This window comes from Quercus lobata, chromosome 6 (genome assembly GCF_001633185.2).
Source record: "Quercus lobata isolate SW786 chromosome 6, ValleyOak3.0 Primary Assembly, whole genome shotgun sequence".
NCBI classification, from domain to species: Eukaryota; Viridiplantae; Streptophyta; class Magnoliopsida; order Fagales; family Fagaceae; genus Quercus; species Quercus lobata.
The window spans coordinates 51,866,727-51,927,674 of NC_044909.1; the positions used below are offsets into that span (position 1 = coordinate 51,866,727).

Consider the following 60,948-nt stretch of genomic DNA (forward strand, 5'->3'; position numbering starts at 1 on the left):
TCAGTACTTCTTGTGATTGATAACCCGCGGCTGTGGTGGACTTTCTAACAGGTACAGGAAAGAGACTTTATTTCTTCTTAATTAATGCATTATCCTTCTACCAGTGAACAAGATATAGCGGTCATATATCTTGCTTTCCATGAGCTTGACCTTCCATCCTTCTAACTAAAACACAAGAGCAGCTTAACTTTTTTTACCATTAATCTCTGATTCATGGCCACTAAGCTTGTTCAACAACCAATCCCAGCTTCCCATGTCATTCCTCCAAAACCAAGAGCCACAAAAATCATTAAAACTCTCAGATTATTCTCAGCCACACATTCAAGGACCAAGAGCCCCATATTTGGCGAGTGCATATCTAGTTTTAGACCCATTTATTTCACCAAAGTTGCAGAACAAAGCCCTGGCATGGTTGAGGATGAAACACTTGCCCAGGCCAAAACAGAGCTTTACCAGGCAATACAAGGTACTCCAACTTGACTTCTATGCTTTAACCTCATTGATATAATTCATTTTTATATTTCTTTACTGTAATGAACATAAGTGAACAATTTGAAGTGATGTTTAATATGGATTGCATATAAACATCTTCCAAGGATTGAATAGAGGGATATTTGGAATCCCATCTGCAAAGAAATCTGAGATTGAAGGTTTCGTGAAGCTGCTAGAATCTCAGAATCCAACTCCAGATCCTACTCTGAAACTAGAGAAGGTATATTATCTTATATTACAATAATGTTTGTGCAATTGGGCTTGAGATTTGTAGTTAAAACAATATTTTTAAGGTTATTTCCATAATTGGAAGTTGAAAGTTAGTTGAAGATAAGTTCTTTTCTATTTTATAAACTTTATTTCTTAAATTGGAAGGTGGGTGGATGCTGGAAACTTGTTTACAGTACAATTACAATCTTGGGTTCAAAGAGAACGAAGCTAGGCTTGAGAGATTTCATTTCATTGGGAGATTTTTTCCAGATCATTGATGTTACTAAGGTATAAATCTTTCAATATCATGTTTAGTTCTTGTAGCAAAACTATAGCTTTAATCTTTTCGAGTTCAATATTGGACAGTGGAACAGTTCAAAATTTAGCATATTCCAAAAAGATGATATCTTGAATATGTCTATATTTCTTGCTCAACCTTCTATATAACTAGTCTCGTCACACGCACTTAGGCATGCAATGAAGTTTTTTTACTAAAAAAAATTCTGTGTTTTTATTTTATATATATAATTTTTATTATAAAAATCTAATTTATAAGTTGATAAAACAATTTAGAAATTAACAACAAAGCAGTCCTATTTTTTAGGTAATGTTTTAATGAGAGTTAGAGTTATATTTTACTGAATTGTCCATTAGTTTTGTCTTTACTTAAATATAAAGGTATAGGGGTATTTTTGAACTAAAAAATGAAGAATCCAAATAAGGGAAGTCCCTTAAATAATAGTATAAATACTTCTTGACACCACTTTTAACCACAAAAAGAGTGAATTTTTTTTTGTCATTTAAGTCTTTTGGTGTGATTATTTATGTCTTTTACTAAAACTATCTACATTTCTTATAATGTGCCAAATTGGAGGGAAAAGCAGTGAATGTGGTCAAGTTCAGTGCAAAGGGGCTAAATCTGTTCAATGGAAAGCTCACGATTGAGGCCTCCTTCAAGATTTCATCAAAAGCAGTTAAAAAGCTACACTATTTTTCTGGTTACTTTCTACTTTTTTTTTTTCTTTAATTCAACAAACAAACACTCATAGTAACCTGCTTTTGTTCTATATTCTACAGAGAGTTGACATTAGTTACGATCAGTCATCAATCACTCCTGTCCAGGTATGCTGCATTATCAATTTCAGTTCATTTCATTGTTTATGTTTTTGTTTTTAGTAAGGAAAGAAGAAAAATAATGACACTTAAGATTTCTATTGAGGAGCTGTTGGCTATATATAACCTTGAAATTGATTTGTTTTTGCCTTTGTTAAAACAATAGTTGATGAATGTGTTCCGGAAGAACTATGATATTCTACTTGGCATCTTCAATCCACAAGGTTGGCTCGAGATTACGTATCCTTTGTCACCCTTTTATATGTAGTATTTACTAATTATTGAAACCTTTATTGTACTTGTTCCTTAATCTAAACTCCTTTAGATATGTTGATGATGAACTGAGGATAGGGAGGGATGATAAAGGCAATATCTTCATATTAGAGCGTACAGGAGATAATGAACCCTAAGCCTTGCTCTCCGGCACTGCCATGAGTCCCCAGTTTTTAGAAGATCATTATTGGAGGGTTTAGGCTTTTAGCTCATTTTAACGTGACAACCATCATTGCATTGCTTCAAAAAACTTTTGATTGTAACTCAAAAAATTGTATTAAAAAGAAAAAAGAAAAAAGGTGAAGCTGCTTATCTGCAGGAACTTTCTCAAAAAGAAATCTACTAACAAATTTTAGTGCATAAAAATTTATTTCTTGGAATATGTTAGAAATTCTAGATTCTATCCAGAACCTGTGTCTGCTCAAGTTCCAGTGAAAGGAAGTGGTATAAGTCTTCATAAATTTTTCAGTTCAATAATACTTTGAAGCAATCGTATGGTTGCCTTACCTCATCCAATAATGGAGCTAGGAATTTGTCTGGGAGGTCAACAAAAAACAAAAAAAGTAATGATTAGGGGGTTTGTTTTTTAATAATTTTTTATATCCTATTGTCAAAAGACTTATAGCTAAATTCACTGGCACCGCATGATTTTTGTAAGACATCTCGTTGAATTATCAAAAGAAAAATACTGTTTCATGTATATATATAATCCTATATTTCTATTACAAAACTGTATTTTTGACAAATTTGTGTCCAGATTGACAAAAATAAATAAATAAATAAAATGATATCTTTAACCTATCTGTAATCCACCATCATGTAGGCACTAGATAGGTACGAAGAAGGAAAAAATCTAACCATTTCATTTTAAATTGTAGTCTACACTCTTAAAGAAATTTAAGACCCAATTAAACTAACAAATTTAAAATACATATATATATATATATTTTAACCTATTAATTGTCTTGATTGTGTGGAATTATTATTATTATTATTTTTTTTTTTTGAGAAGGAAAACTGGAATTTTTATTAACTTAAGCTGTTTAAATCAGCTTGAACAACAAAATGAAATTGTAATTGAACATCCTCCATTCACACTAAGTAATCTGGTATGTTAACAGCATATTTAGCCTAACTATGAACAACAGAGTTACCTTCTCTCCTAGTATGAGAGTAAAGAAATTGAAAATTGTGTGGAGTTACTTAAATTGAAAATTTTACCAATCTGAACCCCCACCCAATCTAAATTGAAAAGAAAAAAAAAAGAAAAAAAATCCACCCAAACTCACCAAAATAATAAAAACCCAAATTGGGCCAATTTGTCAGACTGATGCTTTGAATCCACACCTCTACCTTGGCCTTTGATGGTGCACAAGATTGCCTATTGGATAGAAGATCGTCCACATCATAAGAAGAGCTGCAAGTCCCTAAGATAAGGCGCTAATATCATATTCAGATTCAAACAAATAAGCACAAAAGGAAATAATGGATCATCTGTGAAGATATCATGCAAATTTGTCACCTCTCTAAGAGGATGGGAGTGGGACTAAGGTGATTGGCTACAATCAAGGGCAAATAATCAGCAAGATCATCCCAAAAGCCCAATAAATATGAGCAAAAGCCTAATCTCTATGTTAAGGATATAAAAAAGTCAACAATTTTTGTCATAACTTGTCATGTGGCGAGCTGTGAGTGATAGAAAAAAATTAGTGGATCCTTACTACCATTTACAACTCACCACATGACAAATTATGGCAAAAGTTGTGAACCTTTTTATGTCCCTAGCATTGTTCTTAACTAAAAGATAGTATACATATTTCTGACTTAATCGTCCGGGGATCTTAGAGTCGGCACCACACTAGAGTCACCTACTTCTTTTGTTTTTTCTTTGATTATACAATATGTAACGAAGTCGAGCTCTTCCAGATCTGCATCTACCCTGCAACAATTGATTCTTCAGCCTTCATTATCGTCATACTGTGCCTAACTGTCTATGAGCTTCCTATTTCTGACTAGTACTAATTTTCTTTGTAATAAGGCAAGATACCAAACCTACGTATACCGTTTACTACCATTACAAAATGAAGACAAAATTGAAAGTTCCACATATATTGACCTTTCTTAGAAAATTCTAAAACTTTAGAAGTTTCATTTTTTGTAAAAGGGTGAAAGTTTTAACATATACATTCAAATTTGACCAAAGTGCCAAAGGCCAAAGTCCGAACCATAATTTGCGCCGCCCTGACTGTTCGCCAAGGGCAGCAGAGGCCTACAAGGGACCATCCAAGTCTAACCCAACAAGTTAGGCTTTCCCAACCCACCGAAATAGGTAGAAAATGTAGTTTCTTCAGGGCCAAGACTGTGCTCTGACCTTGTTCCAGTCCAAGTTCACGGCTATATATTATCATCAAATCAAACCCATATAACTAAGTAAACTAAAATAAATTCTAGGCCCATAAGTCAATATTTCTGACCAACCTTCTCAAAAAAAAAAAAGGACTAATATATGTTCAACCCAAAAAAAAAAGGTCTAATATATGTGACGAATTTGCACTTCCGTCATTTTATCTGGTCGTACACTCCTTCTCCTACCACGAAGTGTTGTTTTTTTTTTTTTTTTTTTTCTTCTCTCTCTCTCTCTCTCTCTCTTAAGGAATCGGTAAGAAATTTTTGTGGCTCTTCTAGAAGACATTACTATTTATTATTACAGTTACTTCCATGACTTGTTACTTTTCTCATCAAAGGTTTTTTTTTTTTTTTTGGTTCATAATTCAATAATTACAATAAAAAAGAGTGTTTTGAAATTTGAACATTAGATATATATCATTTGGAAACATATCAGGAGACATTAGACTATCAGTTAAGGTGATAAGATCTCTTCCAATTAAACCATTCAATTCCCTCTAATTTTTATTTCAATACAAGACATGTGGCATATAAAATTAAAATAAATTAGGTGCGTCACAAAAAATGACTGAATGTCCTAGACCAAAACGGATCGAAGTAGACAAAATAAGACTGAATAGGACCAAAGTGGACCGAATAAGATCAAATTAAACTGAATAAGACCAATGTAGATAGAATGACCGAATAAGAGTAAATGGACCGAATAGGACCGAGTGAAAAGAAAAAGACCAAAGTAGACAGAATAAGACTAAAATGGACCGAATTGGATCAAAGTGGACCGAAGTGGATTGAATAGGACCGAATAAGACTGAAGCAGATTGAATAGGACCGAATAAGACCAAAGTCAACAGAATGGACCGAATTGGATTGAATAGGACCGAAGTGGAATGAATAGGACAGAGTGGACCAGAATTTTTTTTTTTTTTTTTTAATTTATAAATATTAGTCTTTACTCTTTAGACACCTAAAGTAATTTTTTTAGAAATATAAAAAAGATATTATCTAAGGATTTGATTTTTATTGCATTTTTTTTTACATACATGTTATATGCATGACTCCTATGTAATATGTGTGATTCTTATTACTAAGTAAATTAGACTATATAATAAAATGTAAAAATTTAATCTATAGTCTATTTATTAAATATTTTGAAAAAAAAAAAGTTGAAAAATGACCACTCAACTTTGTCAATAGTCTTCTATATTAAATTTAGTTCTATAATAAATTTTTTAGAAAAAAAAAAAAAAAAATTTATCAACATAATTTTGTGAATTTCAAGACTTTCATATGACAATATTTTGTCAACACTTCTAAAATGCTTGAATATGCAAAAGGTGCCCTTAAAAATTAGAGAGAAAAAAGAGAAAGCAAGTAATTGTTAGAATTAATTTGTAATCTTAATAAAGAAATTTCTAGATGATGGCTATTAGTATTTCAGGTCTGTTGGTGTTCTGTATTGAAAATAGGAACTTGGTTTGTTGAATAAGAAAACAAGACATCTCTAGATTTGGCATCATTTTTCTCTTGTTTATCTTGATACCAGCAATCTCTTTTAAAGTGATTAGGAATTTTGCATCTAGTGCATCTAAAACGACATTCCCTTGACTCATTACCAGGTTTCTTGCAAATAAAACATTAACCACTAGAGGTACCTGGTTTTTGTTGGTATTTTTCTCCATTCCTTCCTTGTCCTCTGTTCTGCCCTTCTTTGAAGTTGCCTCGACCTTTTCCATACTGACCCTTCTTTTGGTAATTGCCTCCTCTTTTCCCTTGTTCTTCTTTGGAAAATTCATTATGAGAAACATTCAGCTTTGAATGTACAATTACCAAAAGAAGGGTCAGTATGGAAAATGTCGAGGCAACTTCAAAGAAGGGCAGAACAGAGGACAAGGAAGGAATGGAGAAAAATACTAGCAAAAATGATGTAGAACAGACAGCACTTGCATTCCTGGAACAGCAGGGGCGTAGGAAGTCACAACGCAAGATTAAAGGGGGGTGCCAGTAGGGGCCATCGGGGTAACAGTGTCGGAATTGCATGAAATTTGGCAGGTTGAAGGGAAACGGCATTCTGATCCAGATTCATGACACGTGCCATGAACGTCGTCGAAATTTAGGCGAATTCCTTCATTAAGGCCCCGAAACAATGTTTTTGCTATTTATAGTAATATTTGTTTTTCCTTAATAACTTTTAATTTAAAAGTCAGAATAAGGTCCCGTCTGTTTTGGGACGACCCTTAGGGTCAGTAGTTTATGATTTTGCATTTAACTCAATTTTGCTATTTTTGGTAAAATTCGGTATTTTTGTGACCTAATCGCGTAATTAGGGCGAATTAGGGTTTTTAGACGTTTTTCTCAGTATTTATATGTTTTGTAGCCGTCAGTGGCAAATAGATTATCAATAAATACAGACGTTTTGTCAAATTTTCTTCTGGTGGATTCCAGTTTTATTCTCCTTATGGATTCAGGGAAACCCCTCGTGGATTCGAGGTTTACTACTAGGAACTAACAGTTTAGTTTCTGTTCCATCAAGAGAGCATTGTGTGTGCTTCTCTTCAAGCTTCCGCGACATCAAAAAACCAGGTATCTTCTTAGTGTTGGTCAATTGCTTAGAAAAGGTTATTCTTTATACTTTGATGATTTGATCTATATGGGCACAAATAGGAAGATGGTTGAGGATTTTAAAAAGGCCATGATGAAAGAATTTGAGTAACTGACCCTTAGGAACACAGAACACCAACAGACCTGAAATACTAACAGCCATCATCTAGAAATTTCTTTATTAAGATTAAAAATTAATTCTAACGGTAATAATCAATAATTGCATCAACCAATAAACAAAATTTTAATTATATTTATCTTAACAATTTACATTTCCTAACTCTTTTAATGGCATGTAATGTATGTACCAACACCAATAGCCTAGATTCTTACTATGTAATTAAACAGGGTATTACTAGGGTAAATGCGTTTATTTTTATGTAATTATTTATAGGTGTTGCACTATTATTTATGTAAAATGATTTTTTTTTTTTTTTTTTTTGGTGGTTATTCTCCTAAGATTCACATAAAAAATGATTTGGAATATGACATTATTGCTCAAATTTAGTTGCCTTAACAATAATTGAAACCGAGTCAAACAAATGACAAAATTAAATTTAATAACACGCAATTAAGAATATAAAAAATAATTACACACTTACGTTAGTAGAAATATTTAAATATTTCACATAGCAATCCAGCCGCCAGGCACCAAATTCTCCGTCTTTTAATGGAAAAGTCCATGCCCATCCATTTGACGGTTTAGGAAAGTCCCGATGGATTGACTGTTTGGAAAAAATGCTAATGGATTGACTGACTTACGAAATCAAAATGGTTCTAGTTGCAGTTGAACTACCCACTCCCATCATAATTAATCACGGTTCCTTGCGCCTAGTCGCATGAATACTCAATACATTGAGATATCTTTCAGTCTCCATATAGAGATTACTAGAGATTGAATGTTTCAGACATTAATGAGAGTATGCTCAACATGGGGAGGTTCTCTTTTATTGTACTTCTAGCTCTTGTTGATTTCTTCCTTGAATGCTCACACTTTTGTTGGTGTACAAGTGCAACCTCAACTATTGCCTGCATAGAAGCAGAAAGACTGGCTCTTCAAGACTTCAAAGACAGCCTAACCGGCAACCTCAATCGGCTCTCTTCGTGGACAGGACAAGATTGCTGCAAATGGGAAGGAGTTGGCTGCAACAACAGCAATGGACATGTCATCAAGCTTGACCTCCGAAACCTGGTCTATCCAGATTCATTAGGATATGTTATTGAAGTTTCCAACCGGTTAAAAGCAAAAGCTGTTAACCCGTCTTTGCTGGAGTTGACATATTTGGAGCACTTGGACTTAAGCTGGAATGATTTCATGGGAAGCCCAATTCCCATTTTCCTTGGTTCAATGCAAAGATTGCGGTATCTAAATCTCTCTAATGCACGCTTCAATGGTGTAATCCCTCAGCAACTTGGTAATCTGTCTAAGTTGCATGCTCTTGATCTTAGTAGCGGTCCAAGTGAGTATGATTTTCAGCTCTCAGTAAGAAACCTTCAATGGCTTTCACAAATTTCATCTTTGAGACGCCTTGACTTGAGCTGGGTGAACCTTAGTGCAGCCTTTGACTCGGTTCAGGTACTCAACAAGCTACCTTTTTTGGTTCATTTACGCTTGTCATCATGTGGACTTGATGATCATGTTAGTCAGTTCCATGATTATGTTAATTCCATGTTTCTTGAACACTTTGATATTAGTGTAAACGCACTTCAGGGTCCCATCCCTGGTGTTATTAAGCACATGAGTGTGCTCAAAGTCCTTGACCTTTCAGCCAATGTCTTTAACTCTACAATTCCTCTGTGGTTGGCTAACCTGACAAACCTTGTGCATCTCAATCTTGGCTTTAATAATTTAACAGGTGAAATTCCAAGAGCTTTGGGGAACCTCACTTCTTTGGTTGTACTAGACTTGTCTTTTAATTCATTAGAGGGGGGCATACCAGGTTCTTTGTGGAATCTTTGTAGTTTGAAAGTGTTGGATTTAGCCAACAACAGATTAAATGAGACAATATCAGAGCCTTATAAAACTATATCCGGTTGCACTGGAAATGGTTTAGAGAAGTTGAGTTTGAGATGGAACAAGGTTAGAGGTCCTTTGTCTGATTGGTTTTCACGGTTTGCAAATCTCAAAATCCTTGATCTTGCGAACAACTCGATCTATGGTCCAATTCCAGCATCATTTGGGAGATTGTCCAACTTGAGAATGTTAGATCTTTCTCATAATAGTCTAAATGGAACAGTTCCAGAATCTTTTGGGCAACTTTCAATGCTTGAGAAGTTACTCATGTCCAGCAACCTCTTGCAAGGAACCATTTCTGAAGTTCACTTTGCAAATCTCTCAAGATTAGAAGAGCTAGACATTGGTTTCAACTTTTTGGCTTTAAAAGTAAATTCTGACTGGGTGCCCCCATTTCAACTCAATTATATAAACATGAAATCTTGCAATATTGGGCCTCAATTTCCTGCTTGGCTTCAAACGCAAAAAAGGGTTATCACATTGTATCTCTCTAACACAAGCATCTCAGATGTTCTTCCGCAGTGGTTTCCCAAAATGAAATTTTCCTATCTGGACCTATCCTTCAACCAAATCAGGGGCAGGCTACCAGCATTTTTGAAACCAGATACTCTCTACATGAATCTATACCTGAGTTCCAACAAATTTGAAGGTCCCTTGCCAACTTTTCCTTCCATCCTAAACAGGTTGGATCTCACTGACAACTTAATTTCAGGTTGGATTCCAGAAGACATTGGCAACATGACGCCTACATTGGACAATTTACTTCTCTCTGGTAATCAAATAAGCGGTCCAATCCCAAACTCCTTGTGCAAAATAAATACCCTGCGAGTTCTTGATCTCTCCAAAAACAGGCTATATGGTGACATCCCAGATTGTTGGAGCAATTTCAAGATTTTGGCTGTTCTAGATTTTTCAGCCAACAACCTTTCTGGGTTCATCCCAACCTCATTTGGAAATGCAACATCACTGCAATCTTTGCACCTAAGCAACAACAGTCTTCAGGGAGAGCTTCCGTTATCATTGAGAAATTGTACAGGCATGGTTATTTTCGATGTTGGTGAAAATAAATTATCTGGAAGTGTGCCTAGATGGATTGAGGAGAGTATGTTGCGCCTTGAAATTCTTCGCCTACGATCAAATATGTTTGATGGCATTATTCCTTTAGAAATATGCCAGCTCGCTGAGCTTCAAGTACTTGACCTTGCACACAATAATCTATCAGGAATTATCCCTCCTTGTTTTGGCAATTTGAGGGGCATGATTTCTGGAAATGGGACAAGTAGTATTGGTATTTATAAATGGTCAACTACATATGGCGAAAACATGGTTCAGTTCATGAAAGGGAAGGAGCTCGAGTACACCAAGACACTTAAGTACCTAATTAACATGGATCTTTCTGTAAATAAATTGACAGGAACTATCCCAGAAGAGTTAACAAACCTTGCTGGACTACGTGGCTTGAACTTGTCCAATAACCATTTGAAAGGGAACATGCCTGCCATGATTGGCAACATAAGGTTCTTGGAGTCCATGGACTTCTCAAGAAACCAGCTTTCTGGCTCAATTCCACAAAGCATGTCTGCACTTACGTCTCTAAGCCATTTGAACTTGTCCTACAACAAACTATCAGGACGAATTCCATCAGGCAATCAGCTGCAGACCCTTGATGATCCATCCATTTACATTGGCAACTCTCAACTCTGTGGCTTTCCACTATCAAAGTGTGTGAGTCCGGAGCCACCTCAAGCTGACAATGAAGGGAAAGATGAAGGAAATGGACCTGAGATAGAATGGTTGTATATCTTTATGTCTGCCGGGTATGTGACTGGACTTTGGGGAGTTCTCGGTGTCATGATGTACAAGAAGAATTGGAGGGATGCTTATTTCAAATTTGTGGATGATATCAAAGAGAAAACAATATCAAGATTTAAGGAGAAGGTAGCTACGCCAAATAGGTCTAGGACCAGGAGCAACCACATGGAATGGAGCTGGTAAGCAATAGTTTTAGTTACCCAAATTCTTGGGAAGATGTCCTTTGTTTCTACCTATGATGATTTATCCTCCATCTATATGTGGATGATAATTTCTTATATAAGCTCTATCTTATATTTTGTCACTTTCTTGGTAAACATTGAGATGATGATACAAGGTAAAGACTGTGCACATGTGAAGACAGTTGTTGTTGTTGTTGTTGTTTTTTTTTTTTTTTTTTTGAAGTTTTTTTATGGCTACATTATGTAACAATATTTTGGGTATGAATAAGGTAGAAGCTGCTGCCAATTCTGGATTAGCTAAAAAATAGAAAGTATTTATCCCAATACATAGAGAGAAACTATTGGACCAGGTAAATTTGCACTTGTAAATAGCTTGGAGTGTGTAAGGTCAAGTGGTAAAGAAATGTCTTTACTTTCGATTACCATTTGCCTTTTTCTTTTTCTTTTTCTTTTTTTTCTTTTTTTTTTAATAAATAAATGACAATTAAAGTTACTTTCCACCAGAAGAATTCGATCAAGAATCATCTTCACTTTCCAAGGTTGAGTTTGTGTTATAATTAGCGCCAGTTTTTTTTTTTTTTTAAAAGCAAACAGGGGTATAAGGAAAATTGAAGTATGTTACTTCCAATTTTCAATCAAATGATTTGAGTTGAAAATGATGCTGGCAGTTGTGGCCTGGTGATTTTTGACTATATAAGTGACCAGACGAGAAAGGAGAGTTTTTGTTGACTGTTATAGAACTCCTGCTTCTTTCTTTTCTTTTCTTTTTTAAGGGGAAAACTGTGAATCATAATACTAAGAAAAACCAGTTAGATCAGCTTAAAGTACATCAAGAAAATTTGGAGGAACAAACTCCATCCAAACAACAAAAGTTGGAGACATTTATCTCATTCCTTGCCAAACTATAATCTAACACGATTATGGAAAGTAGAGAAATTTTTTTGAAAAAAGAAGAAGTATTGTGTTTATACTTTCATAATCTAATCTAACATTTAATCCAATACGTGAAAAATGAATAGAAAAATAAAAAATTTTAAACATAAAATTGAATCTGTTTTCTTAAAAATCTCAAATAATAAACTAATGAGATAAAGAAGAAGAAAAGCAAATAAATTTTATTAATTAATTAATATTTTCACTAATTTACCTTTTGAGTTTCTGAGAAAAATTGTATTGTTTTCATTTTCGCACAACATAAAATATATATATTACATTTGTGATTATCTCTATAATAAATGAAAATATGATTAAGAAATACATTGGTATTTATTAAATTAGTCCAAATTGCAAAAAGGAAGTTCAATGACACCACCCTAAAAATATTATCATGCGCAACGCGCAAGTTCGTTATTAATATGATATAATGTTCTGGCCAACAAAATGTTTGGTAACTTGAACTATTATATTCACCCCTAATACATCAATTGTTTGAAATGAAATATTAACGATTTCTAAAAAAGGTACACGTGTTGCTAAATTTATTTAGCACCAACGAGTTCATGGATATCTTGCAACGTTCGTATGATTTTCTCCATTCCGACCTAAACTAAAGAACTCAAATATATGTATGCTAATTTCATATTTAACATGACCATAAAATAAAAAACATAAACATAATAGTAACTATTATTATTATTATTATTATATTACTATTATTATAATAATAATAATAATGTTCCCTTTAGCTTTCTAAAATATCACACTTTGGTTTTAAACATATATCATACAAATAAAATAAAAAGGGGGAAAACTAAATCAAGATATTGATATTACTATACTTTTATTGACCATCTCAATCATAAATAAGATATTCTTCGATCCAAATTTTTGGCGCATTACTAGTTTTAGTAGCATCATAATTATGGATGATAATCATTAGCAAAGCTATATTTTGAATTGAATCAATAGAATTGCACCATTTATTTGTCTGGATGAATAATCAAGTAAGATCAATTACCCCAAACTGAGACACAATTCAATGAAATTTTAAATAAATGTTATGATAAAAACATTTTCCTTGTTGTAAATTAGGCTTTTTGCAAACCTTAGAGTATTATCGTTCCGACTCTTCACTTCTAAACGAATTAACGTAACTAACCATAGAATTTTGGAGCCTAATATTGTAATTGTGTAAGTCTTCGGTGTTTAGTAGTGGTCCTCTTTGTAGATAAAGAGTTTATTTTTTATTTTTTCTTTCAAATTTTTTGTAAAAATATTTTTAAAAAATAATAAATTTATTTTGATTTTCTAGGCTTTACACCATTTTAATAATGTTATATAATATATTCTAAAAAAAATTTAATGAATAGTAAATTATAAATATAGGAAAAAAAAAAAAGAATTGAACCTTATAACAAAATTTTGTAGCCACCTTATCATTTTTTGCAAAATGCTTAAAGTTCTAGTGCAAACAATCGAAACATGTATAGTGGATAATTAAAATTGCCATAAAATATATGTACGTTGATTTCATAATTAACAAGGCTACAAAAAATAAACATGAGTATAAACATAAACATAAATATAACACAAATATAAATAACATATTTTGATTTTTATCTTTATAAAATGTGATCTTTTGGTTTTAAACACACATAATCCAAATAAAACAAAAACGGAAATCAAGATATTGATATCACTTTACATTTATTGACCACATTTACCATAAATAGGATACTATTTCATCCAAATTTGCGACTCATTACTAGTTAAAGATAATTCTGTACAAAAGTAGTTGTGATCAACAGAGCTAAGATAGCAAATAGTTTAAGAATTAAGACCCTAGTTTTAGGGACTTGGCTTGGGTCCATTACACAAGTTAAGATAATGACAAGTCGGGTCCAATGCTCAAGAGTACTAGACCAATCTTTGCCACAATTTTAGAAAACGGTCCAAAAGGGCATGAATTTGAATCTTGTTTTTAAAGAGAAAGTGTGTGAGAGGGCATACATGCACCATGTGCATGGTATACCACCTTGTTCTTGACACTTGATAGCTTCTCTCTCTCTCTCTCTCTCTCTCTCTCTCTCTCAAGTGGATAGTTTCTCTTCTAGTAGTTAAGAAAGAGGGGTAAATACAAATTAGCTTTTGTGATTTGACCATGACATAACATTTAAATCCCTAAAGTTTGTACTGAAATAAATTTGTTAGGTTTTCATCTAAATTAACAAATTTCATATTTGGTGAACGCATTTACCCTTAATTTTATCACCCTTCATCTTCTAAAGCATAGATGGTCAAATCCATTGATTTAACCATAAAAGCACAATAGTGCACAAATATAAAGAAACTTATAGCAAAAAAATGCAAATTGAAGTCCCAAATTCAATTCCCACCAATATAATCTCTTCACTGATCAGTACAATAAGAAATTGAACATAATTAACAAAAACAAGAATTTCAAGTTTAGAAAGAAAAAAAAAAATCAAAATCAAATAGAATACAACCACAAAAGAAAATCCATGGTAATTTGATAAACTCAATCATCAACGTTTTGTAGAATGCAAAATCAATGGAGTGCAGACACTTCAAATGCTAATGAACTTGTCTCCACACAAGATTAAGGGGAAATTAAATTTTACCACTCTAAATTATATGCTAAATTACACTTTGAATCCTAAACTTTTAGGATGATTGAACCCTAGATTTCTTATTCAAACATTGAAGACTTTACCGGTTGAGATAACTAGAAAACACTTGTGAACATGAGACTTGATTTAAATATATATAATATTATTGATAAAGGTATTTTTGACAAAGGTTTAATGATCCTAATGCACCATGTAAGGAAGCTAACAACTCTTACGGGTCCATCAGCTGCACGGAAACGGGTGAAAGACCCAGAGTGGCAATGGTGAAAGTGACGACGCCATGATAAAACTGACAGGATGAAAGGGCTGACGGTGTGGAAAGGCCAATGAGTCCAGCATAGTCTGGCTTGGCCCCCACGAATATCTATACATTGAAATTTCTTGTGTAACACGCAAGAGCATCCCCATTGTTCACCCATATCTCCCTCATATGGAAAACACCCTAAGATCTTGGAAACCCTAAATATCGGACCCTCCTAACTAGGGAAAATCCACACTCTAAAGGGATTTCGATTCGCTACTCACCACTATTTAAGCACCAAATCTCCATTTTTTTTAGGTACGCAAAAACTCCTCAGCTCTCTCACTACAAAGTTTTTAGAATTTTCTCAGTCTCTAACTTGACCTTCGGAGGGTTCTTAGTTGGTGCCACACCAATGCCTTCTGCTTGGTCTTTTCATTCTTGTTCTACAGATATCCATTGGAGCAATTTGGAGCCTACAACTCACTGACGATTTCAGCACATCATCAATTATATTTTTATTTATGTATATTTGTCTAGAAATGTAGTTATATAGACTTGAAATTGGATTGTATAAGTTTGTAAATAGTTCATATGATATTAAAATATAAGTTGTGGTTTTATTGATAACATAAATGGTATATTCATAGTAAAAAATAAAAATTCATAGATTTGTGGAGTAAAAAATTTTAATTATGATATTAATATATATGGAAAAAGAATAAGTTAATCAAGTAACTCGTAAACTTGTTTAACAAAAAAAAAAAAAGAACCAATTTTGAACATGAAATTATGATTAGTAATGAGCTTAAGTATAAAGTAAAATCAAATAAACAAACATGAATGTTTAATACTCGGCTTGACTAGTTTATAATCCAATCTATGAGTTATCTGGCCATTATCATAATGAAGGGATTGACATAAGATAGAATTGACAAAAATGTATAGGTACATGGCATTTTTTATAAATATGATTTGATAGTAGAATGATGAGGAATTTAAGCCTAAATGTTAAGGGTAACAAAACTCTTAACACAATGCAAGTAATTTTAATTGAAAATGAAATTTGCATGTTTTTTTAATTAATAATTTATCGAATATTTGACTTATAGGAAATTTAGATAAAGTTTCTTAGATATATTCAAAGTTTAAACATATAACTGTATTTAAGATAATTTTCTTTCGGTTTAAAAAAAAAAAAAAAAAAAAAACAATTTTCTTTTAAAAAAAAAAAAAAGTTTTAATCTTATTGGTTAGTAAAATTATGTGTTAGATTTAACCGAAAGTGAAATGAGCTGAAACCCACAGAGACTTCTCAGCTTCACCACAAAAAGAAAAAAGAAATGTTGAGAAGAAGACTGTCTTCCATCCTCTCCAACTCAATCCTGTCACTCCGCGCCAATACCAATCCCAATCCCAATGTCATACTCCAACCTTTACGCTTACGCTTCACACAATGCCTTGACTCTACTACTTCCATATTGACTGTCCAGAAAGTGCCCACAGTTTTTGAGAGCATTAGGTGGTACAGCCTTTTGAGTCTGAACGATCTGAGAGACAAGGTCCCGAGGAAGCAGAAGACAAGGAAGGGCAGAGGAATTGGGTCAGGGAAAGGCAAGACTGCTGGGAGGGGTCACAAGGGACAGAGAGCCAGAGGCTCTGGGAAGCTCGGCTTTGAAGGGGGTCAGACCCCACTTCGTCGTCGTTTGCCCAAGCGTGGCTTCCATAATCCATTTAGTCTCACTTTTCAGGTACCCTTTTGTTTTTCTTTTTTGAAAAATAAAAATGGGGTCTTTGTTGTGTTGGTTGGTTGTTGAGAAAGTGCAAGAAAATTGGAGTTTTGGGTTTGTGTTCGATGTGTTTGATGATTTGTCTGTGTTTTGGGTGTTCTCATATATAGTTCCCGTGTACATGGATTGTGCCCCCTTTGCAATATAAATCAATTTCTTACTTAAGAGAAAAAAGGAAAAAGAAAAAGCAAGTGAAGCAATCTGTTTTCATCAACCACATAATGGATGTAATTCTTGTTAACTGCTAGTTCTGTCATTGTATAAATCATTGAGGATAGAAGTCAATGTCTGATATCTAAGTAAGGACAATAGAGCAAATACTGTAATAGCATATTTGTCTTGGTTGGTAGATTCAAGTACTACATTAGAGGGTCCTGGGTTAGCTCTACTGGCTTCAAGTTATCATTCATATTCTAATCACTATCGACATGAAAAGAATCTAACTTGTTTCTAATAAAACTTATAATTATCAGGAAAAGAGGGCTTCTAACTTGTTCGTCGCTAAAAGTGCATCAAGTTTTGAAATTAGTGGGTTATTATATTGTTTGATTAATGATTATGCCTTTGAACCACCAATCAAAAAAATGCTTATGCCCTTAAACTACAAGCTTAGATTGTTTACCATGTTCTAATATTCTATAACATTTTGGATGGATTTAAAAGTCGTTGCAGTAAAGTTCTTGCTGAAGTTGTTGCAGTAACAGTTTTGACATAATCTCTGTATGTACGAGGGGAGTGCCAATTGGTCATTGAGGTTTGGCTTGGTAGACAAGTGGGGCTAGGTTTGGATGTGTCAAGTAAATTTTTTTTTTGTATGTCAGTTGTAATCTTTCCAAGCTGAGTAATAATGGAGGCCCAAACTTAAAAGGTCCCACCTAGAGGATAAATTGAAAATTAAGTGAATAGAGATTTTGGGACATGACCCAGCAAAAGTAGTGGGCTGATCAAACTTTATGTGGACGGCCATTTTAGGAGATGATCGCTTGAACCCATGAATCTGGGGTGGTTAGTCTTACACGAGATGATGAGATTTTGCAATTTAGGCCTAGAATTTTCCTAAAATTTGGGAGTTTGCTCCAATATTGCTGCTAGATATTGGCCGTGGAATATTTTTTCTAAGTTGCATGAAACCTGGACACCTATCCTTATTCTGTAGAAGTAATGCTTTGGGGTCATACCTACACTTAAGGAATCTGACATATCTGTAGATCCTAAGGATCATATATTAAGAGTAGTAATTAGTTACTGGGAGGCAAATACATAGTATAACAATCTTGCCAGCTTCGTAAGCTTGTTGCATGCTAAATTTCAATAATTTGGCGATGATGGGCACCTAGATCACCACCCTGCTACAGCCTCCACCACACAGCCCACCTCAACCATCAAACAACCACCATCGCATGCGAACTCACCATGAAATGAATGATAAAAAATCAAACCCATTTTCAATGAACTGAATCAACAACCCCACTTGCAAATCCTGAGTACTTCGAGACTGTCACCAACGAAGATCTAGGTGAGTTTGGGTATTTGGAGTGATGCCACTTAGATTATGCTGATGCTGGGTTGTCTTTCAGAATATGCTGAGCTGGGTTGAGTTCTTGGAGCAATAGGGGTTGCTAGACATGAAATCCCAAATAAAGGAGAGAGAGAGAGAGAGAGAAGAAATAAAGGGAAAAAAAAATGTTGTGTGTGTGTGAGAGAGAGAGTGAGAGAGGGGGGGGGGGGGGGTAGAAGAAGATAAGGGAGGGGAACAATGACAAGACGCCATTGTAGTTAAAGGTGAGCGCCCTTAGTAAGGCACTCACCGTTAGAGTCTAGGAGAGCAAGGTGACCACCTTAAGTAATGAAAACGGCACTAAGGCAAGAGCCTTAGCATTTATTTATTTTTATTTTTATTTTATTTTTATAGAAGTTTTTTGAAAAACCTATTATTAGATTATTAATTTAAAAAAAGCATGTTATAAAACCTATTGTTAAAATAATTAATAGATCCTAAACCAAGTTAGTCCTATTTTGAAATTATTTGGTAGACCTAATTTATTCATGCAACGCATTTAAAAACATTTCATTTTATAATATTTCCATACAATAGGTACATATGATTTAAGTTCTATATGTATAATAAATATTTTTTGAATTTTGTGCCTCGCTTTACTTGCGCTAGCGCCTTTTTGTCACTTCACGCCTTGGGTGATACAAGGCCATGGTGCCTTAAGGTCGCCTTTTGCCTTTGACTACCTTGCAAGATGCTCTATTTTTTATTTTTTATTGTAAGCCATGTGATCTCTCCATTAGCAATTAGATGGAACACTGATAGAAGGGTCTATTGGTATAATACTAAATTGGTGGGGGAAAAAATAGATTAACAAGGTCTTATTTCAACAACATAAAAGTTTACAGGGTCTTAGTGAAATTTAACCCCCCCCAAAAAAAAAAAATTGATGTCATCTATATTTGTGCCTCTACTTATATTTTGGTGCTGTGTTATTTATAATCCAGAGTATAGGTTCAGGTGGTTTCATTATATTCTCAATGGGTCATAAAAGTTAACATTCATCAACAGTTTAAAATGTTCAATTATGTTATTGAATAATTTATATGTATGATGTATAGGGATGAGAAGAACATTTGTTTATCTGCAGAAGTTCACAGCTAATAGTTAGTTTGGTAACTCTTGCTTTTTACCACAAAAACTCATATGTTAGGCACCTTTGCTTTTTTTTCTTTTTCTTTTTTTGTTTTGGGGGGGGGGGGGGGGGGGTTAAACATTACTATGTTCATTTAGAAGCTTTGACTAAAAGAACTTATTGTTTATTTAATTTGTTTATCACTGATTTGCATCCAAATAAAAAAAGTTAGTTTATTTTCTTTGTCTGGATCTCGATCTTTTGTTGCAGAATTAATGGCTATGGCAGGAGCTCCTATTACGAATTTTCACACACTCTCTCTCTCAATATTTAGGATAGATTGATCTACTTGACCTTTCTTGTTGAAAAGAGTGTTCTGATTGTGTTACCTTTCATTAAATTTACTTCCTGATAACTACTTGAGCATAAATGCCAAATTTATAAATCTTCATCTTTTCTGGCAGCCAGTAGGCTTGGGAAAAATTGCCAAACTTATAAATGCTGGGAAGATAGATTCTTCTGAATTGATTACAATGAAAACACTCAAGGTACATTTACTTCCTTCTCTAGTTTCCAAATTTGAACCATTTCCTTTCCTTCATTCGCTTTGGCTCATTCTGGCTATAACTATTGCAATAGGATACAGGGGCAATAGGAAAGCAAATAAAAGATGGAGTAAGATTGATGGGACGAGGTGCTGAACAAATCAAGTGGCCAATTCATCTGGAGGTGAATCTTTATCTTAGGTCTTTCTGCGTTATATACTGACCATGCCTTTTCTTCCATATAGTCGAGGCATCATTCATGCTTCATATTGAATTTTTTTGCTTTTCTGTCACAAGTATTGTTACTGCACCACTGTCATAAGTATTGTTCAGGCATCATTCATGCTTCATATATCAACCTGGTGGGTTGAGACTTGAGAGTGCTGCTGCACCTCTTCAACCAGATGTTGAATATAGAAAACAAAAATGATGTCATCTATATCTATGCCTCTATTATACTCAACTGCACCACTTCAACCAGATGTAGAATACAGAAAGAAAAAAAGTGATATCATCTATTTCTGTGTCTCTATTTATATTTTAGTGCTGTATTACTTATAAAAAAAATCTGTTCGTGCTGTATTATTTTAATCCCACAGTTTAGGTCCTGGTGGTTTTATTATATTCTCAATGATCATAAAAGTCAACATTTACTAAAATCTTGAAATGTTCAACTTTGCTATTGAATAAATTTTTTTTTTATGTATGATTCATATGGATGAGTAAAATATATATTTATATATAAATTTTCAGAGCTTAGTAGTTTTATTCCAAAAAACAAGGTTCATGGCTAAGTAACTGGTTTGAAGACTCTAGGTGTTTACCATATTTATGTGCTGCACTTTCAATGAGACATCAGGTGTTTTTAAATTGAGTAACCCTTTGGAGTTCATCGGTGTATCCTTTGTGTGCTAGTTTGTCAAGAAAATATCCAAGATGTATCCTTAGTTTAGAACTAAACACTTTTATCTGGATATTTCAAGCACCAGCAGAGCGCTCTTCGTGAAACACAAAACCATACTTATATATGACGTTGACAGGTTTCAAGGGTCACAGTTAGGGCAAAGGAAGCAGTTGAAGCTGCTGGTGGGTCTGTTAGAAGAGTGTATTACAACAAATTGGGCTTCCGAGCACTGCTCAAGCCTGAGTGGTTTGAAAAGAAAGGCAGGTTGTTGCCCAAAGCAGCTAGGCCTCCCCCGAAACAAAGGGATAAAGTTGATAGCATCGGCCGATTGCCTGCCCCAACCAAACCTATACCATTTTCAGTTGACGAAAAGGAGGCAGCCTCCAGTTCATCTGCTTAATAAACCAACCGCGCAGTTTGTTGGCTCATTCAAGAATTGGTATTTTGATGACGAGTTAACATGTAAGCAAATTTTGTTTCCTTTAAGATTGTAGGTGCAGTAAATTTCAATATGCTTTGCACAAGCTAGTTGCTGTGCTTCAAAACAAAATTTGAACAGACCGAGGGAAAATGCTTTTGAGCGATCTCAACAGAGTGAGGAAAGCTTTCTACTTTGTTATTGTCTACCTTATTTCAAACGTCTTCAATGTTTTGTTGAACATTGGATGATGGATTCTAGACCCTCCTGTCCCATACTGCCAGGACCTTATTGGCTTTGGATACAAGCTCCAAAGCTTTATCCAAGTCCTAAGCTTCTTCAACCATCCAAATGGTTATACTGCCCGAACTTGAATTTGATTAGTAATGCTTATAACATTTTGGGTTTTTTTTAATAATGATTTTTCTTTTTGAAAGAATCAAATGGTTATGATAATGATATGTTGATAGCTTTTCCTTTAAAGAAATCATTGGGGCTGCACGCCTGCACCTGCCCTCAATTTACCGTATAGAAATCAATATTAAACATTAAATTAAAGTTGGTCTATTCTATTTTCTGATTGGTTTTTAATGTACATTCTGAATCCTATTCTAAAGTCTGCGGATCCTTGACATCAGTGATTTCAGGTGAAATGGACAAGCTTGGGTTCGATCTAAACTAAACTCATGTATATGATCACTTAGATGATTTCTGCGTACAAAATTTGCCAATTTGGACAAACATATGTTTAGTTTCTTTCCAAAACTAAACGATAAGTTAAGAACAGGTTACACACCTACAAATCTACAATATAAATAAAATTATAAATTAACGAAAAAAAGAAATAAGAAAGAATTATTAAAATTTCACATGATTTGTGCGTTTCATTTTCCCTAGATAATTGTGAGGACAGAGACATACATACGGAGCCGAGTGTCAACAACCTAAACACCATTGGCCCAGGGTTTGTTGCTTGGCGTGAATATCTCTTTTTTTTTTTTTTTTTGGATGAACCAGAAATTTACTAAGAGAGAAAACAAACTACATAGGCAAACAAGCCTCACCCTGAATAACAGAAACAAAGAAGGGGGGCTGTTAGCAACATCAAAAGAACCAAAAAAATTACAAGCGAAAGACCACTTTGCTAGAGAATGAGGAGCCATATTGCACAACCTGGGCACCCAACAAACGGAAACCTTAGAAGAAGATGCCAAGAGAATTCGAGAGTCATCACAAATGGACTTGATTCTCGAAGGGGGAGCAGCTTCCAAGTCAAAAAGAAGATTGGAACAAACTTGAGAGTCTAATTCTATGATAATCGCCTCAAACTCCAAGTTAGCTGCCAAGGTTAGAGCCCATTTAATAGCTTCAGCTTCTACTTGAAGAGGGAAGATGGTATTCACTCTCTTAGAACAAGCAAAAACCAGCTCCCCTCTCCAGTCTCTAGCGACAGATGCAATGGAAGAACAATGAGGGCCCACAGCAGCATCAACATTAATCTTGATTGAAGAAATGGAGGGAGGGGTCCACTGATGTGAAGGAGCCAAGGTGGCCTCGCTTGAGACAAAAGGCCTAGCAAACTTGTGTTCAAGAAATAATTTAGAGATTCTAGAAGATAGCTCTTCAACCTTTATAGCAACACCTTCAAAAAGAGAAAGATTTCTCTGCTTCCAGATAACATCACATAAAATAGCTCCAAAAAGTAAGAAGTCTTCCCTTTGGCACACAGTAAGCTCCTCGGCAAAAGGAGGAGAGAAGAGAAAATTAATGAGGTCATGAATGGAGGCAAGGCCAAGTGAGTCAGTTCTCACACCCCACTGATTGCGAAACCAAAGAGACTTAGCAATAGGGCAAAGAGCAAATATGTGGAGACACGATTCATCAGACAAGTTACAAAGAGGACACCCCACCTCAACATTGGAAAATTGACTAATGACATCTTTGGTAGGTAGAACATTTGCAGCAATTCTCCATAAGTGCATTTTCAGCCTTTCATGCAGGCTAGACTTCCACACTTGGCCCAGGGAGAGGTCTATCATCAAAGGAGGGGAAGAAATTTTGCCCAACCAGTAAGCATATTTGATTATTAATTTCCCTGAATTTGTGAGGATCCAAGACCAACAATCAGCACTAGGGAAAGAGGGCAAAGGTACCAGCCTAATAATGTCCACCACCGAATTCTCAAAGAAATGCCGAAGTTTAGCAATATCCCAACCACTGCAATCTTGATTCAAGAGTTGAGAAACAATCAAAGCAAGATCTGGATTTACACCAACCTTGGGAGATGGGATGAAACCTGGTAGATTTGGGACCCACGAGTCTGACCAAGTTCTAATGGACTCACCATTACCCACCAACAAACAAGTTGCTTCAAATAATAGGTGTTTAGTGCCAACAAGACTTTTCAATGAACAATGATCAACCACATTTTACTTTTCATTACTATCATAGTTCTAGTACATAGGGTTTTTAGTCAATATACATATGGTAATATATACGTGCATAAGAAATATATTTAAAAAAATTTATGAGAAAAAAGTAATTAGTATTTTTTACTACTTTTTTATATTTTCTATAAAAATAATATCACAAATTTTCTAAAATGATTATGATTTATTAAATTGTCATAAAAACACTCGTTAACATGACCTTTTGTAAATTGTAAAAAAAAAAAAAAAAAAAACTAGAAGAACACTTATAAATATACACATAAAAAGAATGATAAAAAGTTTGGCTATAAACTTAATTGTAGCCTAAGGCTACAACTTTTACTCTATATTTTCATTGGATGTGAATTTTGACAAATTCATCATTCGATTGTATTTTCTTTTCATATCCTTCGTGCTTTCAAAACTTCGAAAAGGTCAAAAAAATAGCTATGTCATCAATTAATTATTTATGTTGCAAGTTTTTGTTGTCTAAAATTATACATAAAAAAAAAAAAGTTTATGAATCGTACAATAAAATATCTTATTAGTACCAAACTCGACATGTGTATTAAAATCGTAAAAAACATATAATCCAATCATTAGATTCTCAAAATATATAATAATCTTAAATTTTTATTTAAGGAATATAGCCAAACTTTGTCTAGAAAAGGAATATTCGAATAAAATATAGGATAAATTGCAAATTACACCCCTAAAGTTTGAGATTGAATGAATTTTACACCCTGAAGTTTCAGAATTTGGATTTTACCCCTGAAGTTTGGTGATGTTTGGATTTTACACCTTAACGTTTCAGAATTTGGATTTTACCTATTTTAGGAGTGTTTGGATTTTACTTCCTAAAGTTTTTGATTGTTTTGATTTTACACCCTAAATTTTCAAAATTTATGGAGTAAAATCCAAATAACCCTAAACTTTAGGGGGTAAAATCCAAACATCCTAAACTTTAAGAAGTAAAATTTAAATTTTAAAATTTTATGGTGTAAAATCCAATCATCCCCAAACTTTAGGAATGTAATTTACAATTTACCCTAAAATATATTGCAATTTTTAACCAAAACCTCCTCTGAGTCCCGTCTCTCTCTCTCTCTCTGAGACAGAGCGAGCCGGGTCTGGCTCCCCTCCCGTTCAATTATCTCCCATTCTCTCCCATTTTAAAATAGATGAATGACATGTGGCACATAAATGATCTAAAGGTAGGAAAAAGGACACGTCAAACCCCATTTATTTCTCAAGCTATCTTCTCTCTTCTCTTCTCTGCCCCTTCTCTCTTCCCTCTACAACATCACCTTCGTTCAAACTACCTTCTCTTACACTAAGCACATTGCAAAGTGCCTAACCAAAGTGAAGAGGAAAGCTTTCAGGAGGATCTCAGTAGCAGAGCGATACTTTGTGGAGTGGCCTGACTGGATAAAAGGTAAGAGTTCGATGACTCTTGGTTCTTCGTTGACGGTTGCAAGATTTCTTTTCTTTGATTTTTGGTGGCTTGATTCGGTGGTGGTGGAATGGGTCTCGGCTAGGATTGGTGGTAATTTGCAACGCTGCTGTTCTGTGATTCCGATGTGGGTGATGTCCTTGGGTATTGATGGTGACAGCAAGGTATTACAATTGTTTTGATTATGGGATTACGGTGATACTAAGATTTTTCTTTGGGTTTTTTATAAGAACACAACGCAAGGAAGGTTTTTTTTTTTTTTTTTTTTTTTTGGGTATGGGTATTCTAGTGGGAATGGGTTACTGATTTCGTTACTCATTTCCTAATTTTGATTGTAAAAGTTCACAAAATGAGTTGAATTCATATACAAGTTTCTAGCTGTTATTATTACACAAGTTTTGGTTTCTGAAAGTATTATATTTGCATTCATGTAATATATATAATAAAAAAAATGATCTTTTTATTGATTCCTTTGAAGAGCTCAGGTAGTTTGAAACAATGATGAATTTGTTAAAAACTCTTTGAATTTTTGTGTTTTGTTACTTTGCATACCCAATTCATTGGCAATGGGTAGGCACAGAGGTGTTGCAGAGGGAAGAGAGAGGGGCAAAGAAAAAAAAAAAACTTGAGAAATAAATGGAGTTTGACTTGTCCTTTTTCCTACCTTTAGATCATTTATGTGCCACATGTCATTCATTTATTTTAAAATGAGAGAGAACGGAAGATAATTGAATAGGAGGGGAGCCGGACCCAAGTGAGCCCACTTCAAAAGTAGTGCTGCAAACAAAGGGAGAGGCTCCCCTCCCGATCAAAACTCTCCCATTCTCTCCCATTTTAATATAGATAAAGGAGACGTCAAAAAAAAAAAAAAAATATATATATATATATATGTATATATAGATGAAGAACACGTGGCAGATAAACAATCCAAAGGCTAAAAATATGCCATGTCATTCTCTCAATTATTTTTTTCTCTTTTTCCCTTCTTTTCCTCTTTCTCCCGTCAGCACTCTCTACACCAAAGAAACCGTGGCAGTTGGGATTGATGTGGCGGTGAGTGTTGTGGCTAGAGCGTTGACGCCGTCGAGGCTGGCTAGGTCCGGCAGTGGCGCACGAAACGGAGGTCCTCCGATGAGCTTGCGGTGGAGCGAAACTAGATAAGTTGGGCCGTTTGGTTCGACGGCAGAGGCTGGGTTTTTTTTAATGTGGGTTTGGTTTCTCTAGATTTGTGAATATGGATAGAATGAATATGCATTGTGGGTGGTTGATGGGTTGATAGTGCTTTTTATTTTTATAGATGGTGGTTTTGGAGAATTGGATCAGATTTTATGTGAGTTTCAGGCATAGGAATTCACAGATAAATCCCACCATCAATAAAAGTTCATGTTTTTCAATCGACGGAAAGGCAAGTCCTGCACCTTTGCCTTCGTTTCCGATGGCTCTGTAAAAATTTATCATCAATAAGAACATGCTTCGTAAAAAAAAATTTGTAACGTGTTTTACTTTCTACCGTTAGATTTGTTACTTGCCACGTGTCCCCCATCTGTATTAAAATGGGAGGAAACATGAGAGTTTTAAAAAGGAGGGGAGCCTCTCCCGCAAAGAAACTACTCTTTATAAAAAAAACAAACGCACAAAACCTAAACTCAAAAAACTCTAACTGCCGCGTTCTGTGTCTGTGAGACTTGGAAAATGGTAAGCAAAGCAATGGAAATGGCTGTGACAAACCCACTCACCTGCTTTACTTCATCAAAGCCTCTTTCCAATCCTTCTTCCATTCTTAGGGCTTTCACCGTTAGATGCTCTGTCTCTCTCTCCTCCGACCGTGCCTCCACAGGTAACCCTATCATACTGTGTTTTTTATGTTTACTAATTTTGCTTCATGCATTAGGAAATTTAAACAATACTATATATATTTTGTTTCTGAACTTTTGATTGTGTCAATTCGGTCTATGGTGTTACTGAAATAACTTAGTGAAATCGGTTTACAAATTGAGTGATTAAAGCTGTGGTTCAAATTTGATTAGTATTGATAAAAGACCGAAGAGTTCAAAGGAAGCATGATTTGTTCTATTTTTTTTTAGCTTTTAATTTTGGTGGCAACGGTGAAATTGAACCGTTTTTTGAAGACTATATTGAGGGTAATGATCGTTGAGGAACGAAATTGAACACATAATTGAGAGACCGAAAACGGTAGTTTAGCCGGAAAGCTTATGTAAAAATTACTATCTATTTTAGAATAAGAACCCACTTTTTTCTATATTAGCTAACCACTTTGCAAACTGCCCACACTTGATTATCTATTCTATACTCCTGTTTCGTTAAAATGTCAAATTTTCTTGATTTGAACGGGCACACTATAGCAAAATCTTATTTTGTATAATGAATAAATAAGCTGATGGGTGTGTGTTTTTTTGGGGTTTATTGGCCAAATTTGGGGGCTTATGTTGTTTTAGCTGAACTGATGTGAATGCTCTATCACTATAGCCATCATTACTCATATTGTAATCTATATACATATAGTTATGGTACTTGAAAGTTGATGCAATCTTTATTGCTTTAGGTGTGGCAGAAAGACCTTGGAAAACTTCAGATGCTAGACTTGTGCTCGAAGATGGTTCAATCTGGAGGGCTAAGTCATTTGGTGCTTCGGGAACACAAGTTGGTGAAGTGGTATTCAATACGTCTTTGACAGGGTGAGCTGGTCTATGAATTCTTTATACCTGGATAAGCAGTTTTAAAATTTTCATTTCTTAAGATTTGTTAAGCGTGCCACATAGGCTAATCCAGTGTTATTAACTTGTGAGAGTTTGTTTGTCCCTGCATATTTCATGTTGTATTCTCAACTATCCACTGGGCACCCTTGCATTGGCTTGGACTGTTGATACAAAAATAGGGTGGCCTTTTTCCATTAGCTAGAAGAAACTTTTCTATTGTTATTGATGGTGTTTCATCAATTTTAGTTGTGGGTATGGTTTAACTTACACAAATAACTGCACACCTTTGAAACTAATTTATGTTATCTGGAAGTACAACTAAGTCAAGGAACTTGCATTTTCTCGCTAAATTTACAGTAATATAGTTGTTAGTGATATAGATGCTTCCACAATTGCACGTTGTTTACAAGGGTGTGATGTAGTAAAAAGTGATATCATAGACATTATCAGTCAGTGAGGAAATTACTTATAAATAAAAACAAGAAAAAGAATCAGCTAGTGAAGAAAGTCATGAGAAATATATTAATTCATACATTATATCAAATATCTTTCTTGTTTCTAGCACATCAATATGCTGACAGATACCTGCGTTGCCAATTATGACCAAGTTCTGTCCAACATATCAGTGCTGATTTGGGATTTGAGAAATGTTTTTTTCATAAAGATAACAGAATGTTAGCATTTCTAGGCCAAAATTGGATTTGAAAGAGCAAGCCAGAGAAAAGAAGCTTTGAGATAATATACTTTCATCCTAATCTCATCTACTGAAAAAGGGGACCTGCTTTACAATATTGTCAATCTATTAGAAAACCAGCCACTGTTAGGCATGTTAAGCAAGTTGCATGGAAAAGTTGGGATTCACAAAACACGAAGTATTGAACATGATATGCACATTTGAATGAGCAGTAACATTTTATACTTGATGGCTTAAAACTAATCAAGTGTTATTATTAATTGGATGCTGATGATTGGTTTTGATTGTATGAATTATATGTTATGATGGAAATGAAAGGTGTACTTTTTTGCACTTGGAGCTTCCACAAGAAGTTCACACTTGTACATGTTTAACACTTGTAACATGCTTCTATTTTAGATCAAGGAGTGCTTTTCGTTTGGTACTTTGTGCTTTAACCATGCCTAGGTGCACTTTTAACAATAGTGAGAGAACTTATTATTAAGGTTCATGAGTTGACTAGTTGTGCAATGTGCATGCTCATTCTTGGAATTTGATTTTTGGTTGTATTACATGTATACTGCAGGTATCAAGAGATTCTTACAGACCCTAGTTATGCTGGACAGTTTGTCCTGATGACAAACCCGCATATTGGCAACACTGGTGTAAATTTTGGTGGGTGAAATTTGTACGTTGAATCATTTCAAACTCTTATGTCTTGGATACTATTTGAAATCTAATTTCGATGTCTTTCATGTCAGATGATGAAGAATCAATGCAATGCTTCCTTGGTGGTCTAGTCATTAGAAGCTTAAGTATCAGGTACAGTTTGTTAATGCTGCTTTGGACTTTCATGCTAGCGACTTTGTTGTTGAGCTGTGCTCATTTATTATTTTATAAATTGCTTCCAGTACTTCAAATTGGAGATGTGCAGAAACACTTGGTGATTATTTAGCAGAAAGGAACATCATGGGGATTTGTAAGTTATTTAATATAGCATGAGTTATCTTAAGACCAATACTTTTGACATGTGCAATTTTAAATTATTGAGCTATTCTCTCCATGTAACTTCTGACCTCCCTTCTGCTTTCGATGCTGTGCCATTATCCTGCAGATGATGTTGACACACGTGCTATTACCCGTAGATTAAGGCAAGATGGAAGCCTTATTGGTGTTTTGAGCACAGAAGAATCAAAAACAGACGAGGAACTGTTGGAATTGTCCCGTTCATGGGACATTGTTGGTAAGGATTTGATGCTGTTAGTTAAAGGGATTTGTAAATATTAACATTTCAAGTGGGGGATGGGGGATTTTTACCTGGATGTCTCCATAGATGTCCATTGGAAACACTAAGAGGTGCCAGTTGACCTAAAGGTCATTGGCCAAATATTAAAATTTTAAGTCCCTATTCCCTAGTTTTTCTGCTAAAATTTTAAGTCCATAGTTTTCTTGCTTTTAATTTGCAGGTGTTGATTTGATAAGTGGTGTTTCATGCAAGACACCTTATGAATGGACTGACAACACAAAGTCACAGTGGGATTTTAACGCCAATGGGAGAGATGGAAACACTTTTCACGTTAGCATTATTTAAGTTTTTTTGAAATTACTATCCCTAAATAATTTGGCATTTTTTCTCACTATTTTTTGTTGTTTTTGTATGAACTGAAGGTTGTTGCATATGATTTTGGGATCAAACATAACATACTTAGACGCTTGGCATCCTATGGCTGTAAGATTACAGTTGTCCCTTCAACATGGCCAGCTTCAGAGACTCTAAAGATAAAGCCAGATGGGGTTCTTTTCAGCAATGGCCCCGGAGACCCTTCTGCGGTTCCTTATGCTGTTGAAACAGTGAAGGAAATACTGGGGAAGCTTCCTGTTTTTGGAATATGCATGGGTCATCAGTTGCTTGGCCAGGCATTAGGAGGTAAAACCTTTAAAATGAAGTTTGGTCACCATGGTGGAAATCATCCGGTTCGTAACCTTCGGAGTGGCCATGTTGAAATTAGTGCCCAGGTGTGTTAATTTTATTTAACTCTTATCTATTAACTTTTTCTCTCCCTTAATCACATTTGAACTTTTCTCTGAGGAACAGTTAAATATGACATTGACGAATGGTTTTTTTTTTTTTTCAGTAATACTGATACATTAGTAATTTAAAACTAAGAATTCACAGTTTGTCAAAGTAATGTAATTCGTTTGTAAATAATATATATATTTTCCATGGGAGTGTTTTCACGATAAATTTATAAATTGGCAGAATCACAACTATGCAGTTGACCCTGCATCACTTCCTGAGGGTGTGGAAGTAACTCATGTCAATCTTAATGATGGAAGCTGTGCTGGTCTTGCCTACCCTGCACAAAACATCATGTCTCTTCAATATCACCCTGAAGCATCCCCAGGACCTCATGATTCAGACAATGGTAATGGACACCCTCTCTCTCTCTCTCTCTCTCTCTCTCTCTTTCGCACATGCACATATAGAATCAATTTTCACCCATTGGGAAGGTGCTCACATCATTTGTATTAGAGCATTCCTTGAGATATGTATTAAAGTAAGTCATGGCTAATGCAAATCTCAAAGAATTCCGGAGTCCAACAGGCTAAATGGATGAGAGAAGAGCTGTTTTTGTGGATTTCCTTTTTAATTCTTCTTTGCAGCTTCTCTATGCCCATATTGTGAATTATGTTTGTATAGAACGTATGACATAACTTCCATCACAGTATTGACATAAGGTTTTCTTGCTACAGCTTTTCAGGAATTCATAGAGCTGATGAAGCGAGCAAAAGAAAACGCTTAAGCACACAAGGTGGCAGTTTAAGCAATCTTAGTAATGTCCATGAAGTTCACATCGGCTATTTTATGTGGAGGAGACTAGTGTTGTATTGTCAGTTTTGTTAATGTTTATAGGATTGGTAAAATAATTGACAATGTTCTAAATTGAACAAGCCATTGATGATTTTAGAAGAATGAATGATTTAAGATATGTTGATGCAGGCAGGGGTCAATCTCAGTTTTATCTTTTTTTATTTATTTTTAAGTGGTAGGGGCAATTTTGTAGTTTCATGATGGGTTGTGCTGGTCCATTGGTTTTTTATTTTGGTTTCAGTTGAGTTTAGTTATTTTTTTTAGGTTTAGTAAAAATGCCCAAGGAGTCCAAGTCCTAGTTTTTGGGAGTTTAAAATAAAGTCACATTGGAGAATAATAAAGTTTTCAAATTTTTAGAAAGTTATGAAGCTTGTTATTGGTTTGTGTGATATAACATTTTCTGAGTTATGATGCCAAGGAACTTTAGGTGTGATACTTAGAAAGTCTAGGTGTGATGCCTAGAAGTTTTTTTTTGAATAATTTTCTTCTGTTCTTAATAGTTCGTTTGGATTGAGGAAGAGAGAGAGAGAGAGAGAGAGGAAGTAGAGTAGAGTAAAATTGGCCCAAAATTAGCTTATTTTTAGCCAATTTTACCCTACTCCCTCCCTCTCTCCTCAATCCAAACAGGTCTAAATTCCCAACAACTTAAACCCTATCACCCTTTAAACCCTAAAAATCCAAAACTCTAAAACCCAAAACTACACATCCATTAAATAATCCTAAAATAACTCTTAGAAAGTCCTGTCAGTATTGTTGACTAATAGTCTAATAGCAACCCAAATCTTAGATTTTCCCCTTTGTTTTATCCCCGAAACCCTACTATTCCTTTCCCCACTAAAAACCTATAATCCCTATTGTTTACACACCTAGCAAAATGTACCTTTACCCGAAATGTATACACCTAACTAAACTGAAAACATAAACGGTAAACCTAATATTTTTACTTCTTCAACTTGCAATTTGTCATCATTTGGGATTTTCAACATGTGTATGTAGACGTTAGTGATATTCTTTTCCCTTTTCTTCTATTTATTTGAGGTGTTTGTCTTAAAAATCCAATAGAACCTTCTAATCATTTGAGGTGTCTTAAAATCCAATATATCCTTTTTTCTCTGCGATTTCCCATAGGCAGCTTCCGCAAGTGACTACTATCAATGTTGAGGTTACATGATTATTCTTTAAGTAAATGGTTATATAGATTACTTGCAAGAAACAAAGATCATCAAATTTGCCTTTTGAGTAACCTTCTTTGGAATGTGTCAGATAGTAACTGTTTCAACGATGAGAAATATATTTTAATAACAAATTGATTTTAGTAATTGTGGTGGGGGGTTTTGTTGATCAATCCTTTTATCCATTCACAGCTCTGTGCTAATATTTCATAAATAAGTTATAGTTGAAATTTTATTATTTGAATCACTTAGATAAAATGGTTTTCATTTAGGAATTTGTAAAAATTATGTTTACCAATCTTGTACCATTACAAAATATGTATAAGTATAATTTTTACTACACATTTATATTATTAAATTATAATTTGATATCTTAGAAACTTATTTATAATTTTCACAATCCAATATCAAGTTATGTTTTTATACATGTATCCATATAATGATAAAATATTATATATATTTAAACCAAACCTTATACACGAGCTTGTTCACAAACAAATCGTTATGTTTGAACTTGAATAATTTAATAGTTGAATCCAAACTTATGCTTGAGCTTGACTTGTTTGCTAAATAAATAAAGATAAAATAGTTTTATTTTTTAAAACCAAATCTAAATTGTTTATAAATGACTTGGTTCATTTACAACTCTAGCCTTATCCAACATTGGAAGTTGTTGCATGGATAGGGTCATTGACCTCCCAAGATGGCTTTGGTCTTCGCTAGTGGACAGGCATTGCCTGATGGATAAGGTACAATGTTCCTCATAGGGTCATTTACTGTAGTAAAGATACTTTACTAGCTGAATTAGCAAACACTCACACTTCTAAAATTTTCTGGGTGTGATTTTATCATTGTTCGGTATCACTAGTTCCACTCTTTTGGTTTGGTTAACCCTCTAGACACTGAACAAGCCACCAAAAAGACTACATACTCTCATATATTGATAAGACTTTAGGGGAACAACAAATTTCACAAATGTCTGAGGTGACAAACCGTTAATGATGAATAATAAAATAGTGTTAGTGGTGAGATCATATGAAAATCAATAATAACATATTTGTATTTGTAGCATTGCCTAGTTGCCCCTATTATATGTGCGGTGGTAGGACCAATGAAAAGTTTGTGAAAGTACGATTTTTTGGGTGTTTTGTTCAGTGTCGCTAGTCCACCCTTTTGGTTTAATGCTCTCAACTTCAGAGTCAGAATTTTGTATCTCCCTTCTTTTTTTCTTCTTTTTTTTAAATTTTAATGCAGTTACAGGTGGCCTCCTTGTGTATAATGCAAAAACCTCCATGCGGCTATAAAAGTGGCGTGCTTGCTAATTTAAGATATGTAGTTCAGTTGAACTCTTTATCACAATGATGCTAGACTAGCACTTTGCAATTATAGTTTTAGCAAATCAAGTATCAGTTTTTCATCCATGTCAAAATTACGGATGTCAGCTGGCATGGATTGATAAAGATTCAGCAAAGCAAGGTACTAAGGCATTTGTTCTTGATAAGATGGAGGTCCGGGTGCATGTTAAAGTTAGATGGCAACCATCTCATATGCTTTCACTACCCTAGCAGAAAAAGAATATCGGGTGCAAGAAAACATGTTCAAGCTTTCATGAATGAACTAAGCTGCATATACATGCACATTTGGATTCATCTAAACAGGAACATCTGGCATGTAATCCTGTGGGTGTCTTTTCATGGTTTCTTTAAGAAATTTCTCCTGCTCACAAAGATTTGATGGGGGAACATTATATACATCTGTAAAAAGCTCGGCTATTGGTGGTTTATCTGCCTTTTCTGCCACTTGAATTGCATGTAACATCTGCATGAAAAGTGTCATTGGTTAGAAACTTGCAAAACCTGTATTATACAATTTAACTACGGGCCCCAATAGTGTATTTAAAACAACTTAAAATGACCTTTAGTGGCTTATGAAATAACTCATTTGCAGTTCTTACAGATTGGATCGAAGTTGTATCATATAATATTGGCAGTATTTAGTCTATATCCTAAAAATATAAATGTTAGTTATGTCCCTTTATTTTCTGAAGCATAGTGATAGACCATCAATAATCTTAATAAATTTAAGACAAAGTTATATGCGTTAGAAAGTGCTCTAAGTTCTGGTATTTATTTGTTGGTTTTGTTTTTTAAGGTGAGAGAGCAGAGCCTGCAGGAGAGAGACCTTTATTGCAAACTTTGATTATGAACATCTTGTTTTCTTCTAGAAAGCAAGTGATTTCGCCTTTATCTAGGTTTCTTTTCTTTTTCTTTTTTCATTTTTTCCTTTTTTTTCCAATCAATTCAGTAGTAAATCGAACACTTGACTTTGCAAGCTCCAACGGAACACTTTTGCGTTGATCTTCCAAATACCAATTCATAACCTTTTTGTAAAACTGGTGTTTCCTGCTTCCTATAAGTTACTAGTTTCAAAAGGCATGAGGAACTAACACATGGAGATATAGTTTTAGTTTCAATAGGTCTATCTTATTTAAATATCTTTTTAACCATACTGTACGTTTTACCTGCTTCCTCACAGATGTTCTTAGCTCTGACTCATCCTCACTGCACCACCAACCATTGCTTTCAATCCATTTTCTAAATCTAGCAACAGGGTCTCGTGCTGATCTCCACCATTCAATCTCATCAACAGGACGGTACTTAGTGGAATCATCAGAAGTGGAGTGATGTCCCACACGATATGTTAGGGCCTGTTAACGAAAAAGATCAAACTGAACATAAGAATGTGAGACATCTATTTTTAACATCAAAACTGTAAGGCCCAAAAAACTGACAAAATAGATAACTAATTTACCTCAATCAAGATTGGTCTGTTTTCACTAATTGCCATTTCACGTGCGGCATGAACTGCAGTATAAATGGCTAGAGTATCATTACCATCTACTCGAATACTTCGAACTCCATAAGCGGGGCCTTTAACAACAACACCGTCACCTGCCAGTGAAACAATACCACAAACAGGTTAATATACCCATTTAAAGAGACAGTAAAAGGAATTTTAAAGTAAAACAATGCACATGAGAAGGAAGGAAGAGTACTTCGAAACTGGTCTGAAGTAGGGGTACTGATAGCCCAACCGTTGTTCCGACAGAAAAATATAACTGGCACCTCCATAACTGCCGCAAAATTCAAAGCAGCATGGAAATCTCCCTAAAATGATTGAAGTATCAAAAAATATACAACCACAATCCAGAGTCAGTGAATTCATAAGGCTCCCTGGACAGCTAATGAAAATAAAATCATTCATTTGTCTTTCATTGCCTTGATAGCACTGTCTATTCTTTTACTTTCTAGAATAAGTCATGGAAAACGAATTGAAATCATTACATAGAATTGAGGAGTCACAGCCAGCCATGGTAGATAAGGATATGAAGAGATGTTTTGGCATTAAGAGTTCTCCCTTAAAGGCAATGTGTTACAGCATCTATTTTATTTTTTTGATAAGTATTGGGTTATAGTATCATTCATTTTTTACACTATTGCCAAATGGTTACTGAAACTATAATAAAAATAATTTCCTAAAATGTCCAATGGCTTCATTCCATATGTTGTGTCTAAACTCCCCTATAAAAAAAATTAAGAGGGAGAGAGGTCTCTTTTGGGTTATACAGTAACAATATGTTCACCTCACTTGTGCCGCCATCACCAAAATAAGTGATTACACATGCTTTTTTTCTGTCCATCTTCAAAGAATATGCAGCACCCACTGCATGGGGAACTTGCGTACTGCAAAAAAGAAGGTATATTTGTGGCTGTCATTTTCTTCATGAAGAGTGCAAAAGGTTCTACATGAACAGGAGTGAAGTTACATAGATAGTTTGGCCATGGCCCCCAAACTTTCTCTAAGTTATAGTTTTGCCCTTACTTCTGACCTTAATTTTGCACAAAATATAAAGGCGTCCCCCCTCCCACTTTTTCTGTGTGTGTGTTGAAGGAGAGAGAGAGAGAGAGAGAGAGAGAGAGAATGTATATGCCTCCCCTATGTTTGGTCACACTTCATTATGACCATTACTATTTACTTTGGCCCCTCCAATCTTGCAATTCTGGCTCTGTCCCTATACATGAAAGCACTACGACATAAACAGTTTATAACTTACGCAATTGTTGCTGCTACAGTGAAGTAATTGTGCTTGTGAGACCCATAATGGATAGGCATCTGCCTCCCTTTCCCATAATCATCTTTGTTTCCAAAACATTGGTTTGCAAATTCTTGGAGGGAGAAACCACGCCATAACAGAACCCCTGGTTCCCTGTACTGCACAGCATACAAATTTTCTTCTTGCATTATTCAGAATCTCACTCATGGGCAAGGGAATGGAAATTTTGGTGATTATATACTGCTTAGAAGAATAGTAACACGAGTATGTATTTCATGCATGTGCTTCTAACCTGAGGGAAGACAAGGTCATCAATGGTGAGTGCTGCTGCTGATGCAATGTTAATGGCCTCTTCTCCAATTGCAGTTGCATAAAAGGAAATTCTTCCTTGCCTCTGTGCTTCATAGAAAACAGAATCCATGGTTTGCAACGTAACCATGTCACTGTACATTTTTACAGCAATTTCCTCACTGACCTATAAGCCCATAAAGGTCTGTTTTGTTGGATATATTTTTACAATTAAAAATGAATTACTTCATCTTGAGAGGGGAAAAATTAAAGGTGGAATACCTGTTTAAATTTGCTGCTCATAATCACCTGCCCTTTGTCATCAAGTACACGGTAGCAGTGTACCCGCTCCACAGGTGATTCAGATATGAACCTCATCTCAGGGGTGAATGCAACCTTTCCTCCTGGGAAATCTAAGACCTGCAACAAAAAGGGACCCGAATGAGTATGAAAGACACACACACAATTTTTAAAAATAACGATAATATAAGAAAAAAGTGTAGTTTGGAATAAAAATAGAAGAAGAAAAAAATGCATGATGCTCTGTCTAGAGATTCAAGGGTACTTTTGAAGAAATTTCAGAATAAATTTTTTGCTGGCCTGCATACTGTCTTGTTAAGTCTCTGATGATGCTTGTGCCTCTTATCTATACCCATATTCAGCATTCTAAAATTCTAATTGCTTATTCACTTCTAATTGAAGAATGGTACAGCCCATACAGCTCTGCTTAGTAATCATTCAACAATGGTCACCTTAAAAATGGATTAACAAACTCTCCATGACATCCCTTCAAATGGTATAACAATTATGGAGGTCATAAGAAGCCATTATTTCTCCATCTTGCTTCCAGAAATACTCAAATATATGCACATGAAATCATAATACAATTTTTTTTTATTAATATTTTTTAAATTCATGCCATGGCACAATTTTGCTGAGTAAACATGAAAATTTTCATTTCATAACACATTTTTAATTTACCGAATTACTTGATAATAAAATTAGTGTAATATATATATTTGTAATAGCCTTGAAAATTCACCTTGTACTCATCATAAAGACTGCTTCCTTGAACCTTAAGACATCATTAGTGATAGGAGATGGACCAATGAAAACTAAAAAGTTATTTACTAATCTAAGTAGGTAAAAAAAATGTCATCTTTAAGTGTAATGTATAATCTCTCTTACATATTCGACCATACATGGGGCAACCAAACCGCATCTTAGCCATGCATGATAAAACATAACACCAAATGTCAACAAAAAAGTTTAAGTTCTAGGAAGATGTAGAAAGCTTCACAATCTGTTGCACAATTTTTTTTTTTTTTCCAAAGCTACTAGGAAACTCAAAATTCCTGCAACCAGCGATTTATTTACATGTGTATTTCTTCATTTCTTCATTTTAAACAAAGTGCATTGCAGCTGAGCTGATAATTGAACCTTTTTTTTTCTTTTTCTTTTTTAAAAGGAGATGATGAAGTTTATTGGCGTAATCCGAAGCCAACCTCAGAAAGGAGTACTCTAACTCTTGACAGAACTGTTTAACGGGACCCCATTTGTTTTCCCTTGTCAACAAATGCCTTAAAACCCCAAATTTGCACTTCGCAATTCCAATGAAGCACATTATAATTCGTCAAATATAGAGATCCCAAACAGCACAAGAAACTCAATCATTTGAACCCTATATGACTGGTACACTGGCAATGAAAGTCAATGTAAAGCTATACACACAAAAAAAAAAGTTTACATTCAGGGTGTACCTGATTATGATGAGCATGATTGAGAGAATCCCATTGCTCTTCGACTTTGGTAGATTGAAAACGGCGAGTGGAGAGAAGGTTCACCTTAGTAGAGAAATTTGCAAACGGGTCTCTTACATTTTGAGCGGTGGGAGCTGTAAATGGAGGTTTTTGAAGATGCTGATGGGTTAAAGAACTCGAAGAAGAGCTCAACAAACCCATTTTAGATTTAAGATAATAGAGAATACTTCTTGAAGATGTTCTCAGACAGAGAGCCATTGGAAGATTGGTGGTTTCAACTTTCAAACCGTAGGAACTTGAGTGAAGATTGAGAGAGAGAATATATATGTTTTTGTGTATTGTGGGAATGTATGTCTTTTTTTTCTTTTTTTTTCATCCCAATAAAAAAAAATTTTACATTGTACTTAACTAGAACCCAGAACTGGCGGGGTAATTATAGAATATTCCAACAATACTGTTAAATGTTAGGAAGCATGGACACAACTTATTAACAAGTCTCACTAATTTAAATTAAGAACAAAATTTGATACAAATTTATAGCCAATAAATTCTCAAAAAAAAAAAAAAAAAAAAAAAAAACCTTATAACCAATGACTATAACTCCCAATAAAAAGTTTACATGACTATATATATTTTGAAAAGTAAAATTCATTAGATTGTTCTTCCTTTATTTTTTTTTTCTTTAACCGTTTGGAGGGGGTAGGTTTAACAATTTTGATTTTGAAGATTTATTTAGCAGGCAAGATGTGTTTTATGGTTTCAACAAAATTATTGATTTAGGTTTTGCGTAATTTGTGTATATAATGAAATTGATGAGATATTCATCGCCCTCACATATTTTCCTACCAGAACAAAATTGAAACCAAATACTCTTTAACAATGACTACAATTGACATAGACTTAGTGAATATACAAGAAATGATCATAGCCCTCTCAGAATATGTACAAGATGCATTTGAATGCATTCATCTCACAATATTTACAAACTGATTCCCAAAATTAAGACTTGGAAGTGCATACTCATACTAATAGTGCTAAAAAAAAAAGAACCCCTCAAAATGGTGCTCCTAGTGAAGGAAACTCATTGGAAGGACAATCATATACTTTCCTCAAAACTGCTGCATCATTTTCTGAAGCTCTCATACTGGAGAGGCAGATGTGAAGCCAAATTTATCAGAGAGCTTAGTTTGTGTAAACGGCGAAAGAAGTTCCATTTGATGAACAAATTGCACGTCATGAACCAACGGATTATCTGTTCTTCCTGGAGGGGACCCCGGGTAACATGATGTACACCCATTGCATATATAATCCCTTCCATCAGTACTATTCTGTGTAAGCACTCACATTAAACCATTAGAGATGATCAAATTGTATTAGACTGACATTGAAACTCTTTGATGAAGGAAAATATTGGAGTGGAATAATATAACGCAGACAAATAATAATAACAACAGCATAACATGTACTTACTTTTTCAGAAATTATATTCAGAATATCTCTTCTCCCCTCTATATTTGGTTGGCTGATTACAAGGCATAACAGTAAGTTGTATGATATTATTGAAAAAAGTTTTTTTTTTTTTTTTTTTGATGAGTAGATTTAATTTTCATTCTATTAACAAATCTTCGGCACAATTTTATAATGCTAGCATTAATGTTTGATTTTAAAGTAAAAGGAAAAAAAATGAACAGTTAAAAGAGGACCAGTGTAAAAAACAATCAAACCTGTGCTTGCTACATCTTTGGGGTTTGAGAAATTCAGGAATGGCAGGCCCAATCCGACGGGGCTTAGGGCAGAGGGGCTGGTCATTGCCTCTAGACCCAAGCTTGTTTGTTTCTGAACCTGAACCAACAAGATTGCTTTTCACTGCTGAATGATGCATATTGCAATATTGCATAACTCTCTCCTGCCTTGAGCTTGACCCTCAAAATTGAAGAAGAAAATCAATGTCACAAGTAAATGAAACAACAACTTACTTGTGACTCACAATTTAAGTCTTCTTCATCAAAATGGCAATTAATTAAAAACTTTCAGTTAATTTAATGGTTAGCCACACGTTTAAAAGAGAGAGAGAGTTGCAAGTGAGAAATTACTGATAAGTGGAGCCACATTGGATTGTAAAACCTGCTCGAGTGTAGGAGAGAGCATTTGCTTGGCTAAGAATGGTTAAGGATGTGTCTTGACCAGTTGGCTTTTATCTCCTAATTTTTCTCTATTTCTCATCTTTGCCTACATTTCATTTGGTCCAAGTAAATTTGCACCCACTTGTCATCAAACTCCCAAAATATAGCTCACCTTGCATTTTCAACACTTTCTCCAATGCAATTATAATTTTTCAAATATTCATTTAGAGCATCACAACAGTTTCTTTTTCATGGTGACTATCATGAGGCAGGTCATGCGGAATTGCATGAACCCTCACGTTTGCAGCATGGACTACTGGATGTTTTGGGTTTGACCCCACTTTTTTGCTTGTAAAGCATGCCTGTTTTAACAAGATAAATCTGGATAGGAGAGAATAATTGTTCTATATACATATATATAATTGATAGAATAATTGTTATATATGGTCATGTATTTTGTGCTGCTATTTTTTTTTTTTTCAGTAAATGATGAGCTAAATCCTTAAATCATTAATCAAATACTAACAATGAAGCATTAACTCTAATCTGACCCCTTCTCAATGCATCATTTTGGATAGCGAGATTGAGAGTTATTTTCGCATGAGCACCTCAAATTTTGGTTCCCACTTTTAATGACAAGAGGTAAGAAATAAAATGCTTAAGATAGGCCATGATCAAGAGTTAAAAGAGGGTGGAGATATTATTCAATACAATGGGAAGAAGCCATGTGGTCTTACCATAAATAAGAAGAAGCTATTTCTTATCCACTCCTAATTTTAGACAGTCCACATAGTCACTAAAACTCATAATGGCTTACTTATATTGGTTATGAGAACCACATGTATAATATAATAGAGGGATTGAATAATTTCATGATACCTTGCCTTCAATGGTAGACATTAGCAAGGGCTTGAGGCATTTTCGAAACTAAGTCATCTATTATACTAATCATTTGTAGTTAAATTCATCAAAACTACAGTAATTTAGAGATTCAAACAATTCCCAAATAGCTCCATGAAGCCACTAGTTACAAGAAGTAAAATGAATTTCACACTACTGAACTTGAACCCTATAAATGAGCATGACTCTGCCATAAGCAGTCAAGAACAAACAAATCAAATGGGTTGCAAAAAATGAAAGAATTGGAGGAATGTGCATAATCCAATGAATTGTGTACCTCCAGCAAACCTTCACCGATTGGGGGGCTTCAAAACAAAGTCAGAGATAATCTGCATTTCATGCATTTCAGACTGCAATGTACCATGTGAGACTCTAGCAGCATATATACAAAGTAAACAAGAATGAATAAATATAATAAAACACGTTTACAATTACATATGAACAACAGAGAAATAAGTTTTTTTTTTTTAAATAAATTCTATAAGGCCAACAGAGAAGGATCTGCACAAGTCAACTAACTGATCAATAATGTGTTACAGTTACAGCTCCACTCATGAATTATATATATCCCAATCGAACTTAGGCTGAGAAAAGACCTCATAATCAATTGGCCCATCTACAACATTCTCAATAGTCTGTATGCCTTCCAAAAGAGCTGGGTGAAAACCATCATTATTAGACGGCAACAATTTATATATTACTAACAACCCAAGCGTGAATATAGCTTGCAGCTTAGTGGAGTCTCCTTGGACCGAGAAGAACAAGAGCATCGAGACCAAGTACAGATCTACGCAGAATCGCATGATGCTCAATACAGTATCCATTAACGTCCCATCATTTCCGGCAGGAAAACCCCGGACTCTATATACAAACAGAAAGTTATACTTGTCAACCACATACCTATAGCCAAAATAAACTGCACCAACAGGAACCACAAGTGGAGCAAATGATGAATATATCATGGTCAGTGCAAATATTGTCAAATTGAATGCATAATACTGTGCAAAATCAAATGTCTGTTTCGGGGCAGTTGATGTTCTATTGATTGGATATACAGAAAGATCTTGGCCCGGGATATCGATAGATTCAATACTATTGAATCTAGGACTGTCATACAGACTCTCGGGCATCAATGGTCTCCTAAGACCATCTATTTCTTGATGCTCTAATGGGTATTCTTCAGTTTCAGGGACCAGCTGGAGCATATCATTCTTCCTGAACTTTTGAATATTCCTTTTAATCCAAGGAATCGGAGCCAATAGATCAAATGATATACCCAAAAACGTGCTCGTGATCAAAAATGCAAGCGAGGAAAGGCATGATCTTGACAAGAATGATGCACTCATGTATTGCTCAATCCTCTTACAATGCTCCCCATCCAAATAACACCTTCCCATACTCAACAATGCACTCTCTAACGAAGACTCGACTAAAGCCCTTAGGAGAATCAGATTCACCAAGAAGAAGCACACCAGCTTCAAAAGTGCAGCTCTTTGCTCCCCGGACACTGTAAGATGCCGTTCAAACTTAGAGAGATACGAAAGAACAGACGGGATTATTATATACATGCTCACAAATATAATCACATTTGGCAAGAACTGAAAGATTAGACTGGCGAGCCAGCTCGAACTTTGCACCCAAGCCAACCATGACTGCGCACTATCCATAGCTTCTGCATTTATAATCCGTCCAGCGCCTTTCACAGCACTGATCACAGCAAGTGGAGAGCTGAAAAACAAGAGCATCAACAGCAAGCAAGTGTTCACCATCACTCTCCGCAATCTCAATTGAAGCTTCGTCGAACCCAAGTGATTCCAATATATATCTGTAGCCAAAGGAGCTCGCTCGACCTTCCATTGATTCCTCTGCAGCCTCAACTCCACAATAGAAAAGAACTTCCCAAACCGCTTCATCCTCTCGTTCCGAAAATCTTGAACTGCTTTATTCGCCGTGTAAACATCCTTGAACACAACAAAGGCAACACCAGCACCTGGAGCTCGGCCTTCTTTATAAGCAGCCAATTCGGTCTCTAACTTAGCTCGCGACTCTTGTAACTTTCTCAACTTATCTTCATCTGTGAATCCCAACTTTTCCAGTACATTTCTCCACATTGTATTCACGTAAGTCACCTCAATCTCATTGAATTCGCGCGAGTCTATTCGAGCAACCAAACGAGAAATGTTGTCCCTAACCCTAACCAATTCGGTGGCTAAATCATCCAAGGCACACAAATCGATCGGAAGAACAACGCGGTATACCTTTCCGGGATACTTGTACTGGAAATACTCATGTAAAGCGCTTCGATCATCGGCGCTGAGACGCTTTGGAATTCCTTGCACCATTATAGTGAAAATCGCGGTTGAATTCGCAGCCGGATCGCTCAGATTTCCATTCCCGTCTCTAAACCTAGTGAACCTTAACCTCTCTTCGATCGCGGAGAGACCGAAATGAACCAAAACGACGACGACGACGACGAAGAGGAAATGGATCCAGAGCAAAGGAGAGCCTTTGGCGATGTGGTTGATCGTCGTTTTGAAGAACTGGTCGTCGTTCAGAGAAGCGGTGCCGGCGTAGATGTTGATAGGGAGAATCAGGAAGATCGAGAGGAGAGCGATGGAGGAGAGTACGGCGAAGCTTCCGCCTTCGATCAGGAGGAACTGAGCGGCATCGGCGCCGCAGTGGCGGGCGATCTCGCGACACGTGGCGTGCCAGACGGCGAGGAGCTTGGTGAAGAGGGCGGTGGGACCAGGGATCCGATGGTGGTCGCTGCGGAGCTTGATGGAGAGGAAGATGACGACGCAGCAGATGGAGCCGATGGCGGAGATGTTGAGAAGGTACTGGATGTTACCGTACCAGGCATCGACGCCGCCACCACCGTCGCCGTCGCCGTCGGGGGAGGGAATTGGGCCCAGGCTCAGGCCCATTGGATCCATGGCCGAATATGATGATAGATTCTTTCTAGGGTTTAATTACTTTGGGGGTTTTCGAATTTAAGGAAATTTTGAGGTGCGATTGGGTGGGATATACATTTTGATTCATGAAGAGAAGAGGAAATTTGGGGTTAGGGTTTAGGAAAATACTTTTCGTGGAAAAAATGGAAAGCGAATTTCACTGTGTATTTCCGTTTTGATTGGGTGTCTACGAGGAATTGCCGAATTGGAAACTTTTTTATGAAGGAGAATCTTTTCAGTTGAACTCACCTTGGGTTTGATTTTTTTTTTTTTTTTTTAATTTGCGGAATGGGAAATACAAGAAAGAGAATAGAATTTTTTGTGGTATCAAATTTTATCAGCACAAAAAAAGTAAATAGAGTATTATTTAGACAAAATTTGCAAAATAATATTATTTTAAAACTCTGTTTTTGAAACAAAAAAAAATGCTAGATTCCCTTTTTTTTTCTTTTTTTTTTTATAAACACAAAAGTATGCTACTATTCACTCAGGTGCCATGAGCTAGTGTTAATTAAAAAAAAAAAAAACATAATTTCTATATTAAAAAAAAGGTAGATTTGAAATAAATTTATAAAATGGTATCATTTTATAAATAATTAATATTTTGGTCAAGCGGAAGAAACTCAACATAAATAGAGCAGAGGATTCTCCCGTGCAAGCCGGCAACATATAGTTCCAATTTAAATTTTAATATATTTCAAAGAGCATTTGGTGGTGAAAGTAAAACAGTTTTTTTATTTGATATTTACTTATTTTATTAAAATTAAAAAAATTTTATTAAGAGTATTGTAAATAAAAATAAAAATGTTAGAATCTTTTTCTTTTTCTTTTTTTAACACAAAAATTTGCAACTATTCACAAAGGTGCAGTTCCCCATGCCATGAGCTAGTGTTAGTTAAAATAATAAAAAAACATAATTTCTATATTAAAAAAAAGGTAGATTTGCAATAAATTTATAAAATGGTATCATTTTATAAATAATTAATATTTTGGTCAAGGAGAAGAAACCCAACATAAATAGAGCAGAGGATTCTCCCGTGCAAGCCGGCAACATATAGTTCCAATTTAAATTTTAATATATTTCAAAGAGCATTTGGTAGTGAACGTAAAACATCCGCTTATTTTGTTAAAATTGAAAACTTTTTGTTAAAAATACTGTAAATAAAAATAAAAATTATCTGAAATAGTATAGTGAGATCCACGAATAATTTCAAAAAGTGTAATGAAACCCATAAATAATAGCAAAAAATAAACTAGTTTATTTTACTATTCAGCTTATTTTTGCTACTATTTATGAGTCTCACTGCACTTTTTGGTATTATTTATAAGTCACACTGTACTATTTCAGCTAACTTTTACCTTTATCTACCGTACTTTCAGCAAAAAGTTTTCAATCTCACTGCACTTTTTGGTATTATTTATAAGTCATACTGTACTATTTCAGCTAACTTTTACCTTTATCTACCGTACTTTCAGCAAAAAATTTTCAATTTCACTAAAATAAGTGGATTCCAAATAGACCTTAATATGCAAATATTATAAGATACACTTCAAAAATATATTTATTTTTTGATAAGTGATTTCAAAAAACTGTGTTTGTTTGACAAAATTATTTTTGCCAACTTATTTTACTATTCAATTTTTTTTTTCGCTACTATTCATGAGTCTCACTGCACTTTTTGGTATTATTCATGAATACTACTGTACTATTTCAGCTAACTTTTACCTTTATCTACAGTGCTTTCAACAAAAAGTTTTCACTTTCAGCAAAATAAGCAGATTCCAAACAAACCCTATATATATTATAAGATAAATTATAATTGTTGATTGGATATTCAATCGACAAAGTTAGTGCAATACTTTTCCCTTTTTGGACGATTGAGAAAGTTGCTGTAATCGGTGGAGAAATAATCTCTATCTTAAGTGGACCTAGCATGGAGTATTTAGAACATTGCATGCACATTATCAGCTATGTGAATGAACAGCAAGTATTGATGTACAAGAAGATAATAACAGCCATTGCAAAGCATTTTCATTTTTTCGGTTATATACTCCAGACAGAGTACAAATAATAAATATATTATGGTTCTCACGTACAGAAAATGTGCATGCAGATTCTTTTTCTTTATAAAGCTGAAAAAATGTTACTAAGTAGTACGTAATATGTATATATGACTCAATTCTTTTTTGGTTAAAGTATATACAATTTGACTATTTGTCCAAAAGCCAATATATAGAATGAGAGACCACCGAGAGAGGTGACCTAGCAGTCTTGGTGAGAACACAGGAGCACTAGGTCCCATATTTGATTGCTAATGGGTGAACTGTGAGATTTTTGCCTGCAACTAGCGTAAGCTTCTAGCTTTCTCGTGGGATTAGGGTGAGGTCTGCGATCACCTCCAACCACAGTAACTATGGCTCAATCCAACATTCTCTAGCAGGAGTGCCCCTATGGTCACACCCAGGGGGTGAGTCACCGTGGTCACCCCCACCCCCCCTTTTGTTCATCAAAAATATATATATATAGAATGACAGATGGTAAAGACCTAAACTTTTTAGTTTTAAACTCCAAGCAACTCGACTCCATAAATAGCTTGTACGTCCCAAACTTAGATTGCGTTAATTGAATATAGACTCTCCATCTTTCTAGATGAATTTGCAGGGAAAAAAGAGTCATTGACATCATTTTCACCATCCTGTTTCCAAGTATCTTTGTCTGAAAAGACTTAAATCAACCCTATATTTATATCGGTTGAAAACTTGAAAATTTTCTAGCTTGGGTCTTTCAGGCAATCATTGATCAGCTAGATTTTAAGATGTATAGATAGGTACATTAAATTGAAAGAAAATCCTTTTCAGCACCAAATTTCCCATAAATCAATGAAAATGAAAATACAGAGAAGGCCACAATAACTAGAGTCTTCAACATACTCTCTCGCTCTCTCTCTCTCTCTCTGTGATCAAAAAAGGAAAAATAATTATACTGATCAGACTAAAGAGCATCTCTAGGAAACAGAAAACAAACAAACCCAGATAGACTTGTTAACCAGGTGAATATATCTCGTATTCAAAATGTAGGCATTAGAGGATCAGATATAAACAAATATGGCTCATAGAAGCAGATTGATAAAAACTTATCTTTCAAATCACATAACCATAGATTGAGGTCCATCTGAAGCCTTACATTTCTTTGCTTTTTTCTTCTTCCCTCCATTTTTGTTTTCTTTGGTTTCTCATCTGTAACCGGTTGTGTGCTATGTAGGTGTTGAAGAATGGCAGCCAGGGAATCCAACTGGAAAGCAGGATGGTTAAGAACTGTACTCAACTGTTTTCATTCCTTCAAGCTGATGACAATGAACCCAGTATTACATGAGACAAATAACGCAATGCAAAGGAAATCTAAAGCTTGCAACAGGAATTCAAGTACTCCCATTAACTTTTGCATAGATTTACAATTCAGCTTGAACAGAGCAGCAGGACTTGGTTGCCATAGGGTCTTCAACTCAGGAAGGAACTCTGAGAGGGAAGAGAGATCATACGCTTTCAATTTCTTCTGTCAGCTTCAAAGTTTCTTCTTCTGAAAGAACATACATTAGATATTTAAGGTACTATAGAGCTTGAATATTATTCATAAATAAATTTCACAAGTGCAATCAAACAATTTGCCACAACATATTAGTTTAAAAGGTTTAAACAAAACAAAAGAAAGACATCACCTTAGATTTTTTCTTTTCTTTTCTAATTAAATAAAGATAAACAATTTTAATACACAACAGAGTCCTGACATTATCCCAAAAGAAATTGGTCTATATTAAATAAAAGAGTGTTCTTTGTAGAGTTTCCTTGATTTGGAGATTAAAACCATGCCTCCACGCAAAGTCCTTAATATAGACTATAAACTCAAGAAGAATGGAATGAGAAAATATTGAGGTTTACAAGGCTTTGCTAAGATTTTGTGGACCACCATGGGTTCTTTTTATCAATCGATCAGTTTATCAGACCTGTAATCCCCATATCATAATTTTGTTGCAATATAGTTTGTGCTCCAAAAATATTTGATCCAGGCTTTACATTAACTTATCTTTTTTGATATTTTAGAGATGAAGGTTCAAGATTCTGTTCAATTGTCATCCTTTGACATTTGTCACTTCATTTTTGCTATGTTAAAAAGGGTAGGAGGAACTAGTTTGTGAAAGATCCTACATAAGCCCTACCAACAGTGGCACCCATCCACTAAGGAACCAACACTTAAGCTGAAACAGTAAGGGGGCCATAGAGACTCCCTCATGAAGGTTCTTCAGTCATAGCTTGACGGCCCTGACAACAACCCCATTGGGATCTGAGCAGCATAAGCCAGTGAGTATCTTGCCCGAACCAACAACATGCCCTCAAACTCAAGACAATGATCCCAATCGAACCACATGGGAGTAAACCTCCATCACTGGGCCAGTCACCCCTGGTGGTGACATTTGCCCCCCCCCCCCCCCCCAAAAAAATTACCCAAAAAAAAAAAAAAAAAAACCAAAAATAAGCAGCAAATAAATGACTCAATGTTGTATCTTGTATCCTAGAGGTTGATTGAATGAAGATACTCACATTTACATATATGTTGAACAAATAGGCTAAGTCACCTATATATTGCATCATGTGTCATTTTTTTTTAATGCTACTCCCTTAACTTCCCATCCCCATTATAGACTAGAATTGGACCATGCTACCAGCCTCAAAATGTATTTGTGGATCCTGCATACCACCTGATTAACATTTGTCTACATCCTTGCATTTTTTTTTTTTTTTAAAGCATTTTGTTAATATTGTATAATTTATTTGACAACTACCAAAAATATATGCCAAATCACTTTAAACCCCTATGGAAACTCCGATACTATTTTAACTTAAATGTACAAACATCCCTTTAAGGAGTAATGTCTCAACTCTAAAAGTTTGGACCTATGGTTTTACCTAAATTAAAACAATCCAGAAATAGATGGGCAAACAAAATGTGTAAAGGAGCTAGACCTTTATCACAAAAATTCAGTCCATCAAAAGGAAGACAGTCTTGACAATTTTGCGATGCAGGCAGGTCCTGACTGGAACTTTTTTGCCACTGACAAAAACAGGACAGATGATGCTACAACTCCTAACAGCAAACTCAATAATGCAATAACCAAACAGCCTATAAGTATGTAAGCACAGTTCAAACCACACACCAATAGCAACAAAAATTAACTCTTTTTTCCCAAAAATTATAAATAGACCATTAATCAATATGATGAAGTTCCTCCATCAAAGACAATCTTGATTATTGCAAATCCAAGTGTCAAAACTCTACTAAACTATTAGTGGCAACAATATAACAATAAACAACAAGAAATTTCATTTAAGAATCTCACCTTCTCAATAGCCTTTTGGGCACTCAAAGCGGCAACAGTATCTCTAACCTCCGCATATTTCACCCGAAAAAATTAAAAAATAAAGAAGATAAATAGTAGAAAAAATAAAGAAAAGGGAAGAATTTTAGATATTCATAAATTTCGACAAACAATACAAAGAGAATATATTAAAAGAGCATTAAGATTTTGACAATTGAGACACACAAAAGTAGACAATTTTTTTTTTATAGGTAACACACAAAAGTGGACAATTAATGCTAGAATGAAAAATCTAACGAAAATCTTTTATATATATAAGAAAAAAAAAATCTAATGATAATCAATCCTTATGAGACCAAAAATGATTCAACTATTAACAATTGACTGAGCAATATATTATTGCAGAAGAAAAAAAATCAGCAATAAATACTCCTAAATCAAAACAAATGAGGCCAAAAAGATTCCACAACCAAAAAAGGTAACAAATGACTACTGCACAAGATTTAACACTGGAAAAACATCATGGTGAAAAATATGTTCTAGAAATGCTATTATTCAACAATTAACAATTGACTGAGCATTCAGGATTTGCTTTGTAGGACCAACAGTCCAAATTTTCAAACTTGCCCAATTCATAGAAAACATCCAAACTTACTTGTATAAAACTGGTGTTTCTTCTCGAGTTTAAGGTCTGCTTTAGACATCGATTCTGGTCTGCATAGTTTTTCATGATTAAATCATATAGATATAGAGCAATGAAGCAGAAATGAATTGAATCACAAAGGGAAAAAAAAAAAAAAATCATATTAAAGGGGTTGCCAAAATGATATTGATAGTCTTACAGTGAACGTGACTTGCCCATCACTGAAGGTTTGGAGCTTCCAGCGAATCAAAATTGCGTGTGAGCTAACTTTTTTCTATAATTCGATGGTTATAATGAGGAAGGGGGATTTGAACACTAGACGTCTCTGTTGAAAACATCAAAAGGTGTCAGCTCTGTCTCTTGGCAAATAGCGTGTGAGCTAACTGCTAAGCTCAAAGCCAAAAATTAGAGTTTTGGAGAGTGAGACAAAAACAAAGGGAACATAATTGAAACTCATCAAGGAAAATAACATGAAAAGAAAGGAGTGGCAGAAGCAGCTCAATCTCTATAAAGGGTAAAATTTGTTTCGACGTAAAATGTTTTCTGACAGAAAATATTTTCAACTGAAAACATTTTCAAGAAAAAAAAAAATTCCAGTGTTTGGCTGTGTTCAAAAAAATCCACATGGCTAATCTCACAAATATAACATAATGAAGAGAAAATCCACAATACCAGCCTCTAACAGAGTATAAAATACACAATACCAACATCAATTTCACAACAATCCAACTAACACCATATCCAATTGATCACAACAGAAAACAAAATCTCATAATAATTTCAATATTATTGAAAATTTTTACAACCATTATTTTCCAAATCTAAAATACAAACTTTCAGGAATTTAGAGAGAGAGAGAGGGAGAGAGAGAGACTTACCGATCGGCGACGGAGGCGGCGGCTGTGGTTGTTTGGGGAGGAGTGGGGATGGCGGTTAAAAGTGGGTTTTTTAATTTGGATTCGGGTATTTGGAGCTAAATAACGGGTCGGTTGGGTTTGAAAGAAAATGTGGATTGAAACCTGAAACTAATAACAGATTTTGGGCCTCATTCTTTAGGCTCCAAAGCCAACACTTTTTTTTTCTTTTTTATTTTATTTTATTATAAGCCCTTTTTTTTTTCTTGTTGGGAAGAGAAAAGCCGGCCCAATTTGTCACATATATTATTTTTTTAGAGGGTCGCAAATTTTACTGTGTTTAAATTACATTTTCTCTCCTTTATTTATTGAGGGATACGCAGGGTTGGAAAAAATCAAAAGATTCTCATATTTTAGATAAAATATGTTAATTTTTGCATGTCTTATAATATATGAGAATTCTTAATCTAATACTTAAATACTTTTTTCCCCCTTAAAACTAAACACACATCATTAATTTCTGAACAAAAATATTTATTTTTTATCCAAATAAGATATTATAAATGTCTATCGATGTTTTTGTTATTTAAGAAAAAACTCTATAATTGTCAAATTATTAATTCTTTAATTTGGACTCTGAAACAAGCAAAAATGCATGTGACGCACTCATTGGAGACTTTCTGTAATATATTAGATTAGGATGTTGTGGGTTGGGCTACACACGAGTTACAAAAAGGTGCACGACACACTCATGAGGGGTTGTCAGTGATATATTGGATGAAGATGGGGATGAAATTAAGTTTGCATGGCAGTTATGGATTAGGCTGTACACACGTTACAAAAAAGTGTGTGACAGATTCACAAAACTCAAGAGACTATCACTAATAGTCTGATATATTAGATGAAGGTGGGGATAACGTTAAGTTTGTATGGTCGTTATTGGGTTACATGTGTTACAATGGCAATAACAACAAGAAGCAAGGTTGTAAATCAAAATATTTTGCTATATGTTAACAACAAAGCAAGCCATAAGGAGGTATTTGCCTATTTTCATGGTCTAGGGGGGATTGTAAATGACCTAATAGAATAGATAAAAGGGAAAAAGGTTTAATTTGTCCAATTATTGGCTTTGCTTATTGTAGGGGCCTTTTCTTGTATGGTATGATATGTTGGGCTACCTCCTACGGTAATGGGCTGGGCTGCCTCCTGCGGTGATGGGCCCTAATGTTTTCTGAGTAAGGGAGTTGGGGTCGGTCCAATTGTAACCCAACTTGGGCCGGTTTGTGCACAAACTTATGCCGTGTCTGCCAAGAGCGAGTTTGCGGCAAGCAGAACTGTTACAGACGAGTTATGGCAGGCTGAACTGTTGCAGATGAGTTATAGCAGGCTGAACTGTTGCAGACGAGTTATAGCAGACAAATATAATAATAACTAAAGTAGAGTAGTTTGACTTATTTAAGTAAACGGTTATGTATTCCTTGCTACTAAAGCATGATTACAGTCACAATGATATCAATCATAGAGAAAAAAAATGAAGAGAATAATGCTGGCTAATTTAAAAGGGCATTAATTAAGTTTTTTAAACTGTCTGCCGTAGCAAAACCAAAGAGGAAAGAACGCCTCTTCTCAACGTGAATAACCCCCCCAGGAAAACAATCCTGCCGTGGGGATTAATGGCTTTGAGGAAGTCGGACCTGAATGGTTGCTGCCCAAAAGAAAAGATGGTCCTCGTTTACATTTTTTTGAAGAAGGAAAGATTTAAAGGGGGAGAGAGAGGAACCGATCTATGGGTGAATGCCCTCTTTGAAAATAACTCTTGTTTTTCTTAGTTTTCCTTTCTTTTCTTTCTGTTTTCTTTCTTATCTTTTTTCTTTTCTCTCTTGCTCTGTTTCTTCCTTTCACTTCGAAAATATGCTCTATTTTTTGATCCCCTTTACAGGGCATGGCAAGGGCCTTTTTATAGCGCCTGCCATGGCTAGTGTTTTACAGTCTTGCCCCTTAACCGCCTTTGTCTGGTCTGGGTGTACTTGCCGACCACACTATGCGACACCCACCCTCGCCAGACAGAGGCGGATTTGTTTTATTCCTCTGTGTGTCGTAGCATTTCTTCCTGCCACGATATTAATGCCTTCTCTCTCTACTCTCAGAGCATGCACCCAACGGTTCCCCCTCAAATTGCCTCTTTTGGGTGGTCTATCATCCCAGCAAGACGTACCTCCTAAAAGAGGCTTGGGCAGGAACCGTAAATAAATCTTTTCCCCTCTCCCCACCACCAAACCACACCCCCCTTTACCTCTTACCTCTGGCCCATGACCCCACCATGTCCTATATTGGCTGGGTACAGGCTGGTGGCGCCTGGGCCTTGCACGTGCTTCCCTTTCAAATTTGTCCAAGAGTCTGTCTGCTGCTCATGCGTTTGCCGCGACCTGAAGACTCTCCGTCTGCGTTTCCTAGCCTTTCATGTGGGTTTTCCCTTGATTTTTTGCTCTATTCAGGAGCTAGGCCTCGTATGATAATGGGCTTCTCATTTCTTTAGCCCACTTTTGATTTTCTTTACTGTCTGCCATGTTGAATTGTTATTCCTGCCTTAATAACTTAATCCTGCTAGACCTCCTTTTGGGCCAGCCGCTTATCCATTTTCTCAGTGGCCTATTATGGGCACTCTTTTACTTTCTACTCATGGGTTCCTATGTCCCTTTGGGCTTCCCTTTGCGCATCCACGGCCCGATTGCTTTCTTTGGACTTTCTCAGCCCGTTTGCTAATTCCACACTCCCATGGGCTTTTTACTCACTTCATTGGGCTTCCCCGGCCCAATAACCTTATCCTTATCTTTGGGGTTCATGGGCCTGCCATAAACCCCTTACTCTCTTAGTTTGCACTGCCTTGGGCCTGCGGCGACCCTTTCTCACTTTTCAAACTCATACTCTGCCCATAGGATGCTACTTCTTTCTTTCCTGGCTTCTTTGAGCCCGCTCGCCTTTTCAAGACCCATTTATATATTTGTTGGGCCTGTGATCCATTATTCCTGCCGCTTGGGCCTAATGGATTTTTTGCTATTTATCTTGTCAATTCCTTGTGGCCTTCATTATTGGGCTTCCCTGCCTGCTGGGCTTCCACAAATGGCCCTCAACACTTATTATGGTGGCTTCATTAAATGTACCAAAGTCTAATTACTTTAACTGGCCGAGCCATTAAAACTAATGTGCTCATTCAAATTTGTGTTGTGTGATGTTAGTGGTAGTTCTATTTACTGAGTAATGTTATAATCACAAATTATTTTACAATTTTTTTTTTTTTGGGTAAAGAAAGGAATTTAAAAGAACAACTAAATCGAAAACAAAAACTCAGGACACTCCCTGGAAAAAACCACACCAAGCCTATCAGCTCTAAACACACTTTCAACATCCACAAGAGGACTTAAGAAAATAGAGAAAGGCCTATCCTGAGATGCACCCAACCTAGCAAGCTTATCAGCATTCCTATTCCCTTCGCGATAACAATGATTAAATCTGATCCGGTTGATACGGCCAACCAACTGCTTACAATCATCCACCAAAGATGTGATTAAGCTGTTAGAGCAAACAGAGGAGATAATGACATCTAAAACAGCTCTAGCATCCAGCTCTACTTGGATAGCGCTAAAATTACACTCAACACATAAGGTTAAGTCTCACGCAACCCCCAAAGCTCAACTTGAAAACTGGTTGTAATGCCAATATTTCTTGCAAAACCCACAATCCAATTCCCTTCCTCATCCCGAATAACTCCCCCACCTCCTGCCAATCTGGGGTTACCTAAAGACGAGCCATCGGTGTTGAGCTTCAGCTAACCACGAGTCGGTCTTTCCCACCTGATCTGTTTCACAATCCGAGTTGCTGCCACCTTTGGAAAATAAGCACAAAAGAAAAATTCCCTAGCCCTTTGGATTATATCCTTAGCCAGATTCGGATTAGCATTCTTCCTACTAAAAACCACTTGATTTCTATTATACCAGATCAACCATACTGCGAAAGGAAACAACACCTTCCAAGGAACTAAACACCTCGCATTCCCTCTCTCAACAGTACAATTTTCTGCCAGCCATGTATGTAAGCTCTGAGAAAAGAAAGTATTAGTACAATAAGGAACTCCAATTTCATTCCAGGTTTGCATACTAATTGGACAGTCTCTTAACACATGGGAAATAGTTTCGACATCATTGTGGCACAAAGGGCAAACTAAATCTATATCCATCCCCCTAGCCACCAGGCAGTCTTTTACACCAATGCTATCATGACAACACTTCCAAAGGAAAGCCTGAATTCTTGGCAATGTGTTAATAGTCCAGACCCACTTACCGTGAAATTGGCACGACAGACCTAACTCAGCAGCATGTCTATAAGCACTCTTCATATCAAACTCCCCATCTCGAGAACCCGTCCATATCAATCTATCTTGACTCAGACTAGTCTGTGTAAAAGGGGTCGCCTAAATTTCCTTCTTGCGGCACAGAGGAAGCTCAAAAGGAATTCTTTCCCAATTCCAACCCACTGAAGTGACAAAATCTTTAACTTTATCTTCTTCGCTAGCTAGGGGCAAAGGTCCTTGAATTAAATGCCTCACCAAACCCTGGTTCAGCCATTTATCATTCCAAAAACTAAGATCGCTATTCCTCCCAAGCAGCCACCTAACACCTTTAAGGAAAACATTTTTCCCCTTCTTCATACCAGACCAGATTTGGGAGCATGGCAACTTATCACAGCTTCTTGAGCGGACTCGTTTCTGGGTACAATACTTATTCTTTAATACTCTAGCCCAAAGTGACTCGCTCTCCGTATGGAACCTCCAGTTCAACTTAAATAATAAAGCAATGTTCCTGCCTTTAGCCGATTGCAGACCTAACCCTCTTTCTGCTTTAGGCCCCGTTATCTTATCCCAACCAACCCAATGAACTTTTTTGGCCTATTTAGAAGTTCCCCAAAGTAAGTTTCTATTGATTCGGTCAATGCCATCTAGGATTTTACTTGGTAAATGAGCACATTGCATCACATAATTTGGTATGGTAGACGAAGAAGCTTGAACCAAAACTGATCTTCCAGCAAGAGAGAGCATGTTTGCCTTCCAACCCGACAATTTCTGTTTAACCCTCTCAAGAACAAAGTTAAAATCCTGACTAGACAATCCTTAACTTTTGATAGGAAATCCAAGGTATCGCCCCAAATTGGGAGTAGACTGCATACCAAGAATGTCACTAAAAGATTCTCTCGTATCCCTATCAACATTGGGCGAAAAGAAAACTCTCGATTTTGCTTCACTCATCGTTTGCCCTGAGATTTCACAAAATTGATCTAGCACATCCCGGATAGTGGAGCAATTAATCAGGTCTGCTTTAGCAAACAGCACAATATCATCAACAAAGAACAAGTGTGAAAAGGCCGAACCTCCTCTTGATGCCTTTACTGGAGTCCAACACATTTTTCAGCAATAAGATGCCCAAGATAGTCCATGCAGAGGATAAAAAGGTAAGGAGAGAGGGGGTCTCCTTGCCTAATACCCCTAGATGGTCTAAACTCCTCAAGGCAGCCCCCATTAAAAAGGATTAAAGTACTAACTGAAGTGACACAGCTCATAATGATGTCGATAAGTCTACTCGGAATGTTAGCTCGATGCAGCGTATCTCTGATAAAACTCCACTCCAATTTATCGTAGGCTTTCTCGAGATCTATTTTGATTGCCATGTTCCCTACACTCCCCCTTTTCCTACTAATAGTGTGAATCAACTCCTGTACAATTATAACATTATCAGTTCTTTTTCTTCCCGGCACAAAAGCTGACTGAAATGGGAAAACAATCCCACTCAGGAAAGGTCTTAATCTGGCCACAATTGTCTTAGAAATCATTTTGTAGGCCGTGTTACAAAGGCTGATAGGCCTAAAATTTCCCATAGTCTCAGGCCCTTGAATCTTTGGAATGAGGGCTATGTTGGTCTTATTTAAATAGCTAGGCATTTTCCTATCCTCAAACACCTTCTTAATTTCTGCATTCACTGAGTCTCCCACCACTAACCAATACCCGAAGCTTTGTAAGCTTTCAACGACCAAAGAGCTGCTTTAATCTCCTCATCTGTCACTTCACCATCCAAACTTATTTTCTCCTCCTCAAACAGCCCGAGTTGCCACCTAGTTTGACTCGAGACATCCCAAGAGACCTGGCTTTGTGATGTGGTGTAGAGCTCCATAAAGCTTTTCTTGATGTATTCCATAACCTCTCTTTCATCTAACAACCAATCACCGACACTATTCTTAATCGCTTGAATCTTGTTTCTTTTCCTTCTCACTATGGCTGACATATGGTAAAACAAAGTATTACGATCACCAAATACCATCCAATTTAATCTAGCCTTTAAAGCCCATAGCTCTTCTTCTTGAGCAAGCACTAACTCTAGCTTCGAATGAAGCTTCTTTTCCAACTCAATGAGAGAAGCCGAGGGACGCACAGCAATGGAACGCTGAATCCCATTCAACCTAGCCATCAGCTTCTTCTTTTTACCAAAAATATTCCCAAAATGAGTCTTGTTCCAATGGTCCGTATTAATTTAATATCCTCTAGAAGAGAGGTTAAGTTACTCCAGGAATTTGAAACCACTGAAGGGAAAAAGGAGTCAGATGCCCAGAAGTTCTGAAACTTAAATGGCCTCTCTAAAACCAACAAAGGCTTAGGCTTAGACTCTATCAAAACCAGACAATGATCAGAAAAACAGCGGGTAAGGTGCATGACCCTAGCTTTAGGGAACAGATTGTACCACCCCGGGTTAACAAAGAAACGATTAATCCTCTCCTGTATCAGATCACTCACACCTCTGCGATTCAACCAAGTAAATCTTGGCCCTAAAAATCCCAAATCAATCATATTGCACCTGTCTAAGCACTCCTTAAAAATCAAAGACCTGTTAACACTGATACTCCTCCCACCAAACTTATCATTATCACAAAGAGGTTCGTTAAAATCCCTAGCAATAACCCAAGGAAGATTATGAGAATCCGCTACACTACAAAGATTATTCCATAAGATAGCCCTTTTAGCTAGCCTAGGACTAGCATAAACAGCAGAAAAAATCCAAGAAAATTCAGAATTACGGACCTTGATAGAAACATGAATCTCTTGCTCTGTGCTAGCAAGCTGAAACACCTCCACCTTCTTCGAATTCCACAACACCCACAAAACTCTGGCACGCCCAATGGTGTTTGTGTGAATTGCACCATCATACAGAAGTCTATCCGTAATTTCTTTGGCCCTATCACCCCTTAGACGAGTCTCCATTATTACCAATAAAGCTGGTTCATGAACTTGTGTCAGTTCTTGGACATGATTCTGAAAGTTGGGCTTCAGAATGCCCCTACTATTCCACACAATAAAATTCATGATGGGTGGCTGGATAAGGGACAAACACACATCAATCTAAGGTTGGATGCTCACATCCTTCCTCAAACTCCATCCCATCTGCCTGAGCAACACATTCAGCCACCCCTTCCCGACCAAAAAACTCCGAAACACGCCTAACATTCCCACGATCAGATTGAGGGATCTGAAGCTCGGCTCGACCTCCAGCACAACTGTGAACCCCTTGTTGCTCCACCGGGTGCTCGAAGCCGGCATTATCACCGCATATTGCCTCTCCGATAACCTGCCCATCAAACCCACTCATGGCTCAGCCATCTCTACTAATAGGCTCACCACCACGATCTCTACTTAATTGCTCACCCATCTCGTTCTCTAATGAAGTTGAGAATTGGAAATTTGGGTCAATGTTTGGCTTAGCAATATTTGTTAAAGAGAAAATAGGGTATAAAGAACCTCTGGGAGAAAAGGCCGTAGCTTCTCTATTGGAGAAGACCCTTATTCAAGTAATACCCTTTTTGCCCTTTACAGACTCGTTGGCCTTAGTCTTCAGCATATCTCCCTTACTAACATTACCACCAGCTTGGCCCACCCTTCCTGGCCCATTTGTCCTTTTCCCAATCACCACCGGGTCTGCCTTACACTTCCCTTCTCTCTTTAGGCCCAGCCCATCCTCCTTAGCCTTATTATTAGGCCCAGAAAAGTCATTAGCCCGATTCTGAGAATTCACCCATTCTTGCTTAAGAGCCTTGCTGGCAGAAGTACTTCCAGTACTTGGACCTTTTCTCCCACTCTTTTTCCTAGTGACCACTACCCATGGTCCGTAACTCTCCTCATCCATCGTACCAATACTACCAACCTGTACCGTGTCACCTTCTCCTTGCGTATGTGTGGGGACCACTCCTTCATGCGCCATGCATGTTGTCCTCTCTGCGTTACCTGCGCACCCGTATCGGCCCTCTCCATGTAACTCTGCGCATCCGTATCGGCCTTCTCCTTAGGCGAGGTGGCTCTGAGTAAATACACACAGTCGTCTTTCCGATGCCCAATCCGACCACACGAGAAGCACAACTTATGAATGCCTTCATAACTGATTGGCTGATATAGACAGCTAATGTTCACCGATGTGACTAACGGTTTCTCAACATCCACCTAAATACATAGCCTTGCGTATCTTCCCCTTGCTTCTGTCGCCATATGAGTATCGATCCTCAAAACATTTCCCACAGCTTTACCAATCTGTTAATCTAATCCAAACTGCAACCGATGAGATATTGGTTGTTGAAGGTTTAAAGTTAGGCTCCCATGGTCTAATGGAGAGAAAATGTTCTCCAATAAACCATGGACCCTTCTCCAACACCTCTGAGAAATCTTCCTTCAGCCTAAACCGGACAAGATAGAACTCCTTCCCCAAATCAATAATATCCATCCTCCCCGACGGTCTCCACATAGAAATAAGCCTAGCTTGCAAGAAATGAAACTCCACTGACTTGCCATAAACTTTCACAATCAAAGAGTTCACCCAGGGAGCTCTAATCCGTTGTTTCACCTCTTTGGATAGCGTCATCGCTGCAATATCATTTCGCAGTTCAGCCACCTCTTCGTCTGAGTCCTCATTAGATTCCATATTCCCGTTCAACTCAAAAGCCTGATTATAGGCTCCTGGAATTTCACCCATAAGTTTATCCTTGAAAAACAAACTATTCCTTTCGTATCTGTCCTGTCTAATAGCTTCCGCTTCCCTGCTAAAATTATAATATGCGTGGTTCACGTCCTTGACTTTCTTATTACTCCGGGCTAGCTCAACTTCTTCTTCACTAGAGAGGAAACGGTCCTTAGGAATGCTCATGCTCATGCTCACACTGTTGTTGTGGCCAACTTCTTACTAGTTCTCATCTAAGCACACTAATAACATCCATTTTTTTATTTACCAATAATCATTCACCATATCAACAGTTTTTAAAAGTTTTTGTAAAAAATTTGTATCTCTACTATTCTCTTTTTTATAACTTCATAAGATTGATGAGAATT

At 35.9% G+C, this 60,948-nt stretch overlaps 7 protein-coding genes and 1 long non-coding RNA gene across 9 annotated transcripts; 4 read left to right on the forward strand and 4 right to left on the reverse strand.

The window, feature by feature from the left end:
* The first annotated feature begins 13 nt into the window (after positions 1-13).
* On the forward strand, positions 14-2,406 carry LOC115993726 (fibrillin-5, chloroplastic). Its single transcript, XM_031117684.1, has 7 exons — positions 14-466; positions 597-712; positions 868-990; positions 1,577-1,675; positions 1,780-1,824; positions 1,982-2,055; positions 2,141-2,406. The coding sequence occupies exons 1-7, from the start codon at positions 214-216 to the stop codon at positions 2,223-2,225; spliced, it is 795 nt and encodes a 264-aa protein (XP_030973544.1). The 5' UTR covers positions 14-213; the 3' UTR covers positions 2,226-2,406.
* Positions 2,407-8,023: 5,617 nt separating this feature from the next.
* On the forward strand, positions 8,024-11,101 carry LOC115950471 (receptor-like protein EIX2). Its single transcript, XM_031067666.1, has one exon. It carries the CDS (start codon positions 8,024-8,026, stop codon positions 11,099-11,101), a length of 3,078 nt encoding a protein of 1,025 aa, XP_030923526.1.
* A 5,112-nt stretch (positions 11,102-16,213) lies between these two features.
* LOC115993879 (50S ribosomal protein L15-like) lies at positions 16,214-21,616 on the forward strand. The gene is made up of 4 exons (XM_031117862.1): positions 16,214-16,682; positions 19,816-19,899; positions 19,991-20,080; positions 20,937-21,616. The coding sequence occupies exons 1-4, from the start codon at positions 16,275-16,277 to the stop codon at positions 21,198-21,200; spliced, it is 846 nt and encodes a 281-aa protein (XP_030973722.1). The 5' UTR covers positions 16,214-16,274; the 3' UTR covers positions 21,201-21,616.
* A 5,079-nt stretch (positions 21,617-26,695) lies between these two features.
* LOC115995429 (carbamoyl-phosphate synthase small chain, chloroplastic) lies at positions 26,696-31,513 on the forward strand. The gene is made up of 10 exons (XM_031119995.1): positions 26,696-26,937; positions 27,664-27,796; positions 29,077-29,165; positions 29,252-29,312; positions 29,402-29,469; positions 29,605-29,733; positions 29,957-30,066; positions 30,159-30,506; positions 30,751-30,916; positions 31,245-31,513. The coding sequence occupies exons 1-10, from the start codon at positions 26,793-26,795 to the stop codon at positions 31,292-31,294; spliced, it is 1,299 nt and encodes a 432-aa protein (XP_030975855.1). The 5' UTR covers positions 26,696-26,792; the 3' UTR covers positions 31,295-31,513.
* Positions 31,514-33,938: 2,425 nt separating this feature from the next.
* On the reverse strand, positions 33,939-39,038 carry LOC115993700 (2-oxoisovalerate dehydrogenase subunit alpha 2, mitochondrial-like). The gene is made up of 9 exons (XM_031117656.1): positions 38,697-39,038; positions 37,219-37,356; positions 36,941-37,123; positions 36,649-36,806; positions 36,178-36,277; positions 35,590-35,701; positions 35,346-35,485; positions 35,056-35,241; positions 33,939-34,352 (listed from the first exon to the last, which is right to left on the reverse strand). Exons 1-9 carry the CDS (start codon positions 38,952-38,954, stop codon positions 34,185-34,187), a joined length of 1,443 nt encoding a protein of 480 aa, XP_030973516.1. The 5' UTR covers positions 38,955-39,038; the 3' UTR covers positions 33,939-34,184.
* A 525-nt stretch (positions 39,039-39,563) lies between these two features.
* Positions 39,564-44,937, reverse strand: LOC115994518 (CSC1-like protein At4g35870). 2 transcript variants are annotated; one of them, XM_031118707.1, is made up of 3 exons: positions 40,421-44,937; positions 40,167-40,218; positions 39,564-40,024 (listed from the first exon to the last, which is right to left on the reverse strand). In XM_031118707.1, the coding sequence occupies exon 1, from the start codon at positions 44,650-44,652 to the stop codon at positions 42,271-42,273; it is 2,382 nt and encodes a 793-aa protein (XP_030974567.1). In that variant the 5' UTR covers positions 44,653-44,937; the 3' UTR covers positions 39,564-40,024; positions 40,167-40,218; positions 40,421-42,270. The 2 variants fall into 2 exon arrangements, with proteins under 2 accessions (XP_030974567.1, XP_030974566.1); XM_031118706.1 differs by having other exon boundaries at positions 39,564-40,218.
* Positions 44,938-47,706: 2,769 nt separating this feature from the next.
* Positions 47,707-51,741, reverse strand: LOC115994025. Its single transcript, XR_004093111.1, has 5 exons — positions 51,564-51,741; positions 50,885-51,010; positions 50,698-50,756; positions 50,064-50,106; positions 47,707-48,247 (listed from the first exon to the last, which is right to left on the reverse strand). It is a non-coding gene; the product is annotated as an uncharacterized LOC115994025 (long non-coding RNA).
* Positions 51,742-57,580: 5,839 nt separating this feature from the next.
* LOC115950472 lies at positions 57,581-58,839 on the reverse strand. The gene is made up of 2 exons (XM_031067667.1): positions 58,162-58,839; positions 57,581-58,060 (listed from the first exon to the last, which is right to left on the reverse strand). The coding sequence occupies exons 1-2, from the start codon at positions 58,837-58,839 to the stop codon at positions 57,581-57,583; spliced, it is 1,158 nt and encodes a 385-aa protein (XP_030923527.1).
* Positions 58,840-60,948: the final 2,109 nt, after the last annotated feature.

Bases quoted from the DNA above. Each gene is read 5' to 3' on its own strand.
- LOC115993726 (XM_031117684.1), top strand. From the start codon at position 214: ATGGCCACTAAGCTTGTTCAACAACCAATCCCAGCTTCCCATGTCATT. The intron at 467-596 runs GTACTCCAACTT...ACATCTTCCAAG, and splicing joins GCTTTACCAGGCAATACAAG to GATTGAATAGAGGGATATTT. The intron at 991-1,576 runs GTATAAATCTTT...GCCAAATTGGAG, and splicing joins AGATCATTGATGTTACTAAG to GGAAAAGCAGTGAATGTGGT.
- LOC115950471 (XM_031067666.1), top strand. From the start codon at position 8,024: ATGGGGAGGTTCTCTTTTATTGTACTTCTAGCTCTTGTTGATTTCTTC.
- LOC115993879 (XM_031117862.1), top strand. From the start codon at position 16,275: ATGTTGAGAAGAAGACTGTCTTCCATCCTCTCCAACTCAATCCTGTCA. The intron at 16,683-19,815 runs GTACCCTTTTGT...CTTTTCTGGCAG, and splicing joins CATTTAGTCTCACTTTTCAG to CCAGTAGGCTTGGGAAAAAT. The intron at 20,081-20,936 runs GTGAATCTTTAT...TGACGTTGACAG, and splicing joins AGTGGCCAATTCATCTGGAG to GTTTCAAGGGTCACAGTTAG.
- LOC115995429 (XM_031119995.1), top strand. From the start codon at position 26,793: ATGGTAAGCAAAGCAATGGAAATGGCTGTGACAAACCCACTCACCTGC. The intron at 27,797-29,076 runs GTGAGCTGGTCT...TGTATACTGCAG, and splicing joins TTCAATACGTCTTTGACAGG to GTATCAAGAGATTCTTACAG. The intron at 29,166-29,251 runs GTGGGTGAAATT...CTTTCATGTCAG, and splicing joins CAACACTGGTGTAAATTTTG to ATGATGAAGAATCAATGCAA.
- LOC115993700 (XM_031117656.1), bottom strand. From the start codon at position 38,954: ATGGCTCTCTGTCTGAGAACATCTTCAAGAAGTATTCTCTATTATCTT. The intron at 36,278-36,648 runs GTAAGTTATAAA...TCTTTTTTGCAG, and splicing joins ACTGTAGCAGCAACAATTGC to TACGCAAGTTCCCCATGCAG. The intron at 35,702-36,177 runs GTGAACATATTG...CAATCATTTTAG, and splicing joins GTGATGGCGGCACAAGTGAG to GGAGATTTCCATGCTGCTTT.
- LOC115994518 (XM_031118707.1), bottom strand. From the start codon at position 44,652: ATGGATCCAATGGGCCTGAGCCTGGGCCCAATTCCCTCCCCCGACGGC.
- LOC115950472 (XM_031067667.1), bottom strand. From the start codon at position 58,839: ATGGAGACTCGTCTAAGGGGTGATAGGGCCAAAGAAATTACGGATAGA. The intron at 58,061-58,161 runs GTTTCAAATTCC...TTTGGTAAAAAG, and splicing joins ACTCCTTTTTCCCTTCAGTG to AAGAAGCTGATGGCTAGGTT.